The sequence below is a fragment of the Chionomys nivalis genome, chromosome 21, assembly GCF_950005125.1.
Source record: "Chionomys nivalis chromosome 21, mChiNiv1.1, whole genome shotgun sequence".
Taxonomy (NCBI): Eukaryota; Metazoa; Chordata; class Mammalia; order Rodentia; family Cricetidae; genus Chionomys; species Chionomys nivalis.
The window spans coordinates 56,472,544-56,544,632 of record NC_080106.1 but is presented as its reverse complement, the minus strand read 5'-3'; the positions used below and the strand labels follow the sequence as shown (position 1 = coordinate 56,544,632).

The 72,089-nt window shown below is 39.8% G+C and overlaps 1 protein-coding gene and 3 pseudogenes across 1 annotated transcript; all 4 read right to left on the bottom strand.

Moving 5' to 3' along the window:
- Window positions 1-449: 449 nt before the first annotated feature.
- On the bottom strand, window positions 450-1,403 carry LOC130864042 (olfactory receptor 5V1-like). Its single transcript, XM_057754417.1, is given in 1 exon segment — window positions 450-1,403. A coding segment is annotated over 1 exon segment (954 nt).
- Window positions 1,404-26,621: 25,218 nt separating this feature from the next.
- Window positions 26,622-27,543, bottom strand: LOC130863813 (olfactory receptor 1361-like; annotated as a pseudogene).
- A 5,188-nt stretch (window positions 27,544-32,731) lies between these two features.
- On the bottom strand, window positions 32,732-42,732 carry LOC130863408 (olfactory receptor 12D2-like; annotated as a pseudogene).
- Window positions 42,733-45,656: 2,924 nt separating this feature from the next.
- On the bottom strand, window positions 45,657-46,624 carry LOC130863849 (olfactory receptor 10C1-like; annotated as a pseudogene).
- Between the last annotated feature and the right edge of the window lie 25,465 nt (window positions 46,625-72,089).

Below are 72,089 nucleotides of genomic sequence, written 5' to 3'. Positions count from 1 at the left end.
CATGAGGGGCACCATCTTTTGATGAGAATTCCAAAATTGAAAAGACAAGTAAAATGATAGAAACTTAAAGAAACTCTATTAAGACTAACAAAAGCTCAGATGTATACACTTAGGTCTGAGTGTGTTAACACTTACAATCTATGTCAAAATATCATAATCAAATATTTTTAAAAGATTTATTTATTATTATGTATACAGTGTTCTGTCTGCATGTCTGCCTGCAGGCCAGAAGAGGACAGCAGATCTCATTACAGATAGTTGTGAGTCACCATGTGGTTGCCCGAAATGGAACTGAGGACCTTTGGAAGAACAGTCAGTGCTCTTAACTTCTGAGTCATCTCTCCAGTCCTCACAATCAGGTAGATTTTAAGTGAACCATAACTAGCAACAGCTGAGTGGTGTAAAAGTTAACTTTCTAATATAAGATAATTGACTATAGGTAAGAGAGGTTACATATCAGAAGAGAAGACAGGTGGCTGCTATTTTATCCCTATGGTCTTCACAGCCTCTTTGATATCCTTATTTCTCAATGTAAAAATTACAGGGTTCAGTATGGGGGTGACAACACTATACAGCACTGAGATCAATCTGTCTTTCTCTAGTGAGTAAGATGAGATGGGCCACACATATGTGAAGATGGCACTGCCATAATAGAGAAGAACAATGAACAGGTGAGAGGCACAGGTAGAAAAGGCTTTGTGCCTCCCCTCAGAGGACTGGATCCTCAGGATGTTGGAGATGATGGAAAGGTAGGAAAGGATGATGCAGAGGAAAGGAGTCCAACCTATGAAGATCCCAATGGATAGCAAAGCCAGTTCATTGATGGAAGTATCCCCACAAGACAAGATCAGCAAAGGAGGTATGTCACAGAAGAAATAATTGATCTGATTGTCACCACAGAAGGGCAAGTAGAAGGTCAGAACTGTGTGCACCACTGAGTTAAGAAATCTACCTGTCCAGCATGAGGCTGCTAGTCAGCTGCACAGAGCCTTGTCCATGATAAATGAATACCTTAAGGGCTTGCAAATAGCAATGTATTGGTCATATGCCATTGCTGCCAGGAGGAGACACTCTGAGCCTACAAAGAAAATGAAGGCAAAGAGTTGGACCACACAGCCTCCATAGGAAATTGTTTTCTTCTCTGACAAAAGATGCACCATCATCTGGAGGACATTAGTAGTGGTGTAGCAGATGTCAATAAAGGCAAGGTTTCGCAGAAAATAATACATGGGTGTATGTAGGTGGGAATCAGCCATGGTCACCAAGATGATAAAAATATTCCCTCCTAAAGTGCATATGTAAGTCAAAAAGAAGATGGTGAAGAGTAAAAACTGCAATTTATTCAGGTTGGAGAACCCCAAGATGATGAATTCAGATGGAGCTGTTTGATTCTTTCCTTCCATGATGTCATCTGTTTTCTCTTTGTGAATTTAACAAACAGATGCATAGATAATAGTCTGCAAGCCAAGAAAACAAGTGTTGTTACCAATAATGTCACTACCAACTGGATACCAAACCACAAGTGGAACATTTCTTTGCATGGCACAATCCATACCTACCACTCAAGACATATGTACATACTCCCAATATTTCACCCAAGAAGCAGATCCCTGTGAACTACACAGTAGCTAAAAAGAAATCACAGCAGGACTCTCTGTCTTCTAAGGGTGCTCTCTTGATAATGGCTATGTCAAGCTCTTCTACATTTTCTTGATGATATAAAAATATGCTGCATGGTATAGTTTATAGAATGCCTGGCCTTCAGATCCTACTGTATAGCCATCTCTATTCCTCCTTTCCATCTTAAGGTAAGAACATACAATATGTGTCTTCCTTTTTCTCATTAAAATTAATGTGTTTGCAAAAAAAACTTGTCAATATACCACATAGACACTTGCACGTCCATGTTTGTTTCTGTACTTACCACAATAACTACAAATGGAACCAGTACAGATATCCACAACAAATGATTAAATCGTTTTCAAGTGTGATATGTATATGCAATGACATTTATGGTAAAGAATCAGTTAATATTATTCCATATAAATGCATTAATCTTGACTTTGACATAAATCAAGAATGCCAGTATGATATTAGGTACAGCAAACAGCTATAGTCATCCAAAAGAAAGTGGTTTTACAAAGAAACCACTGGGCCAGAGAGATTGCTCAGCAAGTGAAGGAGCTTACAGAGAAAGCTGAGGACTTGAGTTCAGTCTTCAGAATCCATGTGGTAAAAAGAAAGGGCAAACTCCCTCAAGTTGTCCTCTGACTTACATACACACACACACACACACACACTAAATAAACAAACAAGCAATTAACTAAATAAAGATTTGCATTTTCATACTATGATATCTCTTATCTCCAGAATAAATGAATTCATTCTGCAACAGAAAAATACCCAAATTCTATTTTCTGATACATATATTATTCCATTCCTTATCACTGCCTCTGCTTTCAACTATTTTAAAATGGTTTTGTACTTCTACAGAAGAATTAAGCCAAGTCTCTAGGTTCATGTTTTCTGTTCATTTTATTTAGCAAACTTGTATTAATAACTTTCTGTCTGCCACATATGTGCATGTTTACTAAAGATGACAAATAAGACAGCATTTCATCATGCTCTAGAATGATATATTAAAACTTATCTTGTATAAAATAATTTCATAATACCTAATGATTATAATCATTGCTTTAAAGGAAAACAGTAGAGGAGATGGCCTGGTTTGGAGAAAAAGCTTCCAGAAAAACGAATTCATTTGAGTCTTATGAATAAATAGGAATTGAATAAATCAGAAATCTCTTCACACAGATGGACATATACGAAGACTCCAGTTATAGGGAAAGCATGAGTCTGTGGTGGAGGCAAAGATGCTGTACTTCAGGGAGCAATGGAAAAAGACATCTCTGTGAAAGATGGATCTGTGAGCAATAGGAGAATATTCAAGGAATGAGATAACTGTATTCTGAGAAAGGTAAGTGTGCAGAGAATGAAGTGAAGGGAACAGAAGCCAATAGTGAGTCCATGAGAAGGGTCACAAAACTTCACACTAGAGAGCTGGAACGGAAAGAAATGACAGAACGTGTTACATCAGGGGATGCAATCTTTAAAATTCAAATAAGGAAGAAAAACAGGTTTAGGATAATAACTGACCTATTTAAGTACTTTTAAAAAGAGCCACGTGAGGAGTCTTATGGCATCTTGTTCTGACAAACACACACACAAAAACTTACAAACAAAAAAGTAAATATAAAATGGTTATGCCAAGTTAAAAGAAAAAATGAATAAATGATGGGGATTAAATTATTTTCTTAAAATGATACTGATAGAAATAGTAATATTGAGAGGTTCATTTCAGTCCGTTTGAAGCCATAGTGAGTGTACCATGCTCCTGGTCTAACAAACGGTCAGTGGAATTTCTCACGGAAACAAAGACAGCAGGAAGCAGTCTAGAGCAGTGGTAGTTCATGCTTCAGTTATGGCCATGTTAAACTGGAGGCATCATTGAGATAGCCAAGAAAAGATTTAAGAGAAATCTTCTTGAAATTCAGAAGACGTGTATGTACTGGAGAGATAAACAGGCATGCCAATGGAGAAGCTAAGGAAAGATAAGGAACATGGAGATGAACATTTTTTGGAGACTCAATTAATTTGCCACACTGATTAACTAAACAAAAGGAATGACAAGGAAAAAAACTAATAGAAGAAATCCAGGGAAGCACTGAGTCCAAGTTGAAGGATAAATCCTGGTGCAAGGAAGCTGTTTGTAAATACAGGAAAAGCCCCAGTTATCCCACTCGACCAACTGTCCCTTCACGGACAGGCCTTATGACATGACATCAGCAATCTACCTACAGGTGAGTGACAGCAAGCAGCTGTCACAGCTCCATCTCCCACTTCCATGTCTGCCTCAAACTCAAGAACAGACTGCTTTCTCCAAGCAAGGCGCTGAGGCACATGTTTGACACCTAGGATCGCACCCAAGTCTCCTGTACCCTGAGATCTCCTCTCCTCTCCTCCTTTGTTCCAGCTCATCAGTAGGCTCTCAGGTGGTAAAATAGTTGGATAGAAGAACTGAAACCATGAATGTTTGTTTCTAGGGTTCTTGCCTTGAAACAACAATACTTTTTTTTTTCCCAGAGCAGGCTTCAAAAGTTTAGCATTTATAGACACTCAACCTGTATGTTTATTCTGACCCTCTTTCAGTCTGCCAGCCTTTATTTGTTCAAACCTCAGTTTAAATGCCACTTTCTCTTCAGTTACAAAAAATGTTTCTTCCATCCTGGAAACTGTAGGGTCCTTTGTTTCATTATCACAAACAAAACTTAAATATAATTTGTTTATTTTTATGACTTTTATCACCTATCCTGCTCATAAATCTTTTCAGAATAGATACCCTGTCTTATGTATTTCCTAATAGAATAATGAACATATGTGATAAAACATTTAACAATAGCCCAAACCTGTTGGAATGTCATATCCTGGTAAATTTTCCAAAAGGAAAGAAAGGAAACAAGGAAGAGAAGGAGGGAGGAGGAAGGAAAGAAGCAAGGAAAGAAAAGAGGGATGGAGAGGGGAGTAAGGAGGAAATTCACTTCTCTTTTACATGGTCAGAATGCTGAAGCACTTAGGGAAAATCCCGAACAAGCATATCACTATTTATAGAAATCAGAGTTAGGAAATTTATTATTATAAAGAAATGCTAAGGTTGCACAGTTAATAAATTCACACTAAAACAAGAAAAGCAATCTTTCCATTTTCAAATAGAACAAAATCCTGTAAGTGGTCCCAAATGAAGTAGGGACTAAGAATGGTTCTAAACACCCACGGGGAAAGTTTCTCAAAATATTCATGGGGAAAAGTGCCTGTCTGTTAATTTTCATTCTAAAGGATTTAGTGCCTCTCTTTATACAGTGCACTCAAGAAAACAACCTTAGAAATGGAGAATCTTTCTACAGCACAGACCACCTAAACTATACCTTCTGCAGAGCACTAGGGGTAGCATGGATTATCCACAACTTGTAACTGAAAGCACATGAAAAGCATGTAAAATTGTCATACACGAGCTTGATAATAAAGAAGAGACGGATGCAACAGTATCAGATGATTTTTGTGAGACACCCAAAGTGTCTTCCTAACTCTTCTGTGCAATCCAATCAGCACTTTAGTGTTCTTTACTGGATAAGGAATCAGCAGGCCAGCAAGGACCCATAACATAGAGATTAACCAACATTAAAGAATCTCTCTAGTTTGTGCACTCAACCCACTCCAGGTCCTCACATCCTGGGACAGAATGTTTGGACTCTTCACCTTGGCAGCCCTCTGGTGCTTACACTTTCCTCTCCCAGCACTCAGTCTTTCATCAAAAGATCAAGGCCAAAAAGTCTCTCTCTGGGAGTAATGGAGTTATAGCTAAGCAAATATAAACTACTCACTCAGCTGTGATCAAAAGTATTCAGCAGGAATCAGCTTGCAGATGCCAAGAGCTGGTGTGGAACTGCTTTTAAGAGGTGCAGAGTAGTCAGTGTTTTTTTACTGCTGAGTAGTACTCTAATATGTATATATTCCATACTTTCTTCATCCATTCTTCCATTGAAGGGCATCTAGGTTGTTTCCAGGTTCTGGCTATTACAAACATTGCATACAAATGGACCGAAATTGAAAACACTATCCTGAGTGAGTTAAGCCAGACCCAAAAAGAGGAACATGGGATGTACTCACTCATATTTGGTTTCTAGCCATAAATAAAGGACATTGAGACTATAATTCGTGATCCTAGAGAAGCTAAATAAGAAGGTGAACCCAAAGAAAAACATATAAGCATCCTCCTGAATATTAACCTTCATCAGGCGATGAAAGAAGACAGAGACAGAGACCAACATTGGAGCACTGGACTGAAGTCTCACGATCCAAAGGAGGAGCAGAAGGAGAGAGAGCATGAGCAAGGAACTCAGGACCACGAGGGGTGCACCCACACACTGAGGCAATGGGGATGTTCTATCGGGAACTCACCAAGGCCAGCTGGCCTGGGTCTGAAAACGCATGGGACAAAACCGAACTTGCTGAACATAGCGGACAATGAGGACTACTGAGAACTGAAGAACAATGGCAATGGGTTATTGATCCTATTGCACATAATGGCTTTGTGGGAGCCTAGGTAGTTTGGATGCTCACCTTAATAGACCTGGATGGAGGTGGGTGGTCCTTGGACCTCCCACAGGGCAGGGAAACCTGATTGCTCTTTGGGATGAGGAGGGAGGAAGACTTGATTGGGGGAGGGGGAGAAATGGGAGGTGGTGGCGGGAAAGAGGCAGAAATCTTTAATAATTAAATAAATAAATAAAAAAAAAAGAGGTGCAGAGTAATATCCCTAGAGAGTCTTAGAGTGTCAAGGGCAGCCTCAGTCTCTGCAGGCCAGTTCATAGGACACAGGAAAGCCCACAGCCTGTTTTCTTCCACAGGATGAGACAGTTGCCTTATGTGGAACTGCACTGCACAGAATTTCTTCCAGTTTCACTCTTCCCTGCTGTGACTTCAAGAACTCCTGACTTCTCTTCCTGAAATGGGTATCTTGACTGTGCACAGTGCCTGTCTCTTGTCAGTATAATTTGAGAAGTGAGAAAACCAGGCTGGCAGTGAGCACTTTATCCCCTTCCCACACTTCCCTTTTTCTCTTCCCCAGTGGCCACTCTGAAGAAATTTTAGCATTCTCTGAGTGCAAATTCTATTAGAGAAATCTTTACACAATTTGAAACTCCATTGCTGGAAATGATTTACAAATGAAATACACAATAATTTTTATATAATGCTGAGGATTTTTAAATAAAACTAAAATAAATTTTAAATAAAATAAATTTGATGTGAAAAAATGTATCACAGGGCTAGATCAGGGACTGTTCATTGATACAACCCATACAGCTGGTGGGCTTTTGTGCTTGTCAATTAAACTTTGAAGAATTTCATAATAACATGTGGGAGTCTATGTAATAAAGCTGTGAACTTCCTGTGAACTATGGATGGTGCAGATAGAATGCAGAATGCTCTTCCCACCAAGTGACCTTCTAGAAATAATTGCATAAACTATGATAAGTGAGTGCCTTTGCCCTGGTATGTCCATGTTATCTTTGTGGGAAAGCAAAGGCCTGGTAGGGATATCCTTGGCTCTGTTCACATGGTCAAAGATCCCTCACTGTACTTGTATTTGCTTAAGGTAACTGTAAATAACCACATCATGTTTTGTTTGCTTAATAATAAAAATGAGAAGTGTTCTGCTTGCACTACTCGAGTGCAAAGACCTGGAGCTTCCTGATTCCCCACACAGGCCTTTTCAATATTCTTCTATGCTCAGAGATTAACCTTGCTGGCCATGGGAGCCAACAATAAGAAAAGCAGCTTTTTCTTCTTTGATGTGACCATCCTTAGAGGATATGTTCACATTTACATCCTTGTGGTACTGCTCAGTTTCAAGTTCTCGTATGATTGGTAGACCCTGAGCTCTCATTCCTGTTCTATTTGCCATTCTTCTGTGCTACACTTCTACAATTGTAGCAGTCAACTCTGCATGCATTTATATAAAGGTCACAAGTTGGCTTAAAGAGCCTGTGGTGGGAGGACAGGTCTTTCTTATCCTCTGTTTTAGTTAGGGTTTCTAATGCCATGATGAAACACCATGACAAAAGCAACTTGTGGAGGAAAGGGTTTATTCCACTCACTTTTATGTGTCAGTTCATCACTGAAAGCAGTTAGGGCAAGAACTCAAACAGGGCAGATAAGAGATGAGTCACAAGTGCTGCTTACTAGCTTGCTCAGTCAGCCCAGGGGTGGCACCACCCACAATGGACTAGGCCCTCCCCTATCAATGACTAATTAAGAAAATGCCCTACAACTAGACCTTATTGAGCATTTTACAATTGAAGTTCTCTCCTCTCAGATGACTTTAACTTTAACTTATGTCAAGTTAACACATACACACAAACAACAGCCAGAACATCCTCTATGCACACATTCTTTTTTTTCTTTTTTTTTTTTTTTTTTTTTTTTTTTTTTTTTTTTTTTTTGCCAACCAGCCACAGATTGCACCTGCTCCTTCAGACACATGAAGCTCTAAATCCTTAAAAATGTACAGTATTAAAGCTGGAGAGCTGGTTGAGAGTCCTTACTGCTCTTGCAGAGGTCCATGGTTTGTTCCTCAGCACCCACATCAGGAGGTTCACAACCTTCTGTCCTTCAGGTCCAGGTGATCCAATGCTGTCCTCTCCACAGGCACTCCGCATACATTGTGCACATTGACTCACACATGCACACACAAACCACACATACACAAAGTAAAATAAATAAATGTTTAGAATTAGTGTTTGTGGTATTCAGTGTTGTCTTTCAGAATTATGCTCAGCACAGACTGGGATTTAAAGTCCATACCGTATACATGTGCAACCTCGACCTGTGTGCAGATACTCTGTCATAAATAACATGGAAAACAGGGCAGATTGATCACCATGTTTGTTGTGGGTCTGATTCCCAGGAGCCAGAGGTCAGAGGAGCAGGTCCCTCTGAGGGCAGACGGCAGGAGGGCAGTTGAACATCATTCCACTTGCTTCTTCAGTCTTCTCTGATTCTGCAGTCAGAATTCCGAAATTTCCTGGTGTCAGGACTAGGATTTTTTCCACATCTTAATAGCCCTGATGCTTCCCTAGTCCCTCATAGATAATTCTCTTCCCACAGGTGGAAGAAGCCACAGATATGCTCATGCCAATAATAACGATGGGGGTGAAGTGCATGGAGGAGCTGAGCCAGATGATAATCTCTCCTTTAGCCCCATCTCCTGTGAACTCTAAACAGGTCTTGTTTTATTCTTTCTCAGGTAAGACATTACACAAGGATTCGATGCATTTTTCTTGGGGCAAAACTTTGACATGATAGAGGTTATGAAATGGGAGGAGATTGAACAGAGAATAGATTTCTGGTTTATGGAGTGTGGCTCAGGTGACATTGAGGGTGTGTAATAGGCTATTTAAAGTATCACCAATCACTGTGATTGACCTAAATTCCTTCCAGATTATTTTCTTCCATAGTATAAGATCACGCCGTGTGTAATACAGATCCAGAGAGGATTTGTTTGGATCTCTTATTCTCCATGTAGTGATTTTAAAAACTACTGACTTCTCCTTCTGTAATTGGCATCTGATTGTGTCCAAGTACCTGTCTACTGTCAGTTCTGAGGGAGAAAGTAAGGAGTTCAGCCCAGCCCTGAGCACCAAACCCCATTCCAACAGAATGTGTCACCCACCCTGTTCCAGCAAATGCAGAGCTGGGAAGTCTCCAACCCCTGCTGAGCTTTTGCTTTCCCTGATTGCAGATTCTTGCTTCCTTATGGAAAACAGATATTGGTAGGCATGGTGGTACTCCCCTGTAATCTCAGCACTCAGAAAGCAGATGCAGCCAGGTGTTTATGAGTCTGAGAGCACCTTATTCTATATAGCAAGTTCTGGGCCCACCGAAGCTACATAGTGAGACCTTGTTAAAAAAAAAAAAGGAACTATAGGTGCAGGATTGCTTTTTAACTTCTAGATGTAAGGTGTGTGTGTGGGGGAGTTCATTAAAAGGGCAGACTAGTCACAAAACTTGACAAGAAATGAAATCTGAAAACATCCAAGACCCATGTGTTTGATGCGCTGAGTATGGCTATAGAAAGTGACTGGGCTTGGTCACGGCTCTGCCTTCTATGGATTTGGATGTAGTCATCCTCAACCAGGTCATCTCACCTCCTCTGTCCTTGACCTTCAGTATAATGTTCTTCCACCAAGACCTGCAATCACATGAAGTCAGAAATACCTGGGCCTTGCAGAAACAGCTCAGTTTGCTTGGGCCTAAATTTGGCCCTCAGACTCCATCATTGTGTTCTCACTTTTTATTTGTGTGCACAATGCCTCTTTTTAAATCTCTTTCTCCTTTGCATGTCTTCATCCCTGAAAGTAATGCGGTGTTTTGTCTATCATTGTCCCAAAAAGACCCTGGGAATCTCCTAAAAGCAGGTGGAAGTGCATTTTCAGGATTTTTAACTCTTTCTTTCCTACGGCATTGTTTCATGGATTGAATTACCCATCTCTTCTGAAATCTTTTTAAAGAATCCAAATTCTGAAATTATCAGAGAGGAGATATTTAATAAACTTACATAAAATTGTATTAAAGTTCTGTCTTCTTTGTTCACCTGTCCCTCTTACTACCCTGAGTTCTTGTAGGGCCCTGCTCAATCCCAGTATCTTGGATATCCTATATATATATATATTCATGTGTTGAGTGTGCATGTGTGTGTGGTTTAATTTAATTTTTTGGTTTTTTGAGACAGGGTCTCTCTGTGTAGCATTGGAGCCTGTCTTGGAACTAGCTCTTGTAGACCAGGCTGGTCTCCAACTCACAGAGATCTGCCTGTCTTTGCCTCCAAGTGCTGGGATTAAAGACACACGCCACCATCTCCTGGCTAGTTTAAATTTTTAGGTGGATGTAAAGCCAGATAACAGGCCAATAGGTCAAGCATCTTTATTCTACCACCACTTGTGCTAGCCAATGCCCTACTGTGCAATATGCTCCCAGCCATTCTGAGACAGAGACTCACAATGTGCCTCAGGCTGGCCTTGCACTCCCAGTCCTCCTGCCTCAACCTCCTAAGTGCCGAGATGGGTTAAACATTTTGAAGTAAGAAGTTATGCATGAACTTTAGAAAGGACAGAAGGAAGAGAAAGAGAGCCACACTTCTGAGGAAGCTCATGTGTCTCTGAGCTCAGGGTGCGGCTCTTGTGCTGCAGGGGTCACAGAGTAGGGCTGGCCTAAGTCACGATCAGGAAAGATCGTGCCTGCAGGAGTGGGAGTGTCTCTATAGTGATCACTGATCCAGATGACATTCCTTGAAGATTGTCTACATGACATAAAATTTTAACATATAGGATAAAACAAAGAACTGAGATACCAAGCCTGTGTACTAGTCTTGTGGGGCATGTGTTGTAGTGGGAAGAGGCACATGATACACACTATGGAGTAATAAATGAGGCTGGCAATCACATTCTGGGGTGACAAATGTTACCGGGAAGGATATCCAGAATGTAAGTGTGGGTGCAGGGAAGATGGCTGTTTTACTAGAGTTCTCAGTGTACACTTCATTGGGGAGGTTGGCTGTGAGGACAAGTATAAAGAAAATGTAAAAAATAGTTATGAGTGTCTTCAGGACATTTTTTCAAAGCAAGGGTGATGGAGGAAGGTCATTGGTTAACTAATAAAGAAACTGCCTTGGCCCATTTGATTGGCCAACCCTTAGGTGGGTGGAGTAGACAGAAGAGAATGCTGGGAGAAAGAAGCCGAGTCAGTGAGTAGCCATGATTCTCCCACTCCAGACAGACGCAGGTTAAGATCTTTCCTGGTAAGCCAGCTTGTGGTGCTACACAGAATATTAGAAATGGGTTAGATCAATATGTAGGAGCTAGCCAATAAGAGGCTGTAGCTAATGGGCCAGGCAGTGATTAAAAGAATACAGTTTCCGTGTAATTATTTTGGGGCATAAGCTAGCCATGCGGGCGGCTGGGTGCCGGGGACGCAGCTCCGCTGCTCTTATTACAACAGAGTGGCACCCAACGTGCTAATGAACTCCACGTAAAACCTGAGAGGGCTTTAAAAGGACACAGAGAGAATTTAAGACAGATTTTTGCTGTTTGTGGGTTGCGTGCCACAAAGAAATTGTCCTGACTCAGCAACAGGAAAAAACTGGCTGTTTTAAAATGCCAGCTTTCTGGGCTGTGCCGCCATTGCGATCTCTGTTTGGCTCCTGCTGGAGACAGAGCTTTTGAATGGATCTTTTGGAGTAAAGTGCTATGGCTTGCTTGATGGCAATGTGGACTGCTGTGTGCCTGGAACTGTGTGTGGCTCAGGGGCACCAAATGGCTCTGAGACAGGAGCGGCTCAACTCCGCCATGCTGAACTGTGCTGGTCTCAGGCAGGAACTACCATAATTACCATAATAACAGCGCAGTTAAGGTTTCGACTGGGCAGGACACACACAGGCGGTACTGTATTATCTGTACATGGTGCAATTTAAGTTTTTAAGAAGTGCTTAACATTTTAAGAAATGCTCCTGGATAGTAAAAAAAATTACAGATTTACAATAGAACTGATTCAGACACTGTTGGATTAATGTACGTAGGCTTGAGAGAGAGAAAAGAAAATATATATAAAGAATAAAGTTAATGTCTTAAAAAAAGGGTAATGTCTTTAAAGAGACAGTACAGATAGTTATAGATTAAAAGAAATAAAGAAAAATAAGCCACGTAAAAATGGAAAATTCACAGAGAGTCTGGATTCTTTGTATTATTGTGTTTTCTTTAAAATTTTTGACTGTAAAGGAGCTAAGTGCAGAGAGACATTTCATTATATGGGCTGCCAAGCTAAACCAGAATGGATACAAGGGTATTATGATTTCAGAATATGGGTCTAAGGATATGATGCTTTGGAGAGGGTCTTCTTTTGTTTTCACAGAGGATGAGACTCTGTGGATTGCGTCTATCCCAATATGGTATGATAGACCACGCCCTCCTGAAAGGTTGCTGTGAACACCTTCAGAAAATTACTTCACTCAACTGCCAACCGAGATGACCCTGACACACAGGTTACACCATGAAAGATCTGAATAACAGCGCCCCCATTCAGCAGGAAGCAGTTTGGAGAGAAAAACTGTGCCCATGTTCCCAAATATGGTTTATAAATGTTCTTTTACATTTAAAGGGGGATATGATATAGATATAAATAATTTGCATTGGTGTGGATTTGAAGGTCAATTTTGTTATATGTATATGCATATTTCTAATCTTGATTAAGGTATTGTGATTGTATAGTTCATTTAAAAATGTAATGTATATAGGTTGTTAATGGATAATCATCGATAATTGTCAAGCTTTTAGTCATGTTAGTTAGATTTTCTAGATGTGCATAGATATATTTCAGCTAGATAGGCATTCTTCATATCTTTCAAAGACTGCAGAATATGGCATTTAATGTTTTAATAACTTAGGGCTTTTTATGAAAATGAGACACATCTGCTCCTGACAGCACCAATCTACTTCAAGAGGAAGATGGGCATCGAAGAGGCTCCTTATGGAGTTTGATAGCTATTTGGGCAAGAAACTGCTCTTGCCTGTACTGTTGCATAAACTGGACACAGAGAACCCTCAGAGAGAGGACTGCTGAACTTGCCTAAAGGTGAGATGGATTTTCGGGGTTCCTGACTCATAAAAGAGTCTGCGAGACATTCTGCAGGACACAGCAAAAAGTGACTGAACTGTCTTTGGAATTTCCTGCTTGATGAAAATGTCTGTTGAATACTATGGGCCTGAAGGCTGAAGATGGATGCCCCAACGGTACAAAAGAACTTAGGGTGACTGTCCAGGCAGTGAGATGTCTCTGTCATTTCTAGAGTTTTGGATTTCTTGTTTGCTTAGGTAATATTATATCTTCTGGAGTCTTTGATGGAGTTGAAGAATGGTTAGTTATAGTTATAGTTTTCCTTAGTTATGATAAAAGATAAAATAGATATAAATATTGTAACTGTAATTTTTACTTGATAACTGTTTTGTTATATGTAATTTTGCTGTTAAAGTTAAAGCCTTCTTTTTTTTGTTTAAACAGAAAAAGGGGAAATGATGGAGGAAGGTCATTGGTTAACTAATAAAGAAACTGCCTTGGCCCATTTGATTGGCCAACCCTTAGGTGGGTGGAGTAGACAGAAGAGAATGCTGGGAGAAAGAAGCCAAGTCAGTGAGTCGCCATGATTCTCCCACTCCAGACAGACACAGGTTAAGATCTTTCCTGGTAAGCCAGCTCGTGGTACTACACAGAATATGAGAAATGGGTTAGATCAATATGTAGGAGCTAGCCAATAAGAGGCTGTAGCTAATGGGCCAGGCAGTGATTAAAAGAATACAGTTTCCGTGTAATTATTTCGGGGCATAAGCTAGCCATGCGGGCAGCTGGGTGCCGGGGACGCAGCTCCGCCGCTCTTATTACAACACAAGGGGATCCTTCAGTGCCCTCAGGGGAGGATCTCAGCGTGTTCTAGAGGGATACAGGATCTAGGGTTGGTGAGCAGTCACTGATAGTGGATCGGTGACCTCAGGGGTGGATCTCAGCATGTTCTAGAAGGATACAGGATCTAGGACTGATGAGCAGTCACTGAGAGTGGATCAGTGCCCTCAGGGGAGGATATCAGCATATTCTAGAAGGATACAGGATTTAGGACTGATGAGCAGTCACTGAGAGTGGATCAGTGCCGTCAGGGGAGGATATCAGCATATTCTAGAAGGATACATGATCTAGGGTTGGTGAGCAGTCACTGATAGTGGATCAGTGCCCTCAGGAGAGGATCTCAGTATGTTCTAGAAGGATACAGGATCTAGGGTTGGTAAGCAGTCACTGAGAGTGGATCAGTGCCCTCAGGGGAGGATCTCATCATGTTCTAGAAGGATACAGGATCTAGGACTGATGAGCAGTCACTGAGAATGGATGAGAGGCGCAGCTGGTCTTGTAGATCTAAAACAGACCAGAGGATGATTAGTGTGGTGAGGCAGTTTTAAACAAACAGAATATATGTGGCTATTTTTGCAAGGGTCCCTCCAGTTTCACAGATGAGAATGCAATTAAAACAGAAAGAAAAGGTTGGCAAGACTTTGGGAACAGCATAGGAAACTCTTCGGTCTTCCAGACGACAACTGGTGACGTTGATTCCAGGAACTGCTTATGAACAGTTGAGATAATAAAAACGATGGCATGGTCTATGCATTTCAAAGACAAGCTTTATGGCTTCTGTGACCAGACCAAATCCAGAACGTTAAAAAGGGTAAGAAGAGTAAAAAATACATTAAAATGATGAAAATGTGATGACAAAGATGGAATTACCTTCAACTTAGGATAAGGATCCTGGCAGGGTGTATGTGACCAGAGCATTGGTGGAGGAGATGCTGAGATGATGGGTGAAAGACTCTTCCACTGTGCCCAATTTGTTCAGGAACTAGAACCCAGAATATGGACAGGGGCCAAGGCAGGGGAGGTAATGCATTGGAGAGATATTGGTAAGAAGAGATTTTATTAAATGGCAGACTTGGGAGATATTTTGTACAACAGAGTAACTCTAGTCTTATAACAATTAATTGTATACTTTAAAGTTTCTAAGAGAATAGATATTAAATGTACTAATCAAAAATTATTTATAGCTTGGTAGTATTGCTAAGGCACAAAGTCATGTACATATTAGTCAGTTTTCTTAATCATTCCACTGTGCATTTACATAAAAACATCATGCTACACATAAGAAATATATACAATTTTACTTGTTAATTAAATTATAATAAGATAATTTAAATTAATCTATACTAATACAACATATCCTCTCAAACTCATCTTTGCATGCTGCATTAACTTCCTGGAATGATGAGAAAAAAATGAATACTTGTTCTCTTGAGATAAGGTACTAATAACAGACCAAAGAACTTATTCCACCAAAATCTAATTTGGCAAACCAAAGAAGTTTAATTAGTGTTACTGATAGGAGCATTTATAAAGGCCTGCCTACAAGAGTGTGAATAACGTATGAGTGGCTACATCTCTGAAGAAGCACCTCCCTCTACCTAAGCACCCATTACCGGTTTATGTGTCTGTGGGGAAGGACACATACTCTTGTATATCACATGCTGCCTTGATAGACACCTCCTCGTAAGCCTTCTGTGCTGTCTTGTGACTTGATGTCATTTGTCTTGCATGCCCCTGTGTCCCCCCTAACATCTCATAAAACAAAAAGAAATAAAAACACCAATAACAAGAACTTCCTGGAGGTGGATACCTAAAAGTGGAAGAAGTGTAACTGGGCGATGCAGCCGAGGAAAGATATGGTTCTGTGCCTGGAAAGGAGGTTGATGAGAACCTTGGGGAGAGTCACCGAAGAGTAACAAATATCCAGGCAGGAAAGGTTTCCTAGAAAGAAGTACATAGGGGAGTGGAGTCTTCTCTCCAAAGTGATGATCATTAATATCACTCCATTTCCAGCCAAATCCAGCAAGTAAATCGTTATGAACATCATAAAAAAGATGGGCTGCAGCTCATGGGCACTGGTCAGACCAAGCAAGAGGAAACCATTCCCCGAAGTGGCATTCTCCATCACTAAGGGAAAATATACGGAAAGCAATGTGTTTTATTTTCTTAATTTAAACTATTACTCTTAGGGACTAAGTGAAAAGCAAGCTGACTTTATGGAGGAACCTAGGGTGAGCTGCTGTGAAGAGCATTTGGGAGTCAGGGCTCATTTACTTACAACAAAGTTAGAAATCAGTATATATGATAACTTCCAAACCTCTAAAATTGTTTCTGACTAATAAGAGAAGCAAACCAGATATAGATAAGGACACTTTTTGCAGGATCTAACCATAACTTTCCACACAGCATGAGAATCAAGGTTTAGACCTGTTGAAGCACAAAGACTAAGAGAGTAATTGTTTATCTTCTGATTTAGGTTCTGATAATCCTACAGACACAGCCTAGTGGGAATTTCCCCCACTTCTCCTGAAACTCAAACACTGACAAGGGGTGTCTACATCCTCCCTGACCACCTAAATCTTCAGTGAGTTAAAAGGAAGATTGTGAGTTTGAGGCCAATCTGGGCTACAATGTGAGAGCATGTTTCAAAAGAGGGAGGGAGAAAGAAATAGAAAGGGACCAGGTGACAGAAATTATAGGTAGGAGAGGAAGGGGGAGCACACAAACCTCAAATATCATGTAAGGAAAAGTAAGGCAATCTGTATCATAGGATTGCAGCACAGCCACAGGGCTCTGAGCATAGCTCAGAAAATCTTTAAATACTAAGCAATTCCAGCAGTATCACAACACCCCATCTTCAATGAGATTATCTTGAGAGAAGGGGAGCTAGCAGGAGGAAGACAAAGTACAACATGAACACTGACGGTGAAGGGAAGGGCGGAGTAGTTTAAGAACGAGGGAAACTACCATTTGAGAAAGAAATCAACCGCACAGGCTCAACAGAATGTGGAGCCCTTGGACAGAGTTGAGGCATTGAGGAAAGAGTATGGCCCACTTTCCACCACTACCCACGGGAAGAGTCTCTGATAATTAGTGCCCAGAAAATCAGAATACAATACAAACTCCTAGTAAATAGCTTTAAATCTAAAAGAATGGTAGTCAAATACACAATCAGATGCCCTAACATGCCTTGCTGCTGGGAGCCGATTCGAGTGGCCGCCATTACAAGATGGCGCTTGGCCCCAGCCTCGCTTGCTGGACAGCTCCATTTAGGCAATGCAGTGGAACCGTGCCTCTCGTATGTGCAGTGATGATGATGTGCTTAGGGCCAATCCTGTGGCCAGGAGCATCGGCAGGCGTGCATCGGCCAATCCAGGCACGACTCCTTCCCTTACCCCCTATATAAGCAGCTGCCGTTTGGCGCTCGGAGCCCCTCGCTTCCGCTCTCCCTTCAACCAAGAGGCTCCAATAAAGCGTGATTTGGGAAGAATCCTCGTCTGGTGGTCGTCCTTTCCTGCTGGTCAGGGAGTTCGCCGCACCTTTCTATACAATTGATTAAATAACCAGCCATAAAGTATCTGAGGATATGAAGAGCTGAACCACACAGCTTCCACATTCATTTAACACATGTAAAACACTGAACTGAAAAGTAAAAGAAGTCATGATATCACTAGGGCACATTAAACATTTACTAAGTCAAGCATAGACTGAGTCTTTTTTAAAGTTTGGAGGGTTTTTTGTTTATTTTGTTTGTTTTTATTTCAGAAAGCTGAACTATTCAAATAGTTTTTTGAAACTTGAACCTGAAGAAAATAAGGCATAAATAATAAAAATAGCATGAATTTTACAATAAAAATGTATAGCAGAAAAATCAACAAAGATAAAACTTATTTTAAAAGACTGTGAAAACTAATGCCATAAGATATGTTACCAACTTAAAAGACAGTCTGTTTGCAGATATGATCAATGTTAAGAAAATAGAAAACAAATCAATCAAGTATCAACAAACACAGTGTCATGTAAAAAAAAAGAATTTACAGCCACAGCTGCGCTGTAGTCCTTCAAAACTTTAGCTTTTTCCTCAGGAAAATAAATGCTCAGCCTAGATATGGGGAGGGGGCCTTGGTCGTGCCCCTAAGTGATGTGTCAGGCTTTGTTGACTCCCCATGAAGAGCCTTGCCCTTTCTGGAGAGTGCAAGGCAGGGTGTTGGGGGAAGGGTGGGGTGGGGGAAAGGGTGAGTGGGATGGGGAGGAAGTGGGACCTGGGATGGCTGCGTGGAATGAGAAAAGACTGTTAAAAGTAAATAAATAAATGAAAATGTAAAATATATTCACATAAAATCTTACACATTGTTTATAGAATATTCATTTATTAAAACCAGGAATTCAGAGTAGAAAAGAAGTCCTTCAATCAGTGAATAGCAAAGCGAATTTTATATGCCAGAGAAAACAATTCTGCAACAACAGGAATGAACAAACTGGATGCAGTGTCTCATATTTGCCATCCTAGCACTTGAGAGACTGAAGCAGGAAGGGGACCTGCCATAAGTCCCAGTCCAGTGTGGGCTGCATAATAAAACCCTGTCTTTGAAAAACAAAAACAATTGCAAAAAAGAAATGAAAAATTCAATGAAATCCCCATGAATCTGTAAAACCAAGAGGTTTTACACTCAGGCTTTGTGCTTATTTAGCATGCTTTTAAGTAGGTATTATCTAGAAACTGAGAACAGATAAGTAGTTCCCAGCTTGGTAGAATGTGGTGTATGAAGGGGCAGATGTATAGCCACGAACATAAAAAGAATACGGACTGGTCCCCGTGGTGAAGACACTATTCTGTATTTTCAGTGCAGTGCTAGCTGTGGGGACACACAATGAGATTATGAAGGAGTAGACACAAACACAGAATGGATGAGTGCAAGGAAAGATGGTTGATCACTGGACGGATGAACTGCAGCAGCTCAATAACCTGGCTGTAATCCTCTGTTACAATTTGTTACCTCTTGAAGAATGGAGTACAGGAACACAGCATTTCTGCATTATTTAAAGTCATAACTGCATGTTACAAAGATTACAGTTAGGACTGTAGTTTGACATCAAAGTATTTACAAACAAATTGTATTTTTGAAAATACTTAAATAGGAATTTGTCACGGTGAAATTTTGTACTATTTAAATGAAGATAAATTTTCAATTCTGCCAGAATTGAATTTTTAATCAAATGCACAATTATTAAACTTTACTTGTACATGTCTCTCAACAAGTTGAAAATTATATACCATACCATTATGTTCACGTGACCATTTTAAACACAAGTAAATGAAAAGATTCTATTAAATACCCAAAACTATGATGAAATTATTACATTTGTAAAAGGAAATAGCATGTAGAATTTAGATACATATATGTATATGAATATGCTCAAAAGTAAATCTTAACTACCAGATAAACTAATAAAATATAAGTGTGTACATCTGTACATATATGCATACAGATGCACACATAGGGACATACATTCTGAATTTCAGGATGATTTGCTGATTGACAAAAAATCAAGATTCAGTACAAGGTGATCAAGGTGCTGATATTTCTCACTGAATTTTCCTTTGTGGGTAGTCAGTCCCTCTGAACATACCAGAAGAAATCATTAACCATCGTGATATCAGGAGAAAGGCCTGGAGGGCCAATGGACAAAAAAAATTATTAACCATCGTGATCTTTGGGGAATGGCCTGGAGGGCGAGTGGACAAAGGTATAGGGAATGCATGCCTCTTAGAACATTTTTTTATTTTGTTAAATATTAAAAATTATTCAAAATATAAATAAAAGCAATTGTTTTAAAACAGGAAGGGGAAATTGTACCTGACTAGAATGGTAAGATAGAAAAGTGGGCTGAGGATACACAAGTTTTAGCTCACTTATCCATTTGAAAACAGTGAGATTTGAAGTGAGTCATGGTCTATATTTTGCAGTCTATGAAATAGAGATTATTTCTGCACACCTCTTTCTCTCAAGAGCAACAAACCAAAAGGCATAAAGTAGAAATTTCACAAATTCTACAGTCAGTTATTCTTATAAGTATAGATTCATGTTTGTCTCCTTCATCACAGAGTAATATCATTGGAGATTTTCTTAATTATAATACATTCTTTCGAATTTTTGTAATTCCTCCACCATACAAAATTAAATTAGTAAATCTTTTTAGCCACTAATTGCTGTCATAAGTGACTATTGGAATAAACAATGTTCTTAATGTATTTACTACTAAATATAAAATACATATGGAGACTTAGAATGATATTATTTCCATTCATGTCAAACTCTCTGTGGTGACCTAGGCGACCCTGCACCACCGTCCCCTCTCTACTTGTCTGCTCTTGAACTTCTTGTCTCAACCTCCAAGTCTGCACCAGTTCTCTACTGGCGTGAATATTCTTACATCTGATAAATCTGCATGGATAATTCCCTCATCTCCTCCAGGTCTTCATCTTAAACGGTGTTTTCACAACTACCTCGTGTGAACACACATACACATACACAAATTGTTACCCTTCCCTGATCTGTTGGTATCAATAGAATGTTTCTTAACAACTTCAACTTAAATGCAAGTTCTAGAAAGAAACAAAACTATCCTCTCTTTCTTCACTACTGTAACCCTAGCATCCAAAACAATATCTAACATTTTACCTGTCCTCTGTGCATTTACCGGGTTAACTAATGGCTTAATATTACATACTCAGTGTTCGCTGACAAACCTCATGAGGTCATATTTTCCTTTTATAACAGTTTTATCTACACTTTACCAACAAGATTCCCCTAACTGTGGTGCTAAACTTAACATCAGAGTTTGTGAAAACAACACACCAGAACATGAGAGATTTGTGTCCTGGATTCAGTAAATGGCTTTAGCAAGGGGGGGGGCAGATGTTCTGGAATTTTGTTGTCTGGCATGGCCTGTCTGGATTAGTCAGCATCAGAAGCAGTATGAAAATTTCAACACAGACAGCAAGGAGATGCCTGCCACGAACACATATATAAGAGAAGTGTTCTAAATATAAATGTTGATAGTGGGGAATTTCAAGTATCATGAACAGAGCAGAGGACATACTAACTGACCTATGTGTGTAGCACGATTAATAAAAGCCCAGAGACAAATTTTGGGGTTCAGCCTGCAGATCGGAAAAGCAAAGCAGACAAGTCACTAGAGAGCTCTTACCTCTATGAAATCTTCAGACTTAAAAAGTAAGTTCCAGTCTCCTCCTGTCTTATATTCCTCTCCAGTGCTGGGATTAAAGGCATGCACCACTACTGCGTAGCCTCCATGACTAACTAGTGTGGCTTCGGAATTAAAGCTGTGTGATACCACTGCCTGACCTATGTGACTGACTAGTGTGGCTGTTTTGTTCTCTGGTCTTCAGGCAAGCTTTACTTATTAAAATACAAATGAAATATCACTACACACATGGTCAAGGACTTGGGTTTATACACATGAAATAATGTAAGAAGTATATCCTACTATAGTTCACAAATTATTTTCATTTTTTCCTGAAATAGAACTACCCCTCTTCCATTGAAAACACCCCTACAGATTTGTGTGCTTATTTAACACCAAATACAGCCTAACTTGTTAACAACACTGAAATACAACCTGCTTTTCTGAAGTGCACTGATATTAACAGAAACTAAGAGATTAATCCTCTAAGTCTTTTCTCTCACCCTTCCCCTTATCTCCTCTCTCATCATTACATGCACACATATGCCCACTTCTACCACGAGATGCACTAAAGTCACACATATATTTACAACATATTATATGTTTGATCATACAACCTACCCTTCCCCTGGCACATGTCCATGCCAAAAAAAATTATAAACAAATTAGGAAAATAAAAGACTTCCAGATAGTGACTTGTAAGGTGAACCTACTCAGTTTATGCTATAATTTTCACAAACTGTAGCCAACTCTAGGCCCAGGTTACCCCTACTCACCCAATGCTGTGGTCTAAACTTCCTTTTCTCAGAAATAAAATGGTTCTAATAGTCCATGTGAAGGCACATTCCCCATAAGCCAATATCTCAGAAAGTAGAAGATCAAAAGTTCAAAGAGTTCACCTGGGCTACATAGTGATTTTCAGACAAGCTTTGGCTATATGACAAAAGGAAGGGAGTGAGGGGAGAAGGGGGAGAGAGAGGGGGAGGGAAAGAGGGAGAAATAGAAAGAGGAGGGAAACAAAAGAAAATTTCTGCCAATATTACATGTGCCCATTAGTCTAAGCTGCTCTTCACACTTTAGAGTGGAAATGAGAACTTATTTATAAATGCAGCATTACTCTCAGCAATATTACATGTGCCCATTAGTCTAAGCTGCTCTTCACACTTTAGAGTGGAAATGAGAACTTATCTATAAATGCAGCATTACTCTCAGCACACTCTCTTTATTCTGACAGCAGAAATCAGGGTGAATCCTCTCATAGTTTCCCAGCAGTGTCTTGGGCATTCATATCTTGGGGTCCTCTCTCCAAGGATTCATTCTGTCCAAATTTCTTTTCCCATAAGTATTAATTTACTCCTTTTCCTTTTGTTCCAGTCAAACAGTTTCACGGTTGTTAAAAATAAAAATTTGGTAAAATGCTTTGCCAATTATGAAAGAAAATAGTGGTAATAATATCAAAGATGAGGTGGTACCATCGCATTCCTTGAGAAATCTAACAATTGGTGAATGCAAAAAGTCATGAAATGGGAGACAGAGGCAGGCGGATCTCTGTGAGTTCAAGACCAGCCATCTACAAGAGCTAGTTCCAGGATAGGCTCCAAAACCACAGAGAAACCCTGTCTCGAAACCACCCCCCCAAAAAATGTCATGAAACTTAGAGTACTATGCTGCAAATTAAAATGATGGTCTTTAAACTGAGTTCTTCATTTGAGCATTTTCCATCAGACACAGAAGACTGAGCAACCTAAGTGTTTGGCTAACTTCCCTGTGAGGACTGGTATTTATATAGACACTTGGGAAAAGTGGCAAGTGGGCCTATTGAAACACTGCAAGCCTTCTAATAAATTCATTTTGAATTGACGTTATGATTAATATCATTTCTGACTGTAAGTGGAGTAGTAATATATTTTGTGTAAATTTATCAAACATCACTAAAATCAACTTTAGATTCATCAGAATTTATGTCAATATTTTTGTTTATTTTTTATCTTTTGTCATTTTTTCATTGAATTTTACTGAGCTCTCCATTTTTCTCTGATCCCCTCCCTGCCTCTCCTCTCCCCTTAAACCCTCCCCCAAGATCCCCATGCTCCCAATTTTCTCAGGAGAATTTGTCTTTTTCTACTTCCCATGTATATCTCTCTTAGGGTCCTCATTGTTGTCTAAGTTCTCTGAGATTTTGATTTGTGGACTGTTTTTTTTTTCTTTATTTTTAAAAACTACTTATGAGTAAGTACATGTGATTATTGTCTTTCTGTATCTGGGTTACTTCACTCAAAATGAGTTTTCTAGTTCTGTTCATTTTCCTGCAAAATTCAAGATGTCATTATTCTTTTCTGCTGTGTAGTACCCCATTGTGTAAATGTACCACATTTTCCTTATCCATTCTTTGGTTGAGGGGCATTTAGGTTGTTTCTAGGTTCTGGCTATGACAAACAATGCTGCTATGAACATAGTTGAGCACATACCCTTGTGGCACGATTGAGCATCCTTCATATACATACCCAAAAGCAGTTGAATCAAAGACCTCAACATAAAGCCAGCCATATTGAACCTTATAGGAGAGAAAGTGGGAAGTACTCTTAAACGCATTGGCACACGAGACCACTTCCTGAATATAACCCCAGCAGCACAGACATTGAGAAACAATTAATCAATGGGACCTCCTAAAACTGAAAAGCTTCTGTAAAGCAAAGGACACAGTCAACAAGACAAAATGGCAGCCTACAATATTTTTGTTTTAATGCCATCTTTGTTTTCTCTACCTTCCAGAACTGTTTCCCCTGCAGTTCAGTCAAGCTTGCCAACTGTGTTAATGAATCTGTATACAAGTCAGTTTCTTGTATCTGCATTGACTCCGGGGATTCTTACTGTGATCACCAGTGCAAAGGGAGGACTTTAGAGCCTATAAAAAACTCCAGGGCTTCTCATGGTGACCAAAAGGTTGGACTGCAAGACCTCTTTGAAGATTCCCCACCAGAGTACCAATGAACACGCTAGAGGAACAGAGGCCCCCTTTCCAGTGCATTTACTGATCAGATTGCAGACCTTCCATCTTAAAATTATGTTCTGCAGAATTGAACACTGTGCCATGGATTTGAAAATGTTTCCTTTTTTCTGTTAGCCAAAGCCATGCATAGGACTTTCCTGCTTCCATATTTTCTTTGTCTGGTGCATGATGTGAGAAGTTTCAGAATTCTGCTCTCTTCTCCTGCATGTTCTCTCTCTCTCTCTCTCTCTCTCTCTCTCTCTCTCTCTCTCTCTCTCTCTCTTTTCCTCCCTACCTCCTTCTTTCCCTCTTCATTTCACATAATGCACTGTGGTATTTTGTAGTGACCATGATGATACTTGGATAAGAGGTGATTTCCAGGGGTTTGAGGAAAAATTGAAATTTAAATTGTGGTAAATCAGGTCACCTTAAAGGGATTATAAACAGAGCATTGCTAGAAACAATGTTTTTTTTTTTCTAAACATAATAGATTCTTCCTGGACTGCTGCCAAACTAGATAGTTGCCTTGAAACCCAGTCAGACTTTTATAGTTCCATGCGGCAGCAATAGGCCTCACATCTTCATCAACATTGGTTTTGATTAGCAGTACTAATGCAGCATCTCACAAACATCTATAACTCCAATTGCAGAGGATTAAAACCCTCTTCTAGTCTCCACAGGCACTAAACATTTACATGATACACAGACTATGCCCAAGTGGGCTGTTATCTTACAGGCTATTGGCTGAAGGAGCAGAGAAGCACATGCTCCTCTCACCTGGCTGTGGTGTCCACATTCTATGGAACACTCATGGTCTTGTACATTGCGCCCTCTGCTGTCCATTCCCAGGTCCTCTCCAAGGTTGTTGCCCTGCTCTACACAGTGGTCACTCAAATCTTCAACCCTGTCATCTATACCTTGAGGAACCAGGAAGTGCATCAGGCACTAAGCGGTTTCTCTACTGCAAAACAAGTGAAATGTGACCTAAGGGGAATAGTGAAGATTTTCTATTGGACTTTAAATGCCTTGATTGAAAAGCTTCCTGGATTATGCCCAAGGGAACAATAACAGTTAGTTCAACAATTTCCAAATTGGTTTAAAAGACTATGTGAACTACTATGAATTGTTTATTGAACACACCATAAAGAGTGCACCAATTAAAGCATTACTCAGTACAGACATGTACTAAATTGTCACACTGTAGCCTGTTAATATATAGAGCACTGCTACTAATGATTAATGAAAAGAAAACTATGGAAACAAAACACCAATACAGAAAAAACTAGAACAATGCTCATTTCTTATTATTATAGAGTGAAATTGAAAGGTCCTTTTCTATTGTGTGTATTTGGGTTTGAGCATGTAGACTTGATGATGAAATTTGCAATTTACTTTCCCAAAAAATGCTACATCTTACTTTACACATATCATGTGTGTGTATGCATACATATGGCAGCAATGATAAATTATTTTAAAAAGAAACCTGGGATATATTCTCCAATAAAAGAGAATAAAGTGATATCCTTTCTCAACCTCTTTCTGTTGACCTAGATTATTGCCAGCCTCACCAATTTCCTGACCTCTTACGTGTGATTTAACTTCTGTGAACTCTACAACTCCCTTTAACATGATTTGTCAGTGGCATCCAGTTTCAATTGGAGGAAGGATATTAGAGAAAAACAGAAATACTTAAATTCACTTGATCTTCTGAACAAGAGAGACTATAAGGCCTATAAGGATATCAGGGAGCTGTTGTTACTAAACCCCTAGTAGAAATTCTAAAATTATGAGATGACTGTGGTGATTGCGATGCATAGTCATACTTCAGGAAAATGAGTGTAAGAAGACAAAAACTAGAGAACACAACATGTGTTATTTCCAACAGATTGTTGTGTTTATTACTTCTCTTGTTGCTGGGACAAACCACCTGACAGAAGCAATTTAAGGACAAAGTTTCATTTTGTTCATGCTATGAAGAATACAGTACATGGGGATGTGGAAGGGCTGGCAGCAGGAGGATGGGGTGGCAGGTCGCATTGCATCTGTAGTCAACAGTGAAGAGTGACAGTAAAGTAGGTTTTCTTCTTTTGCTCCTTGTAATCAGTCCAGGACCATCTTATAGAACAGATGGTGGCACCCACATTCAGGATGGATCTTCTCTCCTCTGTGAATTCTCTCTAGAGACACCCTCACAGACATGCCTAAATATGTGTGTTCCAGGTGATTCCAAATCCAGTCAAATTAACACTGAAGATTAGCCATAACAATTATATAATTCTCCCACGAGCTACAATGTTAACTGATTCATTTTGCATATGTAGTAGTGATGTGGGGTGTGATTCTTCCTGAGTGACCATCCTTAATCCTGATACTTTTCCACATTTAGGATCTTTCTCAATGAACTCTTAACATCCTTATTTCTCAGACTATAAATGAAGGGATTCAGGGTGGGAGTTACCGGGGTATACATGACAGCAGCAACCACCGCCCGGGATGAGTGAAAACTAGATGGAAGCTTCAGGTATGTGGCAAAAACTGTGCTGTAGAAGAGGAAGACCATAGAGAGTGGGAACTGCATGTGGCCAGGGCTTTCCTTTTCCCCTGTGCTGATGGCACCCTAGCCACAGCAAAGAAAATACAACCATAAGAACCCATAATGCAGAGAAGTGCACTAAGTCCTAAGATGATAGCCAAAGTCACTATCAGGGTTTCATTGAGGTGTGTATTAGAGCAAGAAAGCTGTAAGAGAGGACCAAAATCACAGAAAAAATGAGGAATCTCTTGGTTGTTTTGAAAAGATAGCTGGGGAGCAACAATGTATGGGCCAGAGACACACAATGAGCCAGACACCCAGTGGCCAGAACCCCACATCTGCAAGACGTCATTAGGAGTGGGTAGTGCAGTGGGTGGCAGATAGCAACATAGCGGTCAACAGCCATGACTGCCAGAAGTAGGTTATCCATGTCTGCAAAAACAGCAAAGAAGTACAACTGAGTCAGACATCCAGAGAATGAGTTCGATCCATCTCCAGTCCACAAAACCTCCAGCGTTTTCGGGGTTGTAGTAGTAATGAAACAAAGATCCACAAGGGAGAGCTGACTGAGGAAGAAATACATAGAAGTGTGGAGGTGATCATTGGCACCAATAGCTAACAGAAGTAGCAAGTTCCCCAGAAGGCCCAGCAAGTAGAGAGCTAGGAAGATGCTAAAGAGGGGCAGCCATTTCTCTTGGTCTCTGGAAACTCCTAAAAGGACAAAGCCTGGAGCCTGACGGCAGTTCATTCAGAGTCTTGTGTTTCAAGAAGAAATTGGTGTGAAAACAATTCACTCACTGCAGGCAAGAATAGGCGTCAATCCAGACCTGGTCCCTTGACAATGTGTTTCCTTCACAGCACCAATTGAACAATGGAAACTAGAATAGCAAAGGGAGGGACATGACTTAGAGTTCATTAAAAAAATAGCTCCCTAGAAAGATATAAAGATAATTTGTTGATGGGCAGTGGCTTCCTGGAATTCTCTAGGCAAAAGCTATCCTATTTAAACTTTGTCTTACATGACAGAATACTTTCCTGTGAATCTTTTTAATTATGATTCCTTTAAAGGCAGAGTTTGCATCTTAGTACTTAGTGCTTTACACACAGTGGGATTTCAATAAATTCTCCTGCCCATCCACAGAGTCATCACTCTGTTTGCAGCTCCAGCCGACTAGGGAGAGTACTGCTGTTTTACTGAGTGACTTGCTGTGACCATTGTTGTCTCATCTAATGTGTTGTTCACAGTTTCTTCACAAAACAAAAGCATATAGCTTATTTGCATACAAACGGTTACCAGGGTAACTATATTTTTTATGAGACTGTATAATTAAGTCTTTTTATGACTTCTAAGGCTCTAAGTATTTTTGATTTGGGGATATCTTATCAATTCTATCAGCAACAGTCACAACTCTTGGTACCTATTTTCTGTCTTGATAAGTTTCTGTTGCTACCATAATGTTACAAATTAAGTAACAAAAAAGATTTATTTTGAATCACAGGTGAAGTAAAAGATAGAAGAACCCATTTTGGTGGAGTCTGAGAGAACAGACAGCAACACATCAAGATGTGGTAAGTGTGTGTGTGAGAGGGGCTGGAAGAGAGAGAAAGAGACACCAAGATGTGGGAAGTGGGGGGAGGCGGGAAGAGAGAGAAAGAGAGATTTCTGGATGCTCTTCTTAAGACACTAGTGTCCAATCATTGTGTTTGCCTAATCCAAAAGACAGCCAAAAGCTTTATCACAGTAAGACTTAGTTTCCACCCTCTCAGTTCCTCACTGAGCTTTTACGTGACTCTGAGAGAGAACATATGGTTTCAACCCTTAGAGCTCATCCTTACGATCTCAGTGTCTTTCCTGGGATGTCTCCTTATGCTTCTTTGATTGGCAGATCTACCTTGAACCTCCACAAATTACCACAATTGTGATATGGAGGAAGTGACCATGTATATTTTATTTGGATATTTAGTAAGGTTTTAGGTTAGTAATTGTCTTCTTCACAAGAAAATGAGGTATGTTATGATAGAGCAGAGCAGAATCTGATTTTCCTCTTCAAAGTGCTTGTCATAAAAGAAACAAATATCAATAAATGGATAAATTGACCAACAGAAATTAGAAGCAGAAGGAGGCACTCCACTGTCCTCTTTTGTGGTTCATTTTATTTTACTGTTTCAGAAAAGAAACACCTTTCCTCCAGGCATTGTGTTGCTACCATGACTTGAAAGCATAGGTGAATCTCTCTCCTCCATTCCTTCATATCTAAACAGTGTTATAACATTGTTCTCCACAAAATTTTCCTCGTTGCAGCCCCTTGCTCACCTTTTCTTTTCTTACCTTAACTGGATATTTTCTCATCAACTCACTCAAAGCTTATTCCATCAACAGTACAGCTGACTACACTCATTGTACTCTGATTAGTATAACTCAAGCTGCAGAATTATATACTTTCTATTTTTGCCTCAACTTTCTTTTGCTCAAATAATAGGAAAAAATCTTTCCTATTAAGTACATATACTCTACTGTGCCTCTGTCTACCTGTTCCACCCCTGGCAAGGCAGTATTGTTCTGGCTGGAAACCCATACTTTCACTAACTGTCATTCCTGACATCATGCATTCTTGTTATCTCTCACCTGATAATTCTTTTTCTTTAGTCAAATATTACCAGAGCTTCAAGACTATGTTATAATTTTATCTTCTTCTCCACCATTAAACTACTATTTAATACTTTACCTTTTATTATCCTATCTCTTCTTAAATATATAGACAAAGGTGACCTGGTGCTTAGGTTGACATTGTCTGAAGGGATTTTCCAATTTCTGTGATATATAAATTTTCTCTCTTCAGCTAAATAGTGAATGAATACATGCCTATTGTAAGGAGTGTTACTGATCTTCAGAATAAGATGTCAGTCTGGAAGTTGTCTCCATATGACCTTGTCAAGGAGAATCAGAATAAGAAAAACATTATTCTGTTCCAAAGGAAAAAAATAGTCTTGCAAACCCACCAGGTATATGAAAGGATATCTTAAAAGTGTAGAGAAAAATGTATTGTGCACTACTAAGAATAAGCTGACAGAGAGACTGCTCCAACACTTTGTCCCAATTTATCCTGTTTATTTTTGTTTCTTTCTTTCTTTGTTTCTTTCTTTCTTCCATTCTTTGTGATTCCCCGTCTTTTTATACCTCAGCAGTATTTCTGCTTTACTGCATTTTCTTCTTATTTATGTTTTTGCTCTTTCTTTTATATGAAGATTGGGTGAACAATGGAGATTTACGAAGGAGTCCATCATGCAAATGCAATAGATTAAACTCTACTACTAGCAGTAAAGAAAGAAAAATGTTCTTGTTCATCAACTGATTACCAACAATGAGGTTGTCTTTCTATGTAATACAACAAAAGGAAAGAATGTTTGGAGCTACACTTGAGGATAAAACACTTGAGGACAGTTGCTGATTTTCCTGAAGAACTGAGTTCAGCTCCCAGCATCCATGTCAGATGACTCACAACACCTATGACTCTATATCGAACACACTCTTCTGGCCTCTGCAGGCACTGACACCCATGCATGTGTATACACACATGTATTTTACAATAAAATATTATTTTTAAAGAAGACACAAAGCAAGTTTCAATATATACAAGAAAATGGAAATAACTTCTTGCATCAGATCAGGCAACCGCAGGTTAAAGCTGGATATCATCAACAACAGAAACAGACAAAGCCTACAAACTCATGGGAACTGAGTGACTCTCTACAGAATAAAAACAATAAATCGAGACAGAATTAAAGAAAGAAATCTAAGACTTTCTCAAATTCAATAAAAATGGGTACATGGCATACCCAAAGTTATGGAACACAATGAAGGTAGTGCTGAGGAAAATTCACAGTATTAAGAGCCTACATAAAAAAATTGAAAAGTCTTCATACTAGAAACATGACATCCCACCTGAAATCTTTAAAACAAAAAGAAGCAGTCATACCCAAGAGAGGAGTAGATGAAATTATCAAAATGAGGCCTGAAGGAAAACAATACGAAGAATCAATGAAACAAATAATTAGTTCTTTGAGAAAATCAGCAAGCTAGACAAGGCCCTATGCAAACTAATTAAAAGATCAAGAGAGAATATCCAAATTAACAAAATCAGAATTGAAAGGGGGGAAATAATAACAGGCACCAAGGGAATTCAGAGGATCATAAGGGCATACTTTCAAAACCTGTACTCCACCAAATTAGAAAATATAAAAGTAATGGAAAATTTTCTCAGATGTGTTGACCAATGGAATTTAAGTTCTGGACATGAATCCACACACCTCTGGGTTTTTAATTTTTAAAAAAGAAGCCAGGAATACACACTGAAAAAAAGAAAGCATCTTCAACAAATGGTGCTGGTTGGACAGGATGTCTGCATGTAGAAGAATGCAAATAGATCTATATCTATCACCCTGCACAAAACTCAAGTCCAAGTACATCAAAAACTTATCAATCCAGATACACTGAAAATGATAGAAGGAAAACTGGAGGATAATCTTGTACACATTAACATCGGAGACAACTTTCTGAACAGAACACCAATATCAATGTCATGGTTGTTAGCTTGATATTTTTGTAGGACTCTTAACAGTGTGAGTAGGTGTGTCTTGGACTCTTTTGTCTGCTTTTGGGACTCTTTTCCTCCTATTTGATTGCCTTGTTCAGCTTCAATATGAGGACTTTAGCCTTGTCTTGTTGTATCTTGTTTTGTCACGTGTGGGTGTTGTATCTTGTAAGCCTGCTCCTTTCAGAAGGGAAATAGAAGGGAGTGAGTCTGGGAGAAAGAGAAATGGGAGAAGACTGGAGGTAGGGGTAACTGTGGTTAGGATATATTGTATGAAAGAAGAATCTATTTTCAATTTAAAAAAATAAAGAAAATATGGTACATGTGTATAATGAGATTTCAATCACTATAAAGAATAATGAGATAAAATTTTCAAGGAAGTAAATGTCTCTGAAAATTATTATGGTAAATGGAGCAATATAAACTCAGAAAACAGAAAGCTTATATTCTTTTTCAAATGCAGATTCTAGTTTTTAATGTACATATGTAAGTGTTTGAATTGGTATAAATATAGATAAATTCTTAAAAACTATAAAGAAGAACAAAGGAGGATTTTAACATTCTTCACTCAAGCTATGTGGGGAATTAAGTCCTAATGGGAAGATGTAATTTTAGCTGTTTCTCGTTGTGTTTTCATGCTGTAAAGGTATATAAAAGGTTCAGAATTAAATTTAATAAAAGAGTTGGGTCATGTTATGCTAACTGGAAATGATGAGCTATATCAAAAGAAAAAAATCCATGTAGATATGACCACAGTATTCCTTTTGCATTTTCTTTTTCCATTTCTGTGTTTATTAACTTCTGGCTGCTCACAGTGTGTAGATGTCCTAATGAATAAGTGTTTTAGAATAAGGAGACACGAGTTATTCCAATACGTTTTTAAATGAGAACACCCACACAGCTATCACTCACCTGGAGATGCGGTTAAGTCACAGGTGTCAAACTCCACCCCAGAGATACTGACAGAGGAGACCTGTGAGGTATGAAAATCTGTGGTTCCAACATGCTGATGCATTGAATTTAAAAAATGCAGAGTTTTCTGCCAATCATTCCCGCATTACTCACTTTCCCTCCTATCCCATTTCCCCTTTGTATTGGGAATTAGGAGGTTATTCTCATACAAAATGAGGTCCAGTCTTACACACTCATTTCTTATGGACAGTCCTTCACTCCACCAGGCAATGACATGCCTCTCATGCTGTCACTCCCCCATGTTAAGTACTTTCATTGCTATTGTATTCATCTCAAACCTATTTATCTATAACACACACACATACACACACAGTGTTTATATTAGTTTCTTGTGTTTCAGTGTTTCAGAAGAATTTACTATATTTCTTCAAGTCAAAGCTTTATTCTGATTTTCCTATTAAAAGCACCCCTCACTTCCTTGTTCCTTAGAGTATATATAAGTGGATTGAGTGCAGGAGTGACCACAGTGTACATGATGGCAATAATCCTGTCCTCTTCCAGGGAGCTCCTTGAAGCAGGACTGATATAGATGTAGAGAACAGGAGCATAGAAAATAACAATAACCGTGAAGTGAGAGGCACAGGTGGACAGTGCCTTGTGGAGCATGCTGCAAGAACGGGTTTTGAGAAACAGGTGGGTGATAATGTAGAAATAGGAGAGAAACGTCAGAAAGAAGAGACCAATGGCAATGGTCCAGGTGAGAGTATTAAGCAGCCACCTGTTGAGTTCAGTATTTCCACAGGCCAACTCCGGTAATGGCTTGACATCACAGAAGAAATGATGGATATGGTTGGAACCACAAAAGTTCAAACGAGATGTCATTATGGAGTGAAGAAGAGCATGAAGAAAAGGAATAGCCCAAATGGTGAAAGCCATCTGGATACAGACTTGACGATTCATGATGAAAGGGTAATGAAGTGGTTTGCAGATCGCCATAAAGCAATCAAATGCCATTACTGCTAGCAGCAAGGCCTCTGTGCTACCCAAAAAGTGAAAGAAATGAAGCTGGGTTATGCATCCCAGAAAGGAAATTGCTTTGCTTGTGGAGAGGAAATTCTCCAGCATCTTTGGCACTGTCACGGTGGAGTAGCAGATATCTAGACATGCTAGGTTCCCCAGGAAGAAATACATAGGTGAGTGGAGTCTTGGATCCAAGATGACGATCATCAGGATGGCTCCATTCCCAGCCACATTGACAAATTACATGGTATGGAATGTGACAAAGAGAAAAGGGTTCAATTCTTCTATGTCTGTCACTCCCAAGAGGAGAAATTCATTGACTAAGGTGTGATTCAATAACACTTAAAAGAAAAGATAGAATAGTTTGTGGAACACTAACCTTCATGTCCATCAGTCTTTCTAGACAATAATTTTCTTGTCAATACATAGTTTGTGAGGGTGGTTTTCTATAATGCCACAAAGATCTTGTGAAGATCTTATATAATATTTGTCTAGCGGCCCATTAAATATTAAGTCTATGCTTTTGTTATATATTGCTATTCAAATATCTTTTATTATTTTTCATTAATAATGTCTTTTTGTTGATAATTCAGAGCAAGTACCATCTTAACACTTTTTTTAGCTGTGAGCATTTTGATCCAACTTTCTTTTCATCCCTTAAATCGTCTCTAACATGGAGCAGCTTTTAAAACATCCCACCAGCCAGACAACCTCTGAGAAGTAAGAACACTCTTGAAGAGCTTTAACATGAAGAAAATAGGCAGGCATGAATTTGTTTCAACCACAGAGTTTATAGAAAGTATAGACAGTTTTATCAAAACATAGTAACTCCACATCATCTTAAGAACATGTAAGCAGTAGAAATGTCTTTGTATTGATTTGTTTCTTATTCATGACCAAGCCAGAAGATGTAAGAGGTAAGAACTATGACCATATTAATCTCAAGAGTCTGACAACACATGTGCTGACAGTTTTCAGTGCTATAGCAGATGATGGGTTTAGTGTCTTCCAATAATCTGAGCCATTAAGAACTTTAGAAATAGATTCCTAAGAAAGATGTTTTTTGAGACAGTCTCTAAATGTAGACCATGGTGATTCAAGAGTCTCCTGCCTTAGTTTCTTGAGTGTTGGAGTTATAGTCATATTGCTATGTTGACCAAAGACACTTTTTGCATTATGACTTTTTTGTTAGATGATTAATATGGCAAATTTATTTTAAAAGACTAATTTCTGGAAAGATATCAAGACAATTGTGTACCATTTGTTTCTCTGGCACTTATGTAGCTAATTAAATTTTATAATTTGCGACAACAGTCATTATTATCTGAAAATAGTAAAGGCAATATGTTGCCCCCCCCAACACCTTTTTACCTGTAGTTCTAAAATCAATAAGTTAAACTCGGCTCCCACTGGTCTCCTGCAAGTGGCTAAGCCTTTATTATTACATTATTTCAATGTGTATTTTTCTTAAAGGGTGCAGTTTAACTTTTATACTTTATGACTTTCTCACTTCTCTTGGTTATCCTGAGACTAAAGAAAATCTTTTCAAGATCCCAAAGTTTCGGAATAAGAAAACCTCTGCCTCTGTGGAATCAGCAGTCCCTCCGTCATTTCATCAGGAGAAACTGTCAATGGCTTTAGTCTCTTTGAAATCTTGTCTTATTTAAACTGTTACTTATTTAAACTAATTCTTCAAATATTGAGGAGATGGGACCTCTCGTGGGACCATGATAAGTAACTCTCTTGTGTTTTATGATCCCAAATGTCAGGCTGCTTTAAATCAACCTACTACAAAGTTGCCAAAAATATTCAGCTCTCCTCATTTTAAGACTCTGTTCTCTCTGTGAAATTAATTCCTGGTGTTCCCTCCTACCAAATAAAGTCTTACTTTTTCCTAAAGAAATGAATAATTTTCATTTTACTAACACAATCAAAATAGCAGTGTTTTTGAATGAATGTCAAAATTTTTGAAGAATTATAAATAAGTTGATTATAAATGATTTCATATCTAATTGTGCAATCAGCACTTACTAAAACACAAGTAACTTTTTAAAATTGCTTTTCTTCTCAGTATTAGGAAAGAACCTGAATTACCTCTCTGAGATACACTGGTCAGAGCAGACATAGCTATGAGAAGTAGCTTCCTCTGGTTCCTTTCATTTAAAGATGTGCTCGGTTCACTCTGTGTACAGAAGAGAAGAGTGAGAATCAGTGTGTGGAAGGCCCATATTGCTGAAAAGCACAGAGAATGCCCAGGCTGTAGTAGAGTTGGACAGAGGCTGACTCTGGGTTGAATCCTACAAAAGGGAGTCATTCAAGGTATGATAAAGCACTGGGTGAAGAAAACAATTTGTTCATCTACAGAAACAAAATTAATGAACTAGAGAAAACTTGTAAAGGCCCCAAGGGATTCTAAGCTTTAAAACTGGAAGACAGTCTGAGAAATGATGTAATCACTAGTGTAATTCTCTGAAAACTTGCCTTCAAACAACTCAGGGCAGTTTTTTTGATGGTCGTGATCATTTTTGTCTGTTTATAAACACAACAGACATTTTTCCTAAAAATTCAACCCATATGACCAAGATTGCTTAGGAGTCTTTGGACCAGAATCCAAAATAGTTCTAAAAACATATATCAAAAAAAACTATTTGCCTATTTTTTAAGGAAAAATAGTAATTACAATGGTCAATGCCAGTGACTTTGTTCAGCACTTTCAATGTTTGTCGATCTCAGGTTGGCTTTAGAGGGTAAAGACATAGTAATATGTCTTTAGATGAGATGCAATAATCCTGTGCAAAAATCAAAGAACCTTCACTATCCTCACACAGGGAGAAAAGTCCATCTCAAGACAATGAACTTACTCTGATCCCCAGGTACTGATGTTTAATGTTGCAAACAGACAGACCGCACCCTAAGAAGAGAAAATACAGGAAACGTTCAAGTTTATTCCCAATGTGTTCTCTTACCTGGTCAAAAGTACAAAATTAGCAAAAGACCAAAAGTAACAAGTATTCTCAGGTTTATGTACACAGATTGCACAGGTTGTAAAATATTTGAAGTGACAGCTCATGTTGTGGTTCTGGCCTACATTTCCTCTCCAAAAACCTCTTTGCCATCCACAGTTCTGCTGGTGTTTTAATAAGACAGGCTTGCAGACCTAAAACCCCTAGGGAGCATGTCCCCTGGTACTGAGTAGAATGGGTGTGAAAATAAACAGGGTACTTTTCCCAATTTGCCCTATGAGATTATAGGAGCCGATTACATTCAAACTACCATATTCCACTCCACGGCTCCCAAAAACTTGTAACCATATCATAATGCAAAATGCATTTAGTCCAACTTCAAAATCCTCCATAGTCTATAACAGCCTCAACGATGTTTTAAAGTCTAAGATTTAAAATCTCTTCGAAGATTCATACAATCTCATAACTGTAATCTCCTATAAAATCAAATCAAAAATGGATCACATACTTCTACATATAATGTCACAGGATATCTATTACTATTCTTGAACATAGAGAGGAGTTTGAGGAAATATTGAACCAAAGCAAGACTGAAAAATAGCTAGGCAAACTCTAAATTCTGCATCTCCTCCATGTCTGACATCTAATCTTTTCAGCTATGTTAGCTGCAACACACCTCTTCCTTTGGGCTGGTTCCATTCTCTGTGAGCAGCTATCCTTGGCAGGTATCCACAGCTCTGACATCTTTAACAGCTAGGAGTCTCTAAGGCAATCCAGGCTCCAATGTTACAGCTTCACACAATGGCCTCTCTCAGCCTCTATTCAAGAATACACCTGACACATGACTAGCCTCAGTGGCTTTCCTTAGACTCGGGGTAAATTCCATAGCCCTTTTGTTCTATCCTTAACTCTAAAATCAGAATCACATAGTCAAACTTACTGAGTTCTGCTGCTCGCTGGGGCTGGAACATAGGTCTCTCATTCAACTACATCTTCACCAGTTTCTGGTTTTGATTGATACCATTACTGCCTAAGCTTAACTATCCTTGAATTTACTCTGTAGACCAGACTGGCCTCAAATTCAGAAATTCACCAGCCTCTGTCTCTGGAGTGTTGGGACTAAATGTGTATTCCCATCTCCTGAGGTTCCCACATATCTTCCTCTCCTCCCTTCCTCCCCCTTACTTTGTCTCAACCCCCAAGCCAAGCAGGCATCTGCTGCTAAATCAAAGACCACTTCCAGCTGGGCAACGAGTAGACTGACATCTCTCCTTCTGCTCCTCCAAATCCAATCCCCCTCCCCATTCTCATCACCACCTCTGTAGCAGAAAACATGCTGAAGTCTCCCTTTCTTCACAAAGAACTTCCCCTCCAACCTTCCTTCCCCAAACTCATTCCAACCTCCAACACCAACAGGCATTTCCTATAAACACAGCAGTTGGTCAGGCCAGGAAAACAGGTAAGCTAACTGAAGACCTTCACCGCTCCCTCCTGTCTTCCAAACACAATCCCGAAGACCCATCCCTATCTCTGTTATAGCACATCTGATGAAGCTTTCCTTCCTGTTCTGAACACACCTGTAGATTCCAAGACCATAATTCCTAACCTTTCTCTCTCAACTTGCTGCCTTATCACAGGATCCAACTCCAGCAGGCACTCCCTGCTAACCCACAGACCACTCTTGCCAAATAAACAGTGTTGAAATAAGAGCGGCGGGGCTGCATCCCCGGCACCCGGCCGCCCGCATGGCTGGCTTATGCCCCGAAATAATTACACGGAAACTGTATTCTTTTAAACACTGCCTGGCCCATTAGTTCCAGCCTCTTATTGGCTAGCTCTTACATATTGATCTAACCCATTTCTAATATTCCGTGTAGTACCACGAGCTGGCTTACCAGGAAAGATCTTAACCTGCGTCTGTCTGGAGTGGGAGAATCATGGCGACTCCTGACTCGGCTTCTTTCTCCCAGCATTCTGTTCTGTTTACTCCACCCACCTAAGGGCTGGCCTATAAATGGGCCAAGGCAGTTTCTTTATTAAATGAAAGTAACTCCTCCATCAAAACAGGTAGGTTGTTTATAAATCTTACCCTCTCCTTCTGTTCCTCTAGATCCAATCCCCTAGTCTCATGCCAGCTGTGGGGTATCAGTCTCAACAAAAACACCTCTTGCCAGGGTGGGGGCACAGAGATTTAGAAATATTAGTAAAGAATATAAAGACACATGTGAAAATAATAAAACAGAAACCATAGACTAGTACTGGGAGGAAGTTCCAGTGAGTATAGACATCTCCTGCATTTAATTTCCAACATACGAAGTAAAGAATGTTAAAAAGCTACAAGGGGGAAAGATCAAGTAACATGTAGAGGCAGACATATTAGAATTATTCCTGACTTCTCAATGGAGAATGTAAAAGCCAGAAGGACCTAGACAGATGACCTGCAAACTCTAAAAGACTACAGATACCAGTCCTGACTACTATACCCAGAAAAACTTTTAATCACTAAATGTGGAGAAAATAAGATATTCTAAAAATCATAAATATGATTTATCTACAAATCTAGCCCAATAGATGATGCTAGAAAGAAAAAATAAAAGTTAACACAGATGTCTGAGTTATTGTGGGCATTGTTTTTTCTTTTTGCAAGCTAACTAGAGTGATAATAAATTCATTGAGCATTTGCAAGGTTCATTGTGGGTAAGTCGTGCAAATAAAAAAATGTAGACTCCCTAATCCCCAGTGGCCATTCTTTGCAGATTATAGCTAATACATATAGAATTATGACTATGTGGTAAAGAGGAATCCAGTTTCTTGTTTATTTAAATCATTTCTCAAACCTATAAGTTGGTTTCTTATGAAATCTCCTTTGGATTTGAGGACAATGTCAGTTCATGCTTTAGCATAACTACCTGGCACAGCTTCTCCTGCCATTCACTTGGCTATCCTGATAGATGAAACTAGTAATCCAATCTAATATCACCCGTGATGTTCAAGTTTAAGATGACTAGCCGGGTGGTGGTGGCGCACGCCTTTAATCCCAGCACTCGGGAGGCAGAGGCAGGCAGGTCTCTGTGAGTTCGAGACCAGCCTGGTCTACAAGAGCAAGTTCCAGGACAGGAACCAAAAGCTACGGAGAAACCCTGTCTTGAAAATCAAAAAAAAAAAAAAATGACTTTGGTTTAATTTATTGTAATAGCCTCTAACTGTGAAACAAATGCTTTTACTATCATTACAGTTCACAAAGCAATACTTTGAAAAATATAAGAAATAAAAGTAAAGCTACCGTTTTTAGAATACTGACTGCTCATCCTAATGGAAGATGTGTCTTGGGCTTCTGGGTACCTCACTTCTTAGACTGGCTTCACCTTTCGCTTCTGTAGTTCCTTGCAGCTCTGAACCTTCGGTGTATCTAACCCTCACCACAAATCTGACTCTGCTTATTTTGTAAGTCACATTTGCCTATAATCTGCCTTTTAACCCTTGTAGACTAGTGACATTAGAACCAAATGTGTTAGAAATTCTGACCTTAGGGAGTCAGTCCCTCTGTTGCAATTAAGCAGAATTCAAGTAAATGAGAATTTTGGCCATGGGGGAAAATACAAGAAATAGCAGCATAAATTATTACAAAGCTATTAAATTCTATGTGATTCTTCTACTGGGTTCATCTCACTTTTTAAAAAATTATCTATTCCTTTTGTGTAATACACACTGAAGACACTTTATATTTAAAGTTACATTCAATTTTGAAGATGCCCCCTAGCTGCTCTGACTGACCCTCAGTGCTCCTTGAGACTCTTTCCAGTACGGATGCTCTCAGATACTAATGAACTGTGCCTTACGGTTGCCTGCTTTTGAAATTAGGGTAATAAGCAGCATATAATTAATATTATTTGTGACAGGTTTCTGTTGTCTAACATTTATGCTTTTCACATATCATTCCACCTATGAAAATAAGATGTACAACAGCAATTATACTTTTGGTTAAATTTAGGGGCACATGATGTGGAAAGAACTTTCTCGTATATATCTTTCAGTGAACAAATGAATAATTTTTATTTTTTGCTAAATCTAAGAATGTAATTTCTTTATTCCATATTTATAAGTATTTTTTTTCTTTTTTATTATTATTTCATTTAAAAGTTCTACCTTCTCGCCTCCTCCCATTTCCCTCCCGCTCCCCCCATTCCCCTTCACCTCCCTCTCCAGTCCAAAGAGCAGTCGGGGTTCCCCGCCCTGTGGGAAGTCCAAGATCCTCCCCACTCCATCCAGGACTAGGAAGGTGAGCATCCAAACAGACTAGGCTCCCACAAAGTCATTACATGCAATAGAATCAAAACCCAGTGCCATTGTCCTTGGCTTCTCAGTCAGCCCTCCTTGTCAGCCACCTCAGAGAGTCCGGTTTGATCACATGTTCCATCATCCAGCTGGCCTTGGTGAGCTCCCATTAGATCAGCCCCACCGTCTCAGTGGGTGGGTGCACCCCTCGCTGTCCTGACTTCCTTCCTCATATTCTCCCTCCTTCTGCTCCTCATTTGGACATTAGGAGCTCAGTCCAGTGTTCCAATGTGGGTCTCTGTCTCTAGCTTTATCCATCGCCAGATGAAGGTTCTATGGTGATATGCAAGATATTCATCAGTATGGCTATAGGATAGGGTCATTTCAGGCACCCTCTCCTCAGCCGCCCAAGGATCTAGCTGGGAACATCTCCATGGACACCTGGGAACATCTCTAGAGTCAAGTCTCTCGCCAACCCTAAAATGACTCCCATAATTAAGATATATATTTCCCTACTCCCATATCCACCCTGCCTTCATCCCAACTGTCCCATTCCCCCAAGTTCTCCCCATTCTCCCCTTCTCACTTTTTTCTCCCCATTTCCCATTACCCCGACCCCACCCCCAAGTTTCCAATTTTTGCCTGGCAATCTTGTCTCCTTCCAATATCAGGAGGATAACTATGTTTTTCTTTGGGTTCACCTTATTTAGCTCCTCTAGGATCTCATATTATAGGCTCAATGTCCTTTATTTATGGCTAGAATCCGCTTATGAGTGAGTACATACCATATTCATCTTTTTGGGTCTGGGTTACCTCACTCAGGATAGTGTTTTCTATTTCCATCCATTTGAATGCAAAATTCAAGATGTCATTGTTTTTTTACTGCTGAGTAGTACTCTAATATGTATATATTCCATACTTTCTTCATTCATTCTTCTATTGAAGGGCATCTAGGCTGTTTCCAGGTTCTGGCTATTACAAATAATGCTGCTATGAACATAGTTGAACAAATGCTTTTGTAGTATGATAGAGCATCTCTTGGGGGAATGTAATTTCTTATCAAAATGTTAGAGCATATTCATTTTTAATAAAGATTACCAACCAGGTTATAAAAGGATTGAAATAATTTATGCTCCAACTGTCATCAATCTTCATCTCCTTTAAAGCCTCTTAGCATGGTCATATCGTATTTTATAAAAATTATTATTTATCCATTTTGTTTTGTATATAAAAAAATTACCATTAAGACAATAATAATTATGCTGAAATAAACATGAATGTGTACATATTTTTCTATGCACCTACATATACATATAAATAACATAATATTTTCTTCAACTCAAATATTCAAATAATGTAACTGTTGATTCAGTTAATGTTTGGTAATGATTAAGCAGGTTAAAAGTTTGTTATTTTGACTAATTGGATATGAAATACATTTAAAATTTTAGAATCCTTTCTGATTTAAGGTGAAGAATTTAGTTCTGCTCAGTAAACTTCACAAGCTTATCATGAGCACATTCTCTCTCCTTAAATCTGACGTGCTAGAAATATCAATTCAAACTAAGCAGCTAAAAACTGTTCACACCTTCCTCCATCACATGTGTGTGTCTGTATGTGTATGTATAGAGCAGGTGTAATGCTCAGCTATGTTCATATCAGCATTATTTGTAATAGCAAAAACCCTTAAACTATAAATTCTCATCAAATGAAGAATGCATAAAGAAAATGTAGTATGTTTACATAATGGAGTACCACACAGCAGAAAAAATAATGACATATTGAAATTATCAGACAAATGGATGGGTCTAGAAAAAGTCATATTGAGTGAGGTAACCCAGACCCAGAAAGACAAATATTATATGTACTCAGTCATAATAGCTTTTAGAATTACTTCCAGCTGTCATGGGAGCAATATTATTTCTGTGGGATCCTTTAAAAACTAAAATGAAACTTAAGTTTCAAGATTACTATCTGGTACAATTGCATATAGTCTCTGAGTAGTTGGTAGGGTTTTTTTGAAGTTCTTACTTGAAGATCTGGCCAGAATGTTGTAAGAAAGCACACCATCAAAGCTAGCCAAGCTGGAATTATCTTGAGCATTTTGTTGCTCAAAGCCTTTCCTAGTGTGGTGGTAGCAGCAATGACGGCATCATATGAACCAGGTGGAGTCATTGTTGTGGGGCCCCATCTTCTTCCTGGAGACTTCAGAGATTACTATAGGAAAATTTATTGTTCATTGTAGAAAACTTAAACATTGTTCATATCAAAATGGAAAGTTTGAATTTATATAGATATGTATTCAAAGAAAGGTACCATAGAGAGAAAAATAGGTATGCAGAGAAGTAAAATTTTTGAAAGCAGAGTTTTATTAACCTTTGTCCCTAGATTTTACCTTCATTCAAGGTGACTCTTTTTTTTTTTTTTTTTGATTTTTTCGAGACAGGGTTTCTCCTTAGCTTTTTGGTTCCTGTCCTGGAACTAGACCAGGCTGGCCTTGAACTCATAGAGATCCGCCCGCCTCTGCCTCCCGAGTGCTGGAATTAAATGCATGCACCACCACCGCCCAGCTAAGGTGACTCTTGATATGAGACAGAAACTCTAAATTTTTCTTTTAACAACTCGCTTGAATTTAGAGGAGAGCAACCATCCGGCTCTAAAGCCAGCTTTGATTTTTAAGTGAGTCAGGGCTATCTCTATACTGAGAAGTGAGGAGATATGTATGTTTAAGTACTGAGATTTTTACCCTGTGGAGGATATTGTATCATAAATCAGATTTCTCATTGCTTGGTGATTCTTTCTAGATGGCTATTTTTTTTCTTCTTTAGGCATTTAGATGCTCAGTTTCTCTAGGCTACATAAAGATGTGTGTTTTCTGTTTTCCTGCAAAACCACAAACAGAATGCTGACCCAACTCTTGTTAGGTTTCCTCACAACTTGTAGGATTGTCTCTATTGGGAGACATATTGTCCTTTTATTGATTGTATTTTACACTCAGGTCTAGATTTGGGAAGACTATAATTAGAGATGCTGATGTATAGTCTTGTTTTTGTTGGGTGGATATTTTGTTCCTTGGTTTCCATTGTACTCTCTGATTCTGAGGAAAGTATGGTGGCTTTGTGTTGCCTGGTAAGAAATTCTTATGGTATGATGATAATTGTGACCATTGGGTATTCCAGGTAAAATGTGTTTCTAAGTTTTGGGAACTGACATTCATGAATGTGGATGGGTTAGGAGGGAGGAACAGGGAAGGCCCATGGCCCACAAGAAGGAGGAAAGTTGTATGCACTACCAGGATCTATTCAGTCCTCTAGGAACAGGGGCAGGGAATGAGAAGAGGTCACAACAGATAGTCTGCTACAGATCTGGAGACGAGACAGGTGATTGAATTTGGAGAAGAGGAGGGTGAGTGAAAATCTGAAGCTTACTTATCTTCCTCACTGGCCTACTTGCTTCTCAGTCAGATGTGGCTGGCAGGTTACCAGAGAAAGCCAACAGGAGTTGGGTCTGGAAGAAGTCTTGAGAAGAAGCTTTGTATGATCCACTAGAGATGGGGACAGAGAGGAGGTGGAGGCCTTATCAGGTGATCTGCTATAAAGATGCAGAGAGACTGGGGGTTTGAATTTGCTGGAGAGGAGAAGCCTTGACTATCCACAGTTAGAATACTTTTTCCCCTGGCAGAAGTAGCCTGTGGGTTCCTGGAGAATGACTGTTGGTTTTGGCATCTAGGATAAAGCAATGTGTGGGGGAAGAAAGGTCGGAGTTGAATACCTGTGTGTTGCAGTGAAGATGGGAACAAACACAGATGGAGATGAGGCTGATACAAGTCGTCTGTTATAGAGCTGGGGGTGTCAAATGGAGTTGGATTTGAAAGAGAGAAGGGAGAGACTAAGATCTGCAATTGGCCTACCTGTTTCCATAGCCTGCAGGGCCTGCTAATCCCAGGGAATGCCTGCAGATGATACGTACTGGGATATCAGTATGAAGAAATATTGGGTGAAGAAATATTGTAGGAGAAGGTCTACATGGTCTGTTGGGTAGGGTTTCAGAGAGGAGGGGGTTACTACAGTGGGTGTTCTGCTGCAGAGCTGGAGATGAGACTGGAGATGGGACTTGGAAGAATGGAGGGAGAGGTAAAGACATTCAGTTAACCAAGCGGCTTCCCTGGCCTGAATGACCTGCAAGTTCCAAAATATTGACCATTTAGCATTAAAAAAATTTTCATGGAAACACTTGAAAATAAATGTTTTCTTTAATATTTTAAAGCAAATAGTTTCAAATTAACATTTCAGCATATTGTAATATTTACACTGTTTTAGTTAATCACAATTTACAAAAGAATTCAAAGACTTTTAGCATGTGACACTATAAAATAAAGACATGAACTGATATAAGACCATTATATAGTTACTTTAGAATAAAGATTTGTGTGTGATATAACTGGATAGGAAGGAGAAGTGTTGGGGGCAACAAGGACTAGAATTTGCAAAACTTCTGAGATATAGCAATTTAGATTTTCATCCTGAACTAAAACATAATAGAATGCTCTCTATTGTATTGGTCTCTTTAGTTGTATCCCTTAGTATTTGAAATCATTTCAGAATTAGTAATTAGAACATAGCCCTGAATGCAGAGATACTTTCAAAATTACAAAGATACTCAATATAAATTGGAACTGGAGGTTACTCTCCTGCTTGCCAGTTCCCAGATGAACTTGCAGAGGTTTAATATTACTTATAATTGTTTTGCCAATGTCTCAGGCATACTACTGATGAGTTCCCACAATTAAATTAACCAGTTTTTGCTATTCTGTGTATTACCATGTGCCTGGGCCTTACCAGGAATGAAATGGCATCTTTTTCCTTCAGCGTCTCCCAGACTCCACCTTCTTTTTTTCCTCTTTGGATTTCCTGCCTAGCTACATTCTGCCCTGCCATAGGCCAAAACAGCTTTATTCATCAACCAATAAAAGCAATATTCATTCACAACATAAGAATGACATCCCAGATCAATAAGTCAGACAGAAAATGTATCAATGTTTGTTTGTTTACTCTGGTTCTATATGCATGCTTATTAGTGAATAATTCTGTGTGGTTCTGTTACCTATTCCTGCTCAGAACTTTTCTCAGGCCCAAAGTTCTCCTCAGTGCTGCCTTGACTTCCTTGTTCTGTAAACTATAGATGATGGGGTTCAGCATGGATGTCACCGCTGTATAGAAGAGGGCCAAGAGTTTATCCATTCCTGGTGAGTGACTAGCCTTGGGCCTCAAGTAGGTAATAGATCCTGAGCCATAGAAGAGTGTGACTACAAGTAGGTGTGAGGAACAGGTAGAGAGAGCTTTATGGCGTCCCTCAGATGAAGGCGTCATCAGCACTGCAATCAGAATCCTTACATAGGAAGAAATGATCAGTAAAAATGGGCTGGATATGCAGAGGACTGCCACCACAAAGACAGCAGCCTCGTTTTGGGATGTATCCCCACAGGCAAGTGCCAGGAGGGGTGGAAGGTCACAGAAGAAGTGGTCTATCTCACAGGGCCCACAGATGTCCAAAGAAAAAATAAAATTCATCTGTCCCAACCCTACTATGCATCCCATTCCCCATGAAACCATTGCCAAATGGGCACATACCCCACGGCTCATCCAGGTTGCATACTGGAGTGGGGAGCATATGGCCATGCAGCGGTCAAAAGCCATGGCTGCCAGTAGACAGCACTCAGTTATTCCAAAGCATATGAAGAAAAACATCTGTGTGGCACAACCCTCCCGAGAGATCCCTCGGGACTCACTCACAAGACTCTGCAGCATCTTGGGTATGACAGAGAAAGTGTAGCCAATCTCCAGGAGAGACAAGTTGGCCAGGAAAAAGTACATGGGTGTGTGCAGGGCTGGACTGGTAAAGATGGCAAGGGCTATGAGTGCATTGCCTGTCAGTGATACCAAGAACATGAGGAGGATTAGGGTGAACAGGAGGAAGCACTCTCCAGGGACCTCAAGAACTTGGCAAATGCAAAGCGTTTGACAGACAAGCTGTTCTCCGGCCACAGGGAGCAATTGACACTCATCTCCTGGAAAAGAGAAGAGCAAGTCATCAGAAGGATTCTTGCAGGTGGAGGAAATTATTCAATTTAATACTCAAGATCCTCAGTTAAATCAGAGACAGAATCTTTATCTTCAGTCATAAAATTAGTGTTTACAAACAAGTATTTATCGTCACAGAGTTTCATATCTAACCTTTTTCTCTGCTTACCACATCAAGTGATTTTCCAACGTGTACTGAACATTATACTGAGTGACTCAGGACTTAGGACAGGTGCTGTACCCTTGTATTCCCAGCCCTGATGAAGCTGAGGCAGAAAGATTACCATTGGTTTGAGTTCAGCCTCACTTGTGGAGTAAGATATCAGCCAAATAAAAGAAAAGAAAATCATTACTTGTGACTCAATTCTTTTTCCATGCTTTTCATTGATGAGTTATCAATGTCCCCTTGAAAATCTGCTCTCCCACCAACTCTTATCTATGCTTTCTTATTGCTGTGGATACTCTCTCTACACCCATCTCAGAATGTAGTAGGGCCATGTTGAAGATGGGAGCGGCGAGGCTGTGTCCCGGCACCCGGCTGCTAGCTTTACCCAGAATGATTACACGGAAACTGTATTCTTTTAATCACTGTCTGGCCCATTAGTTCCAGCCTCTTATTGGCTAGCTCTTACATATTGATCTAACCCATTTCTAATATTCTGTGTAGCACCATGAGCTGGCTTACCAGGAAAGATCTTAACCTGCGTCTGTCTGGAGTGGGAGAATCATGGCGACTCCCTGACTCGGCTTCTTTCTCCCAGCACTCTGTTCTGTTTACTCCGCCTATCTTGATTCTACCCTATCAGAGGCCAAGCAGTTTCTTTATTAATTAACCAATAAAAGCAACTCCACCATCAGGGCCAGAGTATTCTGTGATTTCTATGGCTAATATTCATATACGTGCCTTACAACATAATTCCTTCAGCCGGGCAGTGGTGGCGCATGCCTTTAATCCCAGCACTTGGGAGGCAGAGGCAGGCGGATCTCTGTGAGTTTGAGACCAGCTTGGTCTACAAGAGCTAGTTCCAGGACAGGCTCCAAAACCACAGAAAAACCCTGTCTCTAAAAACCAAAAAAAAAAAAAATCATTCCTTCAAGTATGACTTATATTTATGTGAAGATAAAATCAAATCAAATAACATCTTAGAGAGCAGGCTGGCCATGAACTCACAGAGATCAGACTGCCTCTCTTTCTAAGTGCTGAGATTAAGAGCATATTCCACCACCACACAGCAATTTCCATATCTTAATAGTTCCCATCTTTTAATAGAGCATGCTTTCTTAGTGAGAATATCATGGTATGCACACTAAATTTCTATTTTATTATTACTATTCATAAAATTCTATGAATCAGGGCATTGAGTTTAATAAAGAAAAAAAAGAGTAAAAGAGATGTGGTCTTGGTATGTAGTACAGGCTGGCATCAAATTCCCAAATTCCCTGCCTCAGTCTCTGGAACGGTGGGGTTCCCACAGTAAGTCATCGTGCCTGGCATGATAGAAATTTCTCTTTAACCTTTCACTCAATGGACCTCACATTACAATTCCATCAAACTGCTTGGATTTTGCACGTGTAGTATTTATACACTTCATTTTCTCTTTGTTCATTTTCTCACTGTATGGCTTCTGTGTCCTTGCTTCATTGTTTATCTATCTGGTAAACTCTTCAGTTCCAGCATAACTTTGTCTTTTTTCTGAAAATCACACAACTCTTCCACCTAGCAGTCACACTCCACGCTTTTCTCACTAAAACTGATAAAATAGCATCTACCACTGTGGTGGTGATTACTTCTCATTTCCATCTGAGTACAGCCTTATACAGAGACTGTGTATGGACTTCACTTTCTATCATTATATTTTCCATCTTTAACAACCTGTAAATTCTCATGTAATAAGAAGTCTCCCCACATTCTGTTTTGTTTACTCCACCTATCTAAGCTGCTGTTCTAGCAAAAGGGCCAAGGCAGATTTTTTGATTAACCAATGACCTTCCTCCATCATAAAGTGAAATAAGAGTTCACTCTGGGAAGACTGTGTATCAGTTAAAATCTTAATATAGACAACAATGCAGATAACACTGTTTAAACTCTGTTCTTTAATTTGACCACTTATTAAAAGGGACTGAGAAAGAAATCTATTCCCCCATGAAACTGCTTTAGTGAGAACTAGAATCCCTAAAATCACTTTTAAAGTGGTCAGGTGCTGATTGCTTACTAGCCACACAGGATATAAACAGGGTGTATATCTACGCACAGCCATACTATATTTACCTTTGTGTACACTGTATTTTGGGAAAACTCACACCACAATTGGTAATCTTTGCTCCTATCATTAATTGCTCTCTAAATTATAATTTTTATTTTGTGGATAATGGAAAAGCAAGATTATTTAAAACCTGCATACACATATAAAAATGGTGCCTGCATCTTCTTTCCTGAGAGGATATAAATGTGTATAATGCATTATTGTATCTACTAGATAGATATTTACCTGGGTATGCAGAAGTTCTAAAAACTTAAGGGTAGAGAACACGTGGGCTGACTTAAAGTTCTGATGAGCACAAAGCAGGAAGTCTGGGATTACTTGGACTCTCAGGGAATTCAGATCTTGTAAAAATAGCCAAAACACTGAGTATTCTGTTGTGATGCATTTTATACTTACTTCAAAGTATTATAAACTTTCCTGTGCACTATATTAAATTCAAATATCTATATTTCTCGTGTATTTTGTATTGACAAAATCCACATGTGACTGAACAAAGAAAAATAATCTAAAAAGCCAACCCAGAAAGAGTTATGTTTTAAATTTGAAATATTTTCTTAAATACCCTGCACTTAGTAGTAGTTTCTATATTTGTATAATAAGCTCTCCATATAAAGAGTGTGGTCTTGAATCTTAATTAAATTTTCAGGAACTCAGTTTAGGAAACGCAACCAGAATGTTATATTTTCATGTCAATCCATGGAGAGAAAATTATTTACTCAGAAGGAGTATCAAGATTCTTGAGAAAGAAATAAGGGTCAGAGTACTCTGGTGTAAATATCCTATCAGCTTCTCATCTGTTACATTTTCTTGACCTTAATTTTGGAATCACTGGTTCCTTGTAAGCACTACATGATGTAATCTTCCCCATCTTTCTAGTTAAGCTATTTTAAGTGGTTTTATACCAATAATCAGCTCTATCTTATACACAGGCCTTCAGTTTTATAATGTGTGCCCCAAGAACTGGTAAGGTCTGGAGGTTCACTTGGCAACTAACTATATGCAAGAGATGGTGCATGAGATGAGACGATTTTGATATCTTAGAGTCTTGGTTTTGCATGATACATTACACATCTCAGAGCCCCAAGTCAAGCTCACTATACGTTGTTCTGCTTTGTGAATCATACAGGTGAAAAACATCATTTCCCTGGTGTCACAAGGTTAGGAAAGTTCATTGGTGGGTTCGGTTCCTTGTCTGATCTTATAAGCTATGACACACTGTAAGATACTGTTTATGAAACAGTGCATTGTCTGCAGGTAGAAACTGTCAGGAAGTGAAAGAATTTCTGTAGATTGAGCAAGAAAAGATAATTAGGATGCTTACTCCCATTTCCCGGTTTTACCACATTCACTCACCAAGGACCACTTACCCAACTGAATTACACTTTAGGTCAACCCAGTAGAAAGAGTAGGATCGCTTGATTAGATTACAATGTACCATATAACCTGCGTAACACAGTGACAAAATGAATTCTAATTTACCAGGAAACAAGTGATTAATAGCAATAGAAAGCTGTTTTCTGAGGTGGATGCTCAAGTCTGCACAAACTATAAAAGTCTTAACAGAGGCAGACAGTAAGTAATTAGAATAAAAATAACAGGAAAATGTTTTGAGTATTAAATATCCTTTTATATACTTTAATTCACCCTCCACAGGCCCAGTCTTGATAAATTAACGTGCCACCTACCTCCAATCACAGTACTTGAAGAGATAATTAAGTAGTTTCTGCTTCTGATAAGCTACTCCAGACTTTCTCTTCATCCTTTCCTTACTGCATACAGGGGACACACACAATCTCCATCCTCATCTCTACATTGTTTTGAAAAGCTTTTGTTATGATAAAAAGTCATGCCTGATGTCAAGAAGATTGTGTCTCAGGAGAGAGGACTATGTGCTTCAAGGAAATGTCCCAGTATCACAGATGCACACACACACACACACAAACACACAAACACACACATTACTACTCCTAAAGAACATCTGCACTTTATTCTTTTCTGGAAAACAATGAGCCCTAAGCATATTATACTAAAATTCTTCTGTGTTCTGAGTCATATCCATTTTACTCTCCCCAGGAGACTCACACTCACTTCTCACTGGTGAGTTTCAGGAGTCACTGCATTGCCCTCCTGAGAATCCTTATGGATAGGGCCATAGCTCTGGGCAGAGCAGCCTCACTCTGCAGCAGCCCTTTCTCCTGAGAAATAGTTCTATCACAAAAAATCTGAATCACTTAATCCACAAGGAGGGTGTCCCAATAGCCTAACCATCTTTCCACTGCATCAGCTTTGCCACAGGCAAAAATTGGGAGCATGGGGGTTGGGACGGGGTTAGGGGAAGGGGAGAGGGGGAGAAAGAAGGGAGAAGGGGAGGATTGGGGAGAGCTTGGGAGAGTGGGATGATTGAGATGGAGGAAGGGCAGATATGGGAGCAGGGAAAAAAGATATCTTAATTAAGGGAGCCATTTTAGGGTCGGCAAGATACTTGGCTCTGGAAGGGTTTCCAGTCCCAGATGTCAAAGGGAATATCCCCAGCTAGGTCCTTGGGCAGAAGAGGAGGGGGTGCCTGAACTGGCCTTGTCCCATAGCCAAATTGATTAATATCTTGAATATCACCATAGAACCTTCGTCCGGCGATGGATGGAGATAGAGACAGATATCCACACTGGAGCACTGGACTGAGCTCCCAAGGTCCAGTTGAAGAGCAGAAAGAGGGAGAAGATGAGCAAGAAAGTCAGGACCGCTAGGGGTTCATCCACCCACTGAGATGGTGGGACTGATCTAAGGGAGCTCACCAAGGCCAGCTGGACTGGGACTGAAGGAGCATGTGATCAAACCAGACTCTCTGAATGTGGCTGACAATGGGGGCTGACTGAGAAGCCAATGATAATGACACTGGGATTTGATTCTACTGCATGTACTGGCGTTTTGGGATACTAGTCTGTTTGGATGCACACTTTCCTAGGCCTGGATGGAGTGGGGAGGGCCTTGGACTTCCCACAGGGAAGGGTACCCCACCCTCTCTTAGAACTGGAGGGGAGAGGGAGGGTGAATGGGAGAGTGGGAGGGAAATGGGAGGAGGGGAAGAGGTGGAAATTTTGAATGGTATTACTTATACAACAAAAAAGAAAAAGAAAAAGAAAGTGCAATGACCAAATTATTCATCCATTGTTTTCCAGTTGCATCAAATCCATCAATTCTTTATTTCTCTTTTAATTAAAATGGATTTTTCTCTCATAAAATATGTACTGATTACAGTTTGTCCTCCCTCTACTACTCCCCCTCCCTCTCCATTCTCCCTCCCCACAGGACACACTCCCTTCTGTCTCTCATTAGAAAAGAACGGGTTTCTACGTGATAACAACCAAACATGATGAAATTAAATACAAGATAAGACAAAAACCCTCACATCGAAGCTGTACAGTTAAAAATCAATAAAAGGGGTCTGCAAGGTCCTTTGCTGTGGAACAGTTTCCTGCCCTTTCACTAAGGCTACCAACCCAGAGCAGTGAGTGCCTGACTGGAGGGCAGGCCTCAAGGTCCCCCCCAGGGAACGCGGGCCCCTGCTGCTGGGGCTGCAGTGTCTGCTGTGCTCTACTGGACCTGCTCTGCCTGCCCCATACTTCCCTTGGTCCCTGGCTCATTGGGGCTACCAGGAGTCCCTGTGTAGGTGCTGAGAAGTTCCATCTGGATGGGTGAGTGTGTGCTAGCCTGGGGCGGACTGTCCTGGTAGAGAGCACAAACCCCCACACACTAAGGCTACCCAACCAGAGCAGTGAGTGCCTGCCTAGCGGGCAGGCCTCAGCAACCCCTGAAAGGGAGCGCAGACACCTCCAGGTTGTACTGCAATGTTGCCTGTGTTCTACTCGACCGCGCCCTACCCCTTGCATTTGGCCTTCTTTCCGAAGGTCATTGGAATACCAGGCATACCTGTTTTAGTGTTGAGGAGTTCATCTGGAAGGGAACGGTTCCTGCCCCTACACTGAGGAGATAAACCCAGAGAGTTAGTCACAGCAAAGACTGGTCCAAAACACCAGGCCTCTCCTGGCTCCATTTGAAGGAAAAGATGGGCAGGCGCCAATGCAAGAATTCCCCCAACAACATGAAAGGCAACGTGACATCACCAGAATTCAGGAATCCCGAAATGAGAAGTGTACACCCTAATCCAGAAGAATTAGAAGAATTCGACTCAAAAGTGAATTATATGAAAATAATAGAGGACCTTAAACAGGAGGTAAAAAACTGCCATAATCAATTAGAGATTACAAACAAAAAGGTAGACGAAATGAATAAATATCTCAAAGATACCCAAGAAAACCAAGAGAAACAAGAAAAAGTAATCAAACAGGTAAGGGAAACAGTTCAAGACTTGAAGAATGAAGTGGAAGTAATAAAGAAAACACAAACTGAGGGAAGGATGGAGATGGAAAATTTGGATAAATGAACAGGAACTACAGAGACAAGTACCACCAACAGATTACAAGAGATAGAAGAAAGAACCTCAGACACTGAAGATACCATAGAGAAAATAAACACTCTGATCAAAGAAAACAGCATAAACAACAAATTCTCATCACAAAACATTCAGGAATCTGGGACAAAATAAAAAGACCAAACTTAAGAATAATAGGGATAGAAGAAGGAGAAGAAGTACAGCTCAATGGTCCAGAAAATATATTTAATAAAATTATAGAAGAAAACTTTCCCAACCTTAAGAAAGATATTCCTATGAAGGTCCAAGAAGCATACAGAACACAGAATCGACTGGATCAAAAAAAAAAAAATCTCCTCGGCATATAATAATCAAAACACAAAGCATACAGAATAAAGAAAGAATATTAAGAGCTGCAAAGGAAAAAGGTCAAGTTACCTATAAAGGTAAACCTATCAGACTTACACCTGATTTCTCTATGGAAACCATGAAAACCAGAAGGTCCTAGATAGATGTACTGCAGAAACTAAGAGACCATGGATGCAAGCCTAGACTAGTATACCCAGCCAAGCTTTCATTCACTATAAATGGAGAAAACAAATTTTTCCAGTATAGAAACAAATTTAAACATTACGTAGCCACAAATCCAGCCCTTCAGAAAGTAATTGAAGGAAAATCACAAACCAAGGAGTCCAACAATGCCCACAATAACTCAGACATCTAATGACCCTTCACCAGCACAACTTGAAGAAGGGAAACACACAAACTCTACAACCAAAGGAAAGAAAGAAGAAAGAAAGAAAGAAAGAAAGAAAGAAAGAAAGAAAGAAAGGAAAAATGACCAGAGTTAACAACCACTGGTCATTAATATCACTTAATATCAATGGACTCAACTCACCTATAAAGAGGCACAGGCTAAGAGATTGGATACAAAAACAGGATCCAACATTCTGCTGCTTACAAGAAACACACCTCAACCACAAAGACAGACATCTACTCAGAGTAAAGGGCTGGGAAAAGGTTTATCAAGCAAACGGCCCTAAGAAACAAGCAGGTGTGGCCATACTAATTTCTAAGAAAGTTGATTTCAAACTAAAATCAATCAAAAGAGATGGAGATGGACATTTTTTACTCATAACAGGAACAATTCACCAGGATGAAATTTCAATCCTGAATATATATGCCCCTAATATAAAAGCACCCACTTATGTAAAAGAAACGTTACTAAAACTCAAGGCAGTCATCAAACCACACACACTAATAGTAGGAGATTTCAACACTCCTCTCTCACCAATGGACAGGTCAATCAGAAATAAACCTAACAGAGAAATAAGAGGATTAAGGGAGGTAATGAATCAAATGGACTTAACAGACATCTATAGAACATTCCACCCAAATAGGAAAGAATATACCTTCTTCTCTGCAGCTCATGGAACCTTCTCGAAAATAGACCACATACTCGGTAACAAAGCAAACTTACACAGTTACAAAAAAATATCAGTAACCACCTGTGTCTTATCAGATCACCATGGATTAAAGTTAGAATTCAACAACATTGCTATCCCCAGAAAGCCTATGAACTCATGGAAACTGGACAGTCAACTACTGAACCACACCTGGATCAAGGAAGAAATAAAGAAAGAAATTAAAGTCTTTCTTGAATTCAATGAAAACGAAGACTCAACATACTCAAACCTATGGGACACTATGAAAGCAGTGCTAAGAGGAAAGTTCATAGCATTAAGTTCCCACTTAAAGAAAACGGAGAAAGCACACATTGGAGACTTAATAGCCCACCTGAAAGCTTTAGAAAAAAAAGAAGCAGACTCACCTAGGAGAAGTAGAAGACTGGAAATAATCAAATTGAGGGCTGAAATCAACAAAATAGAAACACAGAAAACAATCCAAAGAATCAATGAAACAAAAAGCTGGTTCATGGAGAAAATCAATAAGATTGATAAACCCCTATCCAAACTAATCAAACGGCGGAGAGAGAATACGCAAATTAACAAAATCAGAAACGAAAAGGGAGACATAACCACAGACTCAGAGGAAATTCAGAGAATCATTAGATCTTACTACAAAAATCTGTATGCCACAAAATTGGAAAATGTTATAGAAATGGACACTTTTTTAGATAAGTACCATATACCAAAGTTAAACCAGGACCAGGTGAACAATCTAAATAGACCTGTTAGTTGCAAAGAATTAGAAGTTGTTATAAAAAACCTCCCCACCAAAAAAAGCCCAGGTCCAGATGGCTTCAATGCAGAATTCTACCAGAACTTCCAAGAAGACCTAATACCTATACTCCTTAATGTATTTCACAATATTGAAACAGAGAAGTCATTGCCAAATTCCTTTTATGAAGCTGAAGTTACTCTGATACCAAAACCACACAAAGACACAACCAAGAAAGAGAACTACAGGCCAATCTCACTCATGAACATCGACGCAAAAATACTCAATAAAATACTGGCAAACCGAATCCAAGAACACATCAGAAAAATTATCCATTATGATCAAGTAGGCTTCATCCCAGAGATGCAGGGCTGGTTCAACATACGAAAATCTATCAATGTAATCCATCATATAAATAAACTGAAAGAAAAAAACCATATGATCATTTCATTAGATGCTGAAAAAGCATTTGACAAAATTCAACATCCCTTTATGATAAAGGTCTTAGAGAGATTAGGAATACAAGGGTCGTTCCTAACTATAATAAAAGCTATTTATAGCAAGCCGTCAGCTAACATCAAATTAAATGGAGAGAAACTCAAAGCTATTCCACTAAAATCAGGAACACGACAAGGTTGTCCACTCTCTCCATACCTCTTTAATATAGTGCTTGAAATTCTAGCAATAGCAATAAGACAACATAAGGGGATCAAAGGGATTCAAATCGAAAAGGAAGAAGTTAAACTTTCATTATTTGCAGACGATATGATAGTGTACATAAGCGACCCCAAAAACTCCAGCAAAGAACTCCTTCAGCTGATAAACACCTTTAGTAGCGTTGCAGGATACAAGATCAATTCCAAAAAATCAGTTGCCCTCCTATACACAAAGGATAAGGAAGCAGAGATGGAAATCAGAGAAGCATCACCCTTCACGATAGCCACAAATAGCATAAAATATCTTGGGGTAACCCTAACCAAGGAAGTAAAGGATCTATTTGACAAGAACTTTAAGTCAATGAAGAAAGAAATTGAGGAGGATACCAGAAAATGGAAGGATCTCCCTTGCTCTTGGATAGGGAGGATCAACATAGTAAAAATGGCAATTCTACCAAGGGCAATTTATAGATTCAATGCAATCCCCATTAAAATCCCATCAAAATTCTTCACAGATCTTGAGAGGACAATAATCAACTTTATATGGAGAAACAAAAAACCCAGGATAGCCAAAACAATCTTATATAATAAAGGATCGTCTGGAGGCATTACCATCCCTGACCTCAAACTCTATTACAGAGCCTCAGTATTGAAAACAGTTTGGTATTGGCATAAAAACAGAGAAGTCGACCAATGGAACCGAGTAGAAGACCCTGATTTTAACCCACAAACTTATGAACACCTAATTTTTGATAAAGGAGCTAAAAGTATTCAATGGAAAAAAGAGAGCATCTTCAACAAATGGTGCTGGCAGAACTGGTTGTCAACGTGTAGAAGAATGAAAATAGATCCATATCTATCACCATGCACAAAACTCAAGTCCAAATGGATTAAAGACCTCAATATCAGTCTGAACACACTGAACCTGATAGAAGAAAAAGTTTGAAGTACTCTACAACATATGGGTACAGGAGATCAATTCCTACGTTTATCCCCAGCAGCACAGACATTAAGGGCAACATTGAATAAATGGGACCTCCTGAAACTGAGTAGCTTCTGTAAAGCAAAGGACACTGTCACTAAGACAAAAAGGCAACCCACTGACTGGGAGAAGATCTTCACCAACCCTGCAACACACAAAGGTCTGATCACCAAAATATATAAAGAACTCAAGAAACTAAACTTTAAAATGCTAATGAACCCAATAAAAAATGGGGCACTGATCTGAACAGAGAATTCTCAACAGAAGAAATTCAAATGGCCAAAAGACACCTAAGGTCATGCTCAACCTCCTTAGCGATAAGGGAAATGCAAATTAAAACAACTTTGAGATACCATCTTACACCTGTCAGAATGGCTAAAATCAAGAACACCAATGATAGCCTTTGCTGGAGAGGTTGTGGAGAAAGAGGCACACTCATTCATTGCTGGTGGGAATGCAAACTTGTGCAACCACTTTGGAAATCAGTGTGGCGATTTCTCAGGAAATTTGGGATCAACCTACCCCAAGATCCAGTAATACCACTATTGGGAATATACCCAAGAGATGCCACATCAAATGACAAAAGTATCTGTTCAACTATGTTCATAGCAGCATTGTTTGTAATAGCCAAAACCTGGAAACAACCTAGATGCCCTTCAATGGAGGAATGGATGAAGAAAGTGTGGAATATATACATATTAGAGTACTACTCAGCAGTAAAAAAACAATGACTTCTCGAATTTTGCGTGCAAATGGATGGAAATAGAAAACACTATCCTGAGTGAGGTATCCCAGACTCAAAAAGAGGAACATGGGATGTACTCACTCATAATCGGTTTCTAGCCATAAAATAAAAGACATTAAGCATATAATGTGTGATCCTATAGAAGCTAAATAAGAAAGTGAACCCAAAGAAAATCATATAGTCATCCGCATGGAGAGGGGGAAGTAGACAAGATTGCAGGGCAAAAACTGGGAACTTGCGGGTGAGGTGGCATGGGGCAAAGGGGAAATGGGATGAGAAACATGAGAAGGGGAGGATGGGAGGAGCTCGGAGGATTGGGATGGTTGGGATATAGGAAGGATGGATACGGGAGCAGCGAAGTATATATCCTATCTAAGGGAGCCATCTTAGGGTTGGCAAGAGACTTGACTCTTGAGGGGTTCGCAGGTGTCCAGGAATATGTCCCCAGCTGGTACCTTGGGCAACTAAGGAGAGGGAACCTGAAATGACCCTATCCTATACTGATGAATATCTTGCATATCACCTTAGAACCTTCATCTGGCGATGGATCGAGGTAGAGACAGAGTCTCAATTTGGAGCAACGGTCTGAGCTCTTAAGGTCCAAATGAGGAGCAGAAGGAGGGAGAACATGAGCAAAAAATCAGGACCACGAGGGATGCACCCACCCACTGTGACAGTGGACCTGATTTATTGGGAGCCCACCAAGGCCAGCTGGTCTGGGACTGAATAAGCATGGGTTGATTCCGGACTCTCTGAGCATGGCGGTCAATGAAGACTGATGAGAAGCCAAGGACAATGGCACTAGGTTTCGATCCTAATACATGAACTGGCTTTGTGGGAGTTTAGCCTGTTTGGACGCTCACCTTTCTGGACGTAGATAGAAGGACCTTGGTCTTCCCGCAGGGCAGGGAATTTGGACTGCTCTTCAGTAACGAGAGGGAGGGGGAATGGAGTGGGGGGAGGAGAAGAGGAGTGGGGATAGGGGGAGGGAAGTGGGGGGAGGGCAATATTTGGGAGGAGGGGAGGGAAATGGGAAATGGGGAGCAGGTGGAAATTTTAATTACAAAAGAATAAAAATAAATAAATAAGTAAAAAAAAAAAAAGAAATTACCAGCTATTCCACCAGCAATTTTCACTGTCCTTGGAAACAAACTCAGTGACTTCTTTTCAATAAAGATCCAGAGAAAGTCAAAAAAAAAAAAAAAGTTAACACAGAAGGTTTACTACACCCATGGAAACACAGGGAATAAATAATCTCACACTAACAACATTAAAAGAAGGCAAATATATACACATGCCACCACCAACAATAAAATACAAGAATCAACAATCATTGTTCATTGCTATCTCTCAATATCAATGGAATCAATTGCTCAATAAAAGACACAGACTAACAGAATGGATGAGAAAGCAGAATCCATCATTTTTCTGCCTACAAGAGACATTACCTCAACATCAAGGACTGACATTTTCTCAGAGTGAAGGAATGGAAAAAGATATTCCAAGCAAATGGACTTAAGAAGCAAACTGGTATAACCATTTTAATATCTAACAAAATAGACTTCAAACCAAAAGAGATATGGAATCACAATACATGCTCGTCAAAAGAAAATCCACCAAGATTACATTTTAATTCTTAACTTCTCTGTTCCGAACACAAAGGCAATCAAGTTTGTAAAAGAAACACCGCTACAGCTTAAAGCATGCATTGACTCTCACACATTGATAGTAGGAGATTTCAATACCCCACTCTCACCAATAGGCAGGTCATCCAGACAAAAACTAAACAGAGAAATGCTGAAGCTAACAGACAAGCCAAATGTACCTAACAAATGTTTACAGACCATTTCACCAAAACAAAAGAATATACATTCTTCTCTGTACCTCATGAAACTTTCTCCAAAACTGGCCACATACTATGGCACAAAGCAATTCTATACAGATACAAAAAAACTGAAATAACTCCCTGCAACTTTTCAGAACACCATGGATAAAAGCTAAATTTCAAAAACAACAGAAAGCCTACAAACTCTTGGAAACTGAATAACTCTCCACTGAATAAAAGGTAAGTCAAGACAAAAGTAAAGAAAGACTTTCTAGAATTCAATAAAAATGATTACATAGCACACCAAAGCATCCAGGACACAGTGAAAGCTGTGCTAAGATACAAGAGCACAGAACTAAGTGCCTACAGAAAGAAATAATTAAGCTGGGGGCTGAAATAAATAAAATAAAAGTAAAGAGAACAATACAAAGAATCAATGAAAAAAGAGTTGGTTCTTTGATAAAATTAACAAGATACACAAACCCTTATCCAAACTAACTCAAATATATAGAGAGAATATCCAAATTAAGAAAATCAGAATTGAAAATAGGAATATAACAACAGACACTGAGTAAATATAGAGAATCATAAGGATACACTTTCAAAATCTGTACTCCACCAAATGGGAAAATCTTAAAGAAATAAATAATTGTCTAGATAGGTACCAAAGTTAAATTAAGATCAGACAAGCAATTTAAATAGGCCTATAACCCCCAAGGAAATAGAAACAGTCATTAAAAGTCTCTTAACCAAAAAGAAACCCAGGGCCAGATGACTCTAGCACAGAATTCTACCAAACATGAGAAGAGTTATTGCCAATACTTTTCAAATTATTCCATAAAATAGAAACAGAAGGAAAGCTACCTCTTTCAGAATATTTGTTCACACTGTGAACCCTGAGATTGTATTATGTACTGGATAAATGGGTTTCTAATTGTGGTGTAGCTCAGCCCTAGCACACACCTTTAATACAAGAGCTTTGAACTTGAATACTGTGAACAGCATTAAATAAAGTCAACCTTAGGTCAAGATTTGCAACCAATTGACAGGAAGAAACCATAGAGAGTAAGAGGCAGTCAGGAGGACAGATAAAGAGATACACAGGAAGTGAAAGGGAAGGACATTGAACGCATTGGCACAGGAGAAGACTTTCTGAACAGAATACCAGTAGTTCAACACTAAGATCAACAATTAATAAATGGGGCCTTATGAAGCTGAAAAGCTTCTGTAAGGCAAAAGACACTATTCTTCAGACAAAGCAGCAGCCTTTGAATGGAAAAAGATTTTTACCAACTCCATATCTGATAGAGGGTTAATATCTAAAATCTATAAAGAATACAAGAAACTAGATATCCAAAAATAATCTAATTTTTAAATTAGGTACAGATCTAAACAGAGAATACCCAAGAAAAGAACCTCAAATGGGAGTCCCTGGCTCATTGGGGCATCCAGGAGTTCCTGTGTAGGTGCCCAGAAGTTTCATCGGGACGGGTGAGTGTGTGCTATCCTGGGGCGGACTGTCCCGGTAGAGAGCACAAACGCCCCTCCCCCAGCTCCTGCTGCAGGGCTTTCTCTCCTACACACCCGCCCCCACCCCCACCCCCAAGCCTGCCTTGTCTGCAAGGTCCTTAGCTGTGGAACAGTTTCCTGCCATTTCACTAAGGCTACCAACCCAGAGCAGTGAGTCCCTGACTAGAGGGCAGGCCTCAAGGTCCCCGCCAGGGAAAGCGGCCCCGCTGCTGGGGCTGCAGTCTCTGCTGTGATCTGCTGGACCTGCTCTGCCTGCGCCCTACTTCCCTTAGTCCCTGACTCATTGGGGCATCCAGGAGTTCCTGTCTAGGGCCGAGAAGTTTCATAGGGATGGGTGAGTGTGTGCTATCCTGGGGCAGACTGTCCTGGTAGAGAGCACAAACGCCCCTCCCCCAGCTCCTGCTGTAGGGCTTTCTCTCCTACACACCCGCCCCCACCCCCACCCCCAAGCCTGCCTTGTCTGCAAGGTCCTTAGCTGTGGAACAGTTTCCTGCCATTTCACTAAGGCTACCAACCCAGAGCAGTGAGTCCCTGACTAGAGGGCAGGCCTTAAGGTCCCCGCCAGGGAAAGCAGGCCCCCGCTGCTGGGGCTGCAGTCTCTGCTGTGATCTGCTGGACCTGCTCTGCCTGCGCCCTACTTCCCTTAGTCCCTGGTTCATTGGGGCATCCAGGAGTTCCTGTGTAGGTGCCGAGAAGTTTCATTGGGATGGGTGAGTGTGTACTATCCTGGGGCGGACTGTCCCGGTAGAGAGCACAAACGCACCTACACTAAGGCTACCCAACCAGAGCAGTGAGTGCCTGCCTAGCGGGCAGGCCTCAGCAACCCCGAAAGGGAGCACAGGCACCTCCAGGTTGTACTGCAGTGTCGCCTGTGTTCTACTGGACCCCGCCCGACCCCTTGCATTCGGCCTTCTTTACGCGGGTCATTGGAATACCACGCATCCATGTTTTGGTATTGAGGAGTTCATCTGGAAGGGAACGGTTCCTGCCCCTACACTGAGGAGATACACCTAGAGAGTTAGTCACAGCAAAGACTGGTCCAAGACATCAGGCCTCTCCTGGTTCCATTTGAAGGAAAAGATGGGCAGGCGCCAATGCAAGAATTCCCCCAACAACTTGAAAGGCAACGTGACATCACCAGGATCCAGGAATCCCCAAATGAGAAGTCTACACCCTAATCCAGAAGAATTAGAAGAATTTGACTCAAAAGTGAATTTTATGAAAATAATAGAGGACCTTAAACAGGAGGTGAAAAACTGCCACAACCAATTAGAGATTACAAACAAAAAGGTAGACGAAATGAATAAATATCTCAAAGATACCCAAGAAAACCAAGAGAAACAAGAAAAAGTAATCAAACAGGTAAGGGAAACGGTTCAAGACTTGAAGAATGAAGTGGAAGTAATAAAGAAAACACAAACAGAGGGAAGGATGGAGATGGAAAATTTGAATAAACGAACAGGAACTACAGAGACAAGTACAACCAACAGATTACAAGAGATAGAAGAAAGAATCTCAGACACTGAAGATACCATAGAGAAAATAAACACTCTCATCAAAGAAAACAGCATAACCAACAAATTCTCATCACAAAACATTCAGGAAATCTGGGACACAATAAAAAGTCCAAACTTAAGAATAATAGGGATAGAAGAAGGAGAAGAAGTACAGCTCAATGGTCCAGAAAATATATTTAATAAAATTATAGAAGAAAACTTTCCCAACCTCAAGAAAGATATTGCTTTAAAGGTCCAAGAAGCATACAGAACACCAAATCGACTGGATCAAAAAAAAAAATCTCCTCGTTTTATAATAATCAAAACACAGAGCTTGCATCCAGAACCCTTCTTCCTTCTGCCCCCTTTCCTCTTTGGGCACATAACACCATCCAGCTCAGTCTGTCTGGCGCTGGGGACAAATCCTCAGGGCAAGTAGGCAGGCGAGACTTCCTTTGTTTCTCCAGCCTGCCTGCACCAAGCAAGGTAAGGCCTTTGTTTACGAACTACCCAACCTGCACGGAGATCTGATCTAGGCACCAGGAGAGACAGCAGCGGGGTGAGTTTGTGACCTGACCGGCGGTGGCAGAAGCAGCCCTGGACAGGGAACTCTGAAGTTCCTCATCCCCCACCCTATACTCCCTGGGCTCCCTGCAGGGGCTCTACACCCTGCATACTGCCTCTCTCTTCTTGTCCCACCCAGTTTGCATCCAGAACCCTTCTTCCTTCTGCCCCCTTTCCTCTTTGGGCACATAACACCATCCAGCTCAGTCTGTCTGGCGCTGGGGGCAAATCCTCAGGGCAAGTAGGCAGGTGAGACTTCCTTTGTTTCTCCAGCCTGCCTGCACCAAGCAAGGTAAGGCCTTTGTTTACGAACTACCCAACCTGCACGGAGATCTGATCTTGGCACCAGGAGAGCCATCAGTGGGAGAGCTAATCTGGGTACCATGAGAGCCGTCTTTGGGCACGGAGATCTGATATTGGTACCAGGAGAGACATCACTGGAGCACCAGGAGAGCTATCACTGCAGGGTGCCATCACTGGGAAAGTACATCAGTAGGCAAGGAGACCTGATCCGGTAAAAGAAGATCCATAGGGGAGCATTCGGAGAAAGAGATGGGCAGGCGCCAATGCAAGAATTCACCCAACAATCTGAAAAACTATATGAAACCACCAGAACCCAGCGACCTCACAACAGGAGGACATGAACACCTTAATCATGAAGAAGTAGATAAAATTGACTTTATGAAAGTGATTGACGCCCTTAAACAGCATGTAAAAAATGCCCTTATAGAAATGGATGAGAAGTATAACAGAAAGTTTGAAGAATTGAGTAAATCAGTGAGTGATACCCTAGGAAACCAAGGAAAAACAATCAAACAAATAATGGAAACAGTTCAAGACTTAAAAACTGAAATGGAGGCAAAGAAAAAACACAGAAGGCCAGCTGGACAGGGAAAATCTAGGTAAACGAATAGAGACAACAGAAGCAAGGATAACCAACAGAATACAAGAGATAGAAGAAAGAATCTCAGATTCTGAAGATACCATAGAGAAAATATACACGCTGATCAAAGAAAACAGCAAGGCCAACAAATTCTCATCACAAAACATTCAGGAAATCTGGGACACAATAAAAAGACCAAACCTAAGAATAATAGGAATAGAAGAAGGAGAAGAAGCGCAGCTCAATGGTCCAGAAAATATATTTAATAAAATTATAGAAGAAAACTTTCCCAACCTAAAGAAAGATATACCTATGAAGGTTCAAGAAGCATACAGAACACCGAATAGGCTGGATCAAAAAAAAAAAATCCTCTCGCCATATAATAATCAAAACACAAAGCATACAGAATAAAGAAAGAATACTAGGAGCAGCAAAGGAAAAAGGCCAAGTTACTTATAAAGGTAAACCTATCAGACTTACACCTGACTTCTCTATGGAAACCATGAAAGCCAGAAGGTCCTGGATAGATGTACTGCAGAAACTAAGAAACCACGGATGCAAGCCCAGACTACTATACCCAGCCAAGCTTTCGTTCACTATAAATGGGGAAAACAAAATTTTCCAGGATAAAAACAAATTTAAACAATACGTAGCCACAAATCCAGCCTTACGGAAAGTAATAGAAGGAAAATCACTAACCAAGGAGTCCAACAATGACCACAATAACTCAGACATCTAGAGACCCTTTACCAGCACATCTCAAAGAAGGGAAACACACAAAATCTACTACTAAAAAAATGACTGGAGTTAACAACCACTGGTCATTAATATCACTTAATGTCAATGGACTCAACTCACCTATAAAACGGAACAGACTAAGAGATTGGATACGAAAACAGGATCCAACATTCTGCTGTTTACAAGAAACACACCTCAACCACAAAGACAGGCACCTACTCAGAGTAAAGGGCTGGGATAAGGCTTATCAAGTAAATGGACCTAGGAAACAAGCAGGTGTGGCCATACTAATTTCTAACAAAGTTGACTTCAAACTTAAATCAATCAGAAGAGATGGAGAGGGACATTTTCTACTCATAACAGGAACAATTCATCAGGATGAAATCTCAATCCTGAATATCTATGCCCCTAATATAAAAGCACCCACGTACGTAAAAGAAACATTGTTAAAACTCAAGGCAGCCATCAAACCGCACACATTAATAGTAGGAGACTTTAATACTCCTCTCTCACCAATGGACAGGTCAATTAGACAGAAACCTAACAGAGAAATAAGAGAATTAATGGAGGTAATGAATCAAATGGACTTAACAGACATCTATAGAATATTCCACCCAAATAGGAAAGAATATACCTTCTTCTCTGCAGCTCATGGAACCTTCTCAAAAATCGACCACATACTCGGTAACAAAGCAAACATTCACAGTTACAAAAAAATATTAATAACCACCTGTATCTTATCAGATCACCATGGATTAAAGCTAGAATTCAGCAACAATGCTACCCCCAGAAAGCCTACAAACTCATGGAAAATGAATAGTCAACTACTGAACCATACCTGGATTAAGGAAGAAATAAAGAAAGAAATTAAAGTCTTCCTTGAAGACAATGAAAATAAAGAAACAACATACTCAAACCTATGGGACACTATGAAAGCAGTCCTGAGAGGAAAGTTCATAGCACTAAGTGCCCACTTAAAGAAAACAGAGAAAGCACACATTGGAGACTTAACAGCCCACCTGAAAGCTCTAGAAAAAAAAGAAGCAGACTCACCTAGAAGGGGTAGAAGACTGGAAATAATCAAACTGAGGGCTGAAATAACAAAATAGAGACACAGAAAACAATTGAAAGAATCAATAAATCAAAAAGCTGGTTCCTGGAGAAAATCAACAAGATTGATAAACCCCTATCCAAACTAATCAAATGGCAGAGAGAGAATTTGCAAATTAATAAGATCAGAAATGAAAAGGGAGACATAACCACAGACACAGAGGAAATTCAGAGAATCATTAGATCTTACTACAAAAGCCTGTATGCCACAAAACTGGAAAATGTAAAAGAAATTGACACTTTTTTAGATAAATACCATATACCAAAGTTAAACCAGGACCAGGTGAACAACCTAAATAGACCTGTTATTCGTGAAGAATTAGAAGCTGTTATCAAAAACCTCCCTTCCAAAAAAATTCCAGGACCAGATGGTTTCAATGCGGAATTCTACCAGAACTTCCAAGAAGACCTAATACCTATACTCCTTAAGGTATTTCACAATATAGAAACAGAAGAGTCATTGCCAAATTCCTTTTATGAAGCTACAGTAACTCTGATACCAAAACCACACAAAGACCCAACCAAGAAAGAAAATTACAGGCCAATCTCACTCATGAACATCGACGCAAAAATCCTCAACAAAATTCTGGCAAACCGAATCCAAGAACACATTAGAAAAATTATCCATTATGATCAAGTAGGCTTCATACCAGAGATACAGGGCTGGTTTAACATATGCAAATCTATCAATGTAATCCATCATATAAATAAACTGAAAGAAAAAAACCATATGATCGTTTCATTAGACGCTGAAAAAGCACTTGACAAAATTCAACATCCCTTTATGATAAAAGTCTTGGAGAGATTAGGGATACAAGGGTCATACCTAAATTTAATTAAATCTATATACAACAAGCCGACAGCTAATATCAAATTAAATGGAGAGAAACTTAAAGCCATCCCACTAAAATCAGGAACATGCCAAGGCTGTCCACTCTCTCCATGCCTCTTCAATACAGTTCTTGAAGTTATAGCAATATCAATAAGACAACATAAGGGGATAAAGGGGATTCAAATTGGAAAGGAAGAAGTTAAACTTGCATTATTTGCAGATGATATGATAGTGTACATGAGCGACCCCAAAAACTCCACCAAAGAACTCCTACAGCTGATAAACGCCTTTAGTAATGTGGCAGGATACAAGATCAACTCCAAAAAATCAGTCGCCCTCTTATACACAAAGGATATGGAAGCAGAGAGGGAAGTAAGAGAATCATCACCTTTCACGATAGCCACAAAAAGCATAAAATATCTTGGGGTAACTCTAACCAAGGAAGTGCAAGATCTATTTGACAAGAACTTTAAGGCATTGAAGAAAGAAATTGAAGAGGATACCAGAAAATGGAAGGATCTCCCTTGCTCCTGGATTGAGAGGATCAACATAGTAAAAATGGCAATTCTACCAAGGGCAATTTATAGATTCAATGCAATCCCCATTAAAATCCCATCAAAATTCTTCACAGATCTTGAGAGGACAATAATCAACTTTATATGGAGAAACAAAAAACCCAGGATAGCCAAAACAATCTTATATAATAAAGGAACTTCTGGAGGCATTACCATCCCTGACTTCAAACTGTATTACAGAGCTACAGTAATGAAAACAGCGTGGTACTGGCATAAAAACAGAGCAGTCGACCAATGGAATCGTATAGAAGACCCGGATTTTAACCCACAAACTTATGAACAACTAATTTTCGATAAAGGAGCTAAAAGTATACAATGGAAGAAAGAAAGCATCTTCAACAAATGGTGCTGGCACAATTGGATGTCAACCTGTAGAAGAATGAAAATAGACCCATATCTATCACCATGCACAAAACTCAAGTCCAAATGGATCAAAGACCTCAATATCAATCTGAACACACTGAACCTGATAGAAGAGAAAATGGGAAGTACCCTACAAAATATGGGCACAGGAGATCGCTTCCTATGTATAACCCCAGCAGCACAGACATTAAGGGCAACATTGAATAAATGGGACCTCCTGAAACTGAGAAGCTTCTGTAAATCAAAGGACACTGTCATTAAGACAAAAAGGCAGCCTACTGACTGGGAGAAGATCTTCACCAACCCCGCTACAGACAAAGGTCTGATCTCCAAAATATATAACAAACTCAAGAAACTAGACTTTAAAAGGATAATTAACCCAATTAAAAAATGGGACACTGAACTGAACAGAGAATTCTCATCAGAAGAAGTTAAAATGGCCAAAAGATACTTAAGGTCATGCTCAACCTCCTTAGCGATCAGAGAAATGCAAATCAAAACAACTTTGAGATATCATCTTACACCTGTCAGAATGGCTAAAATCAAAAACACCAAGGATAGCCTTTGCTGGAGAGGTTGTGGAGAAAGGGGTACCCTCATCCATTGCTGGTGGGACTACAAACTTGTGCAACCACTTTGGAAATCAGTGTGGCGGTTTCTCAGAAAAATTGAGATCAACCTACCCCTGGACCCAGCAATAGCACTCTTGGGAATATACCCAAGAGATGCCCTAGCATATGACAAAAGCATTTGTCCAACTATGTTCATAGCAGCATTATTTGTAATAGCCAGAACCTGGAAGCAACCTAGATGCCCTTCAATAGAAGAATGGATGAAGAAAGTGTGGAATATATATACATTAGAGTACTACTCTGCGGTAAAAAACAATGACTTCTCGAATTTTGCATGCAAATGGATGGAAATAGAAAATACGACCCTGAGTGAGGTAACCCAGACCCAAAAAGAAGATCATGGGATGTACTCACTCATAATTGGTTTCTAGCCATGGATAGGGGCCACTGAGTCTATAATTTGTGAGCCTAAAGAAGCTAAACAAGAGGGTAAACCCAAGGAAAAACATATAGATATCCTCCCAGCTATGGGAAATAGACAAGATTGATGGGCAAAAAATGGGAATCTTGGGGGGTGGGTGGGATGGGGATGAGGGGAGATGGGGAAAGAAAAGTGTGAAGGAGAGGATGAGGGGAACTGGGGGAATCGGGGTGATTGGGGGTAAAGGAAAGTTGGATGGGGGAGCAGGGAAACTCATACCTTAGTTAAGGGAGCCACCTAAGGGTTGGCAAGAGACTTGAACCTGGAATGGCTACCAGAAGCCCAGAGCAATGTCCCCAGTTAGTTCATTGGGGCACCTGAGGATAGGGAACCTGAAATGAACCTATCCTATAATCATACTGATGAATATCTTGCATATTGCCATAGAACCTTCATCTAGCGATGGATGGAGATAGAGACAAAGACCCACACTGGAGTACCAGACTGAGCTCCCAAGGTTATAATGAGGAGCAGAAGGAGAGAGAACATGAACAAGGAAGACAGGACCATGAGGTGTGAACCCAACCACTGAGACAGGGGGGCCGATCTATTGGGAGCTCACCAAGGCCAGCTGGACTGCTACTGAAAAAAACATGGGATAAAACCGGACTCTCTGAATGTGTTGGACAATGAGAGCTGATGAGAGGCCAAGGAGAATGGCAGAGGAACTTTCATCTGGCGATGGATCGAGAGAGAGACAGAGACCCAATTTGGATCAACCGTCTGAGCTCTTAAGGTCCAAATGAGGAGCAGAAGGAGGGAGAACATGAGCAAGGAAATCAGGACCACGAGGCGTGCACCCACCCACTGTGACAGTGGAACTGATCTATTGGGAGCTCTCCAAGGCCAGCTGGACTGGGACTGAATAAGCATGGGTTGAAACTGGACTCTCTGAACAAGGCGGACAATGAAGGCTGATGAGAAGCCAAGGACAATGGCACTAGGTTTCGATCCTAATACATGAACTGGCTTTGTGGGAGCGTAGCCTGTTTGGATGCTCACCTTCCTGTACCTAGATAGAAGTGGGAGGACCTTGGTCTTCCTGTAGAGCAGGGAATTTGGATTGCTCTTCAGTATCGAGAGGGAGGGGGAGTGGACTAGGGGGAGGAGAAGTGGAGTGGGGATAGGGGGAGGGGATCGGGGGGAGGGGGCAATATGTGGGAGGAGGGGGAGGGAAATGGGAAACGGGGAGCAGTTGGAAATTTTAAGTAAAAAAGAATAAAAAAAAATAAGAAAAAAAATTTCCCCTGAAAAAAAAAATCAAAACACAAAACATACAGAATAAAGAAAGAATATTAAGAGCTGCAAAGGAAAAAGGTCAAGTTACCTATAAAGGTAAACCTATCAGACTTACACCTGATTTCTCTATGGAAACCATGAAAGCCAGAAGGTCCTGGATAGATGTACTGCAGAAACTAAGAGACCATGGATGCAAGCCCAGACTACTATACCCAGCCAAGCTTTCGTTCACTATAAATGGAGAAAACAAAGTTTTCCAGGATAAAAACAAATTTAAACAATACGTAGCCACAAATCCAGCCTTACAGAAAGTAATAGAAGGAAAATCACTAACCGAGGAGTCCAAAAATGCCCACAATAACTCAGACATCTAATGACCCTTCACCAGCACAACTTGAAGAAGGGAAACACACAAACTCTACTACCAAAGGAAAGAAAGGAAAAATGACCGGAGTTAACAACCACTGGTCATTAATATCACTTAATATCAATGGACTTAACTCACCTATAAAGAGGCACAGGCTAAGAGATTGGATACGAAAACAGGATCCAAAATTGTGCTGCTTACAAGAAACACACCTCAACCACAAAGACAGACATCTACTCAGAGTAAAGGGCTGGGAAAAGGTTTATCAAGCAAACGGACCTAAGAAACAAACAGGTGTGGCCATACTAATTTCTAAGAAAGTTGACTTCAAACGAAAATCAATCAAAAGAGATGGAGATGGAGATTTTTTACTCATAACAGGAACAATTCAACAGGATGAAGTCTCAATCCTGAATATATATGACCCTAATATAAAAGCACCCACTTATGTAAAAGAAAGGTTACTAAAACTCAAGGCAGTCATCAAACCACACACACTAATAGTAGGAGATTTCAACACTCCTCTCTCACCAATGGACAGGTCAATCAGACAGAAACCTAACAGAGAAATAAGAGGATTAAGGGAGGTAATGAATCAAATGGACTTAACAGACATCTATAGAACATTCCACCCAAATAGGAAAGAATATACCTTCTTCTCTGCAGCTCATGGAACCTTCTCGAAAATAGACCACATACTCGGTAACAAAGCAAACTTACACAGTTACAAAAAAATATCGGTAACCACCTGTGTCTTATCAGATCACCATGGATTAAAGTTAGAATTCAACAACAATGCTATCCCCAGAAAGCCTATGATCTCATGGAAACTGGACAGTCAACTACTGAACCACACCTGGATCAAGGAAGAAATAAAGAAAGAAATTAAAGTCTTTCTTGAATTCAATGAAAACGAAGACTCAACATACTCAAACCTATGGGACACTATGAAAGCAGTGCTAAGAGGAAAGTTCATAGCATTAAGTTCCCACTTAAAGAAAACGGAGAAAGCACACATTGGAGACTTAATAGCCCACCTGAAAGCTTTAGAAAAAAAAGAAGCAGACTCACCTAGGAGAAGTAGAAGACTGGAAATAATCAAATTGAGGGCTGAAATCAACAAAATAGAAACACAGAAAACAATCCAAAGAATCAATGAAACAAAAAGCTGGTTCATGGAGAAAATCAATAAGATTGATAAACCCCTATCCAAACTAATCAAACGGCGGAGAGAGAATACGCAAATTAACAAAATCAGAAACGAAAAGGGAGACATAACCACAGACTCAGAGGAAATTCAGAGAATCATTAGATCTTACTACAAAAACCTGTATGCCACAAAATTGGAAAATGTTATAGAAATGGACACTTTTTTATATAAGTACCATATACCAAAGTTAAACCAGGACCAGGTGATCAATCTAAATAGACCTGTTAGTTGCAAAGAATTAGAAGTTGTTATAAAAAACCTCCCCACCAAAAAAAGCCCAGGTCCAGATGGCTTCAATGCAGAATTCTACCAGAACTTCCAAGAAGACCTAATACCTATACTCCTTAATGTATTTCACAATATTGAAACAGAGAAGTCATTGCCAAATTCCTTTTAAGAAGCTGAATTTA